At 34.7% G+C, this 71,271-nt stretch overlaps 5 protein-coding genes, 1 long non-coding RNA gene and 1 pseudogene across 6 annotated transcripts in view; 5 read left to right on the top strand and 2 right to left on the bottom strand.

The window, feature by feature from the left end:
* The window catches only part of LOC122275183 (zinc finger protein WIP2-like), a 2,690-nt gene extending 729 nt beyond the window's left edge, over positions 1–1,961 (top strand). The window contains exon 2 of the mRNA XM_043084156.1: positions 1,282–1,961. Within this exon, the coding sequence (XP_042940090.1) occupies positions 1,282–1,719 (438 nt within the window). The 3' untranslated portion in view covers positions 1,720–1,961. The remainder of the gene's footprint in view (positions 1–1,281) is intronic.
* Positions 1,962–14,094: 12,133 nt separating this feature from the next.
* On the top strand, positions 14,095–19,535 carry LOC122276499 (carboxyl-terminal-processing peptidase 3, chloroplastic). Its single transcript, XM_043086274.1, has 12 exons — positions 14,095–14,579; positions 14,697–14,778; positions 14,920–15,050; positions 15,164–15,250; positions 15,648–15,726; positions 16,401–16,489; positions 17,221–17,256; positions 17,454–17,573; positions 17,659–17,745; positions 17,855–18,004; positions 18,600–18,707; positions 19,103–19,535. The coding sequence occupies exons 1-12, from the start codon at positions 14,238–14,240 to the stop codon at positions 19,349–19,351; spliced, it is 1,560 nt and encodes a 519-aa protein (XP_042942208.1). The 5' UTR covers positions 14,095–14,237; the 3' UTR covers positions 19,352–19,535.
* Positions 19,536–24,594: 5,059 nt separating this feature from the next.
* LOC122277515 lies at positions 24,595–37,430 on the bottom strand (annotated as a pseudogene).
* A 13,580-nt stretch (positions 37,431–51,010) lies between these two features.
* Positions 51,011–53,130, top strand: LOC122277582 (zinc finger A20 and AN1 domain-containing stress-associated protein 8-like). Its single transcript, XM_043087618.1, has 2 exons — positions 51,011–51,163; positions 52,292–53,130. The coding sequence occupies exon 2, from the start codon at positions 52,305–52,307 to the stop codon at positions 52,836–52,838; it is 534 nt and encodes a 177-aa protein (XP_042943552.1). The 5' UTR covers positions 51,011–51,163; positions 52,292–52,304; the 3' UTR covers positions 52,839–53,130.
* A 1,910-nt stretch (positions 53,131–55,040) lies between these two features.
* LOC122275080 lies at positions 55,041–55,796 on the bottom strand. The gene is made up of 2 exons (XR_006228485.1): positions 55,441–55,796; positions 55,041–55,345 (listed from the first exon to the last, which is right to left on the bottom strand). It is a non-coding gene; the product is annotated as an uncharacterized LOC122275080 (long non-coding RNA).
* A 3,054-nt stretch (positions 55,797–58,850) lies between these two features.
* Positions 58,851–62,434, top strand: LOC122277572 (probably inactive leucine-rich repeat receptor-like protein kinase At5g06940). Its single transcript, XM_043087603.1, has 2 exons — positions 58,851–61,250; positions 61,842–62,434. Exons 1-2 carry the CDS (start codon positions 58,970–58,972, stop codon positions 62,201–62,203), a joined length of 2,643 nt encoding a protein of 880 aa, XP_042943537.1. The 5' UTR covers positions 58,851–58,969; the 3' UTR covers positions 62,204–62,434.
* A 3,642-nt stretch (positions 62,435–66,076) lies between these two features.
* Positions 66,077–67,790, top strand: LOC122277614. The gene is made up of 5 exons (XM_043087690.1): positions 66,077–66,637; positions 66,769–66,945; positions 67,055–67,119; positions 67,247–67,255; positions 67,471–67,790. Exons 1-5 carry the CDS (start codon positions 66,114–66,116, stop codon positions 67,566–67,568), a joined length of 873 nt encoding a protein of 290 aa, XP_042943624.1. The 5' UTR covers positions 66,077–66,113; the 3' UTR covers positions 67,569–67,790.
* The last annotated feature ends 3,481 nt before the right edge of the window (positions 67,791–71,271 follow it).

Here is a 71,271-nt window from a genome sequence, read left to right as displayed (position 1 = left end):
GGTCCTTTGGCCCCTCTGCCTCTCCTTTCTGGATTTCTTCTTCCTTTTTCTACATTTCCAAAATATTTTAAGGAAAAGAAAATTGGATACATAGACCTTCCTTCTCTGTGTCCATGACTTTCTTTCTCTGTGTCTGTCTTTTCTTGCCTGATTTGAGCCTCAACTGTTCTCATATGCTTGGGTTTAAAGATGACAAAAATAGATTGATCCTCTGGGCATTTATTTATTTATTTTTTTTAAGATCGACTAATTTCTCCGGGATTTACCGTCTTCAAGTTCTTTTTATTTTATTTTGTTTTGTTTTATTTTTTGCATGGTTTCTGGGTATCGGGGTTGGAATTAAGATATCTTTTCTGATCCAAACTGAGACTGAGATGATCAGTATTCATGAGTCCCTTCCCTTTATGTGATTGAACAATACATGCTATGTTCCTTAAGCTCATAGTACTTTGAAGTCCGTGCTACACACGTCGGCAGGTCTGTAGAACTGAAATATTGCAGTGCTTCTTTAATCAGAGGCTCAGGTCATGATTTTAATCCATGAACAGATTGAGGTCTCTATGTGAACCTTCGGTCTGCAACAAACGGTTCTCAGACACGACAACCCCAAACGTCATAGGATACAATTACGAAATCCCATAACCCAGACGGCCTGGTCTTTCCATTTCCTTGTTTCACATCTTGTTTTCACTCGCAGATGTTGTGAAGAGAAAGAACCTAGTAATCCGAACAATTCGGGTACAACAAAGTGAACTTTCTGTTTCATACCTTCGCTGCAGCAAATTCACTTTTGACTTTCCTTTAGGGACGTTGTTTAAGCCCGAAAATTTCGTACTAAGGTTCATGTGAGAAGTGCGAAACTTCTTTCAAATGCCTACTTAAATTTCCATACATATATACATAAAAGAAAAACCTTTGAATTTATCAGCCAGTACTAAAAATTTCAAAGACCAAACATTCGCATCTTTATCTGTAAACTAAACCCCCAAATTTAAAGCGGAAATCATACATAATTGTCACACTAAATTATCTACCGATTCCACACCGTACGATTAAAACCAAACTATTTTTCAAGAAGCTAAAATTAATTAGTGGATTGAACATATTGCTTACGAACTTCTGCTACTATATATATATATAGATTAGGTCATGCATTTTGGTTAGCATTTTTTTTCATTGTTGATCGATCTGGGATATGTAGCAGTACTTTGGACGCTGTTTCTTGCTAAATTTGATGTTTTTTTTTTTTTTTTTTTGCCTGGTGTGAATAAATTTTTGCAGATGCATATGTGGGGGCATGGTTCTCAGTATAGAAAAGGGCCCGAATCACTGAGGGGCACCCAACCAACAGGGATGCTTAGGCTTCCTTGTTATTGTTGTGCACCAGGGTGCAGGAACAACATTGATCACCCGAGAACAAAGCCTCTTAAAGATTTCAGAACTCTTCAGACACATTACAAGAGGAAGCATGGAATTAAGCCGTTCATGTGCAGAAAATGCGGCAAGGCTTTCGCCGTGAGGGGTGACTGGAGAACCCACGAAAAGAACTGTGGCAAGCTTTGGTATTGCATCTGTGGGTCTGATTTCAAGCACAAAAGATCTCTCAAAGACCATATAAAGGCTTTTGGCAGCGGCCATGCGGCATATGGTATGGATGGCTTCGAAGAGGAAGATGAACCAGCATCCGAAGTAGAGCAAGATAATGAGTCGCTGCAGTGATATTAACGAATCGAGCATCAATACTAGTAAATGATCTAAAGTCCACAATTGGCTCATTTGCATTAATATAACCATGGCTTTCTTACTAAGAACTATAGACGCATGAGCTTCAAATTACTAGGAGAGCCGATTTATTAGATTTTTCATCTTGTTTCTTTTCTGTTCCTTTTTCTTTAGCATTTTAGGATCCAAAGCACATCCATGGTAGGCAAAGTTTTTGTAAATCCATTTTCCTTTCAACTTTTGTTGCTGTCTCTTCTTTCCTATTCTAAACAATGCGGAAAAATATAAAAACATTATTTAGAAAGTGATTACGGATATGTTTAGAAAACCGAAAGATGTTCCTACCGATAAATAGGCGTCAAAGCGGTACTTTATGAATATGGTGATTGGAGGGAAAATTTAGTGTTCTTTTTCCCTTCTTTCCATGAGGAAGGCATCAGTAGTGTCCTGATCAGCATTCTCCTTCGTATGCAAAAAATTTTAGAGGAGAATCTAAAGTGAGAGTAGGCCCTTCCCCCCCCCTCCCCCCCCCCCCCCCCTCCCTTCTCAATCCTAGCTACCGGGATATATAGGGATTTGTTAAGACCATTGCAGTTAGATTAATAGATTATAGCAATAGAAGTATGCTCATTTTCTAGCTATCAAGCAGACTTCACTTCCTCAGCCAGTATTGCAAATACACGTACGTGAATTTATCAACATCAAAACGTGGAAGAAATACACGTGACGTAAGTAGATGCATGACCACATGAATTAGTATTAGTAATATATTGATATTACTTGCCGACAAAAAAACAAGGGTTTGAGTATGGTACTTTAGGTTTACCACGAAAAGCTGACAGAAAGGAAGCCCTATTTGAAATAATAAGCTACCTAGCTCTAAGATTTTGAGATGATGATTCATGATCCAAGGATTGATAAATTTTGTGGGACGTAATTTGAGGATATATATCTTGGCCTCAATAATTCATTTTCTCTTTTAGGATCCTCATGTGAGTCTTCATCAATTCACGAATCTGAAAAATGCGTTGTAAGGGGTGTAAATGAAGCAAACCTCGCAATAGACACTTGACCAGAAGAAAAAAATGGATAGGGAGAGGGGTGAGTATTTTTGCACAATTATAGTTGAGCTAGTCTTTTCATCCTGAATATAAAGATCAGCTTTTGTTGGGGGGTGCATACGATACCCTCTTGCCTTTTTTTTTTTTTTTTTTTTTCTTTCTTTGGGGGATACCCTCTTGCTTTGTTCAGTGGATCATGTGTTTGTTGATGTAAGGAACATATACCATTTGAGATTCACTATTGTATGGAAAATTCAAGGCAAATGATTAGCTTTTGAAGAGAGAAAAAGAAGGGTAAATAGCATTTACCAGACACTCAAGACAGGTTATGCAAATCGTTTGTCAGGTTGAAATGAAATGGATCCCCGTTGGCAGCTTTCTTGAGAAAGAATAGATCAGAGAGCTAGAGAGAGAGAGGGAGAGAGAGTGAGAGGGTATGGGTGTGTCCAAAAGGTCAGCTAGGCTGAAAACAGAAACAGTGCGGAGACCAAGTGGAATTGGTTGGGCCAGTTTGAAACAAATACTGATGCCTCCTACGTACAGTGCTACATACTTCCCTTCTGATGGATAAACTGTAGACTGAAATGACCTCTCAATAATATTTTGACCACCTTATTCTATATCTCTCAGACAGTTTTGAAATATTGCTGCCTGCAATTCTGGCTGATAAATACACAGAGCATGTTTTCAAGAACAACAATAATGACAATGTGGGATAGCCATGAGAAAAACAAAATCTTTCTGTGCATTTTCTTTTGGGTTTCAGCAATTTAGCGTCACTTTTACATTGACTGCAATGATCTTTTGATGTAAGACCATGACCACCACGTACAAAGTTAACATTCTGCCACTGTCAGTCAGTGACCATGTGGGCTTACTAATTCCTTCGTTTACTGCTATGAAATATTACCACATGATCTAAACAGTAAACTATAACTAAAGCATTTATTGACCATCAATATCCTACCCCTTTGATGGGGAGACCATACCCTACCAGAATTGACCCCTTGGGCCACTCTCCTTTCCCCTACACGTCTCCATCCACATCTCTCTCTCTTGTTTGTATGTGAATGTATGTGTGTATTCACGTACCACTTCGTGAGTTTAAATTTTCCCAAAAAAAAAAAGAAAAAAGAAAATTACTTTACATTTACAATATGTTAATCCAACTAATTTTTCTCTCTTTTTTTTTTTTTTTTTTTTCTCCTGCAGACAACCCCAAGAAAACTTTAACTCGATAGAAGACTCAAGAGAAAAGCTCGTTAGATTTTCATTTTTTTCCTCTATCTAACAGAACCACGTACGTTTTAACTCACAAAACTATTTTATTTTTCTCCTGTTCTTTTCCCAATATTATCTTACTGAAGATCTATACACGAGTATTATATAATATATTACGTTTCCCAGCTTGTATTCATATTGCGCAGTACAAAGAGACAGCTTGCCACACTCGGTTGCCTAGCAAAACAAAACTCGCCTATCTTCGTATATTAAAATACGGTACTTCTAATAAGATAAATACTTGTGGGAATTAATAACGAAGGCGAGACAGAGAAAGAGAGATCAGGCGGCCGGGAGCGGGTATATATGATTACCAATACGTGGAAAAGGTTTTAGTTGCTTTTTCTTTGCTTATGTTTAAGAAAACAAAAAACATGGCATAACACAATAGTGCACGTACGGGATACAACTTTTCAATCAAAAAAATGCAAAAGCTGATGGACAATATCATGAGATCAAGCGATTTACCATATATCTTTGTCTGTGCCGACGTTCCAAAATTTTCTTGAAGAGATTCTATTTTCCCATGAAGAATATCACTACTTATAGGAATATTGATAGTTTTAAGCTAGGGAATGCATTTATGTTAGAACGTAACTCCAAAGTCTCCAAGTTCTTTCTTGTTACGTACCGATATTCTATTGTTTTAATTAATTAGAAGTATAATTACGACGTAATTACGGCCTGTTAAAAAATAATAAAGATCATATTAGTCAGCTAATTAAATTCTAAAACTCTCTCTGCAATCAAGGTAACAAAAAAAAATAGAGTCAATTTAGTATAAATATAGCATTAATTACTGCTCTGATAACAATTATGGATGTTAAAGTAGCGTCAAACACAGTGTAGAAAAAGGTCGCTAGCTAGCTCTTATAACTTGTCCATAAAGATAAATATGTTCTTCATTGAAATGATGACCATGCTGCATGGCCGAGTGTAATCGCAATATATATTATATGCCCTCATCATATATCAAATGGTCCAACTGTAAGAAGGTTGATTTGAGGTACTTTTGATTCTCAAAGTAAATGAGACAACTTTGTTTGAGAGGCCCCAATGAGCAAAAGAAAAAGGGAAAAAGGAAAAAATAATCTTGACCCATAATCACGTAACTTTGAAAGGAAGTAGAAAATAAATTTAAAATCGATAAAATAAAACAAAAATCATTCTTTTGGACTATACCTAGGGACCCCATTTTTTCCCCATGATCATTATCCATGACATATGCCTACTTTCATCCATTCTCTAGCTACTGCTAAAGTTATATTGGTTTGATGCTTGGAGATTCTCCAAGTTGGAGGCATGCATTGGGTATCTTTGTTTGGGGAATATAGAGAAAAGCTTCAAAGAGAAGTAAGCTGCAGCTACAATATACTTGAGAGAGAGATCAGAGAGAGAGAGTCGATCTAGGCTTTTTTTTCTCTATGCCCGAAGTGAGGTAGGAAAGTTAAAAGAAGTTTGACGTTCAAGCCTAGCTAGATAGCTATCAAATCACACACAAGTATATAATCTAATTTTATATAAAGAGAGAGCTACATGAAGCATGTAATGAAGGTCCATTGGCAGAAGATCCTATTAAAGATAAACAACTATAAAGCCAAAGAAACCCGCGGCCAAAGGCACTGATCATTAGCAGAAAACCCACACGATCGAACAAACCGCCTTTTAAAGTACTTCGAAGTATTATGATCAAGAGGATTCCACATGCATGCAATTCTCAACTTGACAGAATAAAATATATATTAATTTATATTAACTAAATGCCCAACCCGTCCTAGCTACCTAGCTCTCCCATTTTTATCTGTGTACGTACGTACGTACGTACCATCTGCAGGTAACTCACTCATTTTCTGTGTATTGTGATAATGCCAGATTTTTATTTTTACTTCTTATTTTTACAAAAAGAAGATAGAAAATCGTACGTGCGTGGTGTTGATCATAAAGCCATGCATGCAATTGGCCGACGCAGTTGGTGCATGCTTTTAGCCGTCGTTTGGCTGCAAGAATACGTTGAGATTGCTTCAATTAAGTTTAATTTTAAACTAAATTTAATATTTAAATATTTAATTCTTAAATTATTAAATTTATTTCAATTCAAAATTTCTTTATATATAAAACCTATAATCTTCTTCAAATCAACAAATTTTTATACCGCATTTAATTCACAACTTTTTTCAAATTTTTATAAATAATACTAAACTCATCTTAATATTTAAATACATTTAAACTTATTTTAAATAAACCCCACATGACTCACGCTACCTATTCGACTCACTATTATTCATAAATAACTTAGTTTAGATAAGCTTACATCGAAATGAACCTTAAGGTTTGTTTTCATTAAGAAAAATGATAAATACACAATACTTTTTACAACATATTTTACAATCATGTTTTAATTTAAATGAAGAGTATTATTGTAAAATATTATATAAAAGTAACATCACTTTATAAAAATACCCTTATTTTACATCATGTATTGTAAAGAATGTTGTGTACGTACGTGTGTATCATTGCTCTGAGCATGCAATTACATATTTTATCTTTTCAATTTTTTTATTAATAAAACTATAAAGAGTACAGCTTAATATATCTCTTTTTTGTTTAGTACCTCTAATTTAATGACCGATCGATATGATGAAATGCATCATCGAATTAAGCAATCATAATTGGCATTAATATTTATTAATTTGTCATGGATTCACAAAATAATATATATTTAGAGTATATATATTCATTAATGTAAATACCTCTTCCAGCTTGTAATCATTTTTCAATGCATGCAATTAAGTATATATATCATCATGAATTAAGGAGATGTTGCACAACTAATATATATAGCAAATTAATAACATGATTATCAATGCATAATATGTGTACTGCTAGCTAGTATATATATCCTTCTTCCAAATTAAAATCCTGATCGATGGCATATTCTCTAATATATATATATAGTTCTGAGTCATGAATAATCAAACATATATATATAGGCTTGGATTAAAGCTAATTTGGTGGGTCATGTGGAAAATATATATGGATTGTAGGGCTCACTCTAGATGATAATTCCCATGATCATCATATCTTTTCCAAAAACCCAAATCAATGAGGAATTAAAGAGGAAAGCTTTTTCTTTCAAAAGACCACTTTCACCAGCTTCCTAGAAGGATCCCGTCAGTGGAATTAATACTGTGTATGCATGTAACAAAAAAGTAGAAAGGGAAGGGTGAAAAGGAAAGTATGTCCTCTATATATATTTTTTGTGACGACAAAAGAAAATCCATCATCATGGGGAGAGAAGGAAACTATATATAGAGTAGGGACAGGTAGAGGATCAAATGATACGATCATGGGCCAACGAAAAACAATGGGAGGATATGCAAATGATTAATGGTGATCTATACAAGCAACAATAAATTAAATTATAATTATATTTTAATGATTTCGATTTTATAAATTAAAGAAAGATTATATATTATATATAAGCATCACTCTTTTTTGCTCACGTATACTGCATCCACAGTACTCAATTCTCAAACAAAAGTTTAAGATCTTTTTTTTTTTTTTTTTCTGTATAAAAGATGTTATACTTTTTTTTTTAGGAATAATAAAAAAAAATCAATTCATCATCCATTTTTTCTGATATTGGTCATTTTAACCCATGTAATTATATATATATATATATATATATGTATATATATATATTTATATATATATCCATCATGTCAGTAATTCAAAATTATGAATACAATTTAGGAACCAAAAATAGACAACAATTAGCAAGGCTATATAGAAAAAGAATTAGAAAACATGATATATGGACATTATATATATAAGATCAGAAAATGAAATATCTAAATTAATTAATAGAATTAACTCCCTAGTGAAACAAATTACCCAAAATAATTGAAGCATATATGCCAAGAAATTAAAGAATTTCGTAAAATATGATCAAGAATCATGTATGAAATTATTTAGCATGTTTTTAGAATTTAAACATACATACCCATAAATTTAAGCATCACATTTCCTTGTATTTGCAATTAATACATGATGAAGTATAGAATGGACCGGATTAGCCAACATGACAGATCAAGCTAGCATTGCACTTCTTTCTTTTCAGTCTCGCCCATTAATATTCATGCAATTACGTACGTACATGAACACTCATGATTAATGGAAAACATTACCAATTGCACGCGATCATATATATATCCTTTGAATTTATAGCAGATTTACGTACTTTATTTTGGGAGACGTGTCCTCCCAAAACAAACATGATCTTTAAAATGGGGGAAAGAAAAAGATCTACCTAGCTACATACATAAATGAATTAACATGTATTATCTTTGAACGATCGAGTAGTATTCCATATTCTTATTTGGGTTTTGTGAAGGGCCGGCGCCGGGCAGAAATACGGTGACTCTAAATTCCTTGAAAATTTTGGGATAAGTGCACTGCACCAATTGTAGTGCATGCTAGCTCCAGACAATTAGAATAAAGACCATCATAAGCTCAAACTGACATATATACATGAGTGACGGGGTGACACGTACGTGAGGGGAGACCCTACACCCATGCATGCATATATGCCACAACCTCATCATATATATATATATATATATTCCTAGCTATGACATATATACATGATAGGATCATGCACAATTATTAATGGAAAAGGTAATATATAATATTAATACTATTGGGAGAGGAGAAGAAAGTAGAAAGTGACTTGACTAGATAGATAGATACATGCTCAATGTTACGCTATCCTCTTAACTCTTGATGATCTTGTAGACGTACGAAGTCCACAATTTCTCATTCAAGTTGACCCTGCACGTACGTACGTGTTCGATTCAAATAAATGTTCCTGCAAAAAGTCGGCCTCCTGAGCCTGAGGTGATCATTCATCAGCCTTTCTTAATGCATATATATATTATCCCCACATCTTGGACCAACGTCGTGGATCATCATGCATGGTCAAGTGGGAAGAATAATTAATCTCACACTTCATTATCCATCCATCGATCATCTAATTAAAAGGTCTACTAGCTAGCTAGGCAATAATGTTTACATATAAGAACATATATATATAAATCAATATCTTAAACCAAGATGGATTTTGCTGTCCATGCTTTAGCCAAGGATGCATAACTTCTTTCTGAGGAGTGTATTATACTGGAGGATATTCTCTTCCTTGTATTCGTTCTTTAGTTTGATGCTTCCTATTAAGATCAGACTTTTCTTAAAAAAAAAAAACATTTACAAAAGGTTCTTTTTTTTTCCCCTTTACTTCTCTCTCCGCCTACGCTATGATTAGAAAGTTTAGAAGGAAAATATATAATTAAGAGGGGATCATCGATGATAGGAGAAAGATCAGAAGAGAGATAGTACTGCAGATAGGAATGGAGAAAAAAGTAAGAAAATTTTGTGCATTAATTAATTCCTAATTAGTTGGCTGCGTAGAAAATTAGAAGGGAGATTAAAAAGAGAAGCGAGTACTTCATGTTCATTAATTGTACTATTTTAAGCTATAGCCGTCATCTTTTGACAATTCTTTTTTTTTTTGGGTATTAAAATATATAGCTGGATCATTTAATTACTTATATGGGTCATTAATTATTTATAAGCAACGTCTAAATTAACATAAAAATGCCTTTTTTAATCAACCGACCTCTCCCTTAAGGGGCTCGATGGGACACTACCCTAAATTTTATAAATATTAATTATAAAATGCATCTCGATCCCTGCCAATTTTCCTTATTCTTACATCAATTTAGCACATTTAATCAAATTTTATTAATTCTTGTAATTCTTTTTTGTTGCCTCTGGAGTGCGCGCTTTTATATAGAAAACAACATACGGGGATTTTCATTAATTTTATCAAACCACCACCTTGGAATTAGTCCAACGTCGAGAATTAAATAATAATCTGATCATTAATTGAGGTCCAAAAAAGGGAGAGCATGGGCAAGTCCTATATATATATATATATATGGCCTATGAATATCTCCTAACTAAAATCTTGTTCATCATGACTCTAATTAATTAAATTGCAATAGAGAGCTCTGCAAACTCTTGGATACTTTTTTTATTTTTGGACCTTGTAATGATGCGAAAGGGGAACAACCATGTACCTACGATATGCCATGGGGGAACATATCACGTTGGTATCACTTTCAACTACCGCATGATCCATATCAATGCTAGCTAGCTTCGTCGACCTCGTAATTACTTGATCACTTTTGTATATATATGAAAAAAAATTATTAATTTTCATCCTATTATATATATATACACACTTCCCGTCCTGGTACTAGTGGGTCTAGTCATGTACATTTGAATTAAAAAATAAATAAAACCATTTTTTATTAAATAAGTTAGGGTGATCGCTAGCTAGCTAGCTAGCTAATTGGATCAATATTCCTTTAATTTATAATGGGTCAATGTTTAGAGCACCTTAATTAACTTGTATGGGATGAAGTTTACGTAAATATGATTGAGAATCATAATAAATATTTCTCGTTAAGATATAAATAAATATTAAGAATATTGTTATATACAGTTATAAATTGTGCAAGCGTCACGCACTTATTTTAAAAGATTAGAGTTTAGTATTAAAAAATTAATTTTTTCATAACGTGGATTTTAGATATTTTACTTACTTTTTTCACAATAAATGCGTGATTTTAAATCGAATCTATGACTCATTTGTCAAATATTAATACTGATGCTATATACAAAACCAATAATATTGATCAAGTAAAAAGGGGTATACGTAGCATCATCTTTTTGCTACTGCGCGCCTGGGTGCCCTTTCATGACTATGAAAGATGCATGGGGGTACCTTCATTTTTGTGCCGGCCCCTTGAGATCAACAAATATTTATTTTTGGGCTAGCTAGCTAGCTCCTTAATTCATGATCATGAGTCAGTGGACTGAACACTACTACTTTTTTCTTGCTCCTTGAATGAGGTTGTCTTTATCTTCCTTTTTCCCATACCCTTTCTATCAATGGGACTTTGGGAAATCCAATCAAAACCTCATCTTTTTGCCAATGAAGGAAAGGTGATTAAACAGGCAGCTTTTGCTCCTACAAATTGTATATGCATGTCTTTATATATGTTTCTTACATGACATGTTATGATCATTTTTAATACCAACCCACCATATATTTTGCTAGCTGACATTCTCTGTATATATATGTACAATCATATCATCATGTGTAATCACTCCATCCCACTAACATGCACCACCTTTTTTTTAGACCCGGTTTAGATTAAGAGGAACTCTCAACCCATCTCATCTCATTTCATGTTATTATTACAACTTTCACAAATTCTCACATAAATTAAATACAATAAATAATTCAAAATTTTCAAATCTTAAAATAATAATAATATTAAAAAATAATATTCTAATAATATTTTATTCAATTTTTATCTCATCTCATCTCAACTTACTATCCAAACCTAACCTCAGTCAACAACCTAGCAAGCGACTGATCAATCTAAAAACCTGTCTCCACAATTTACGTCGGATTTATGCCACTAACAACCTATTTATTAATCTGTTTCCTAATAAGAATTAGGGAGAAATGGCAATTAGCAAGGAGAGAAGTTCAGGAACACTTTGATAAAGATGAGGGCCCATGATTGACAGCATGTGTCCCCAGTTAATGGCAACTATGATCCCTTTTTATTAACTTCTTTTAGCTCCCTTTTTTTTTTTTTGGGTCCAATAAACACTTCTCTTTTAGAGTACTAAGAACCTAAGTTATTTCCATTTTCCTGTGTATATATAATAGCCTTAATAGGTTTACTCCCACCTTAATGGCAGTCAATATATAAAAGATTTTGTTTGAAAAAAAAAGGCCCAACTAATTTTCATGGATAACTTGACCACGAGACTGCCCATGGCATTAGAAAAATGTCCCTCTAGATTGTCCTATTTTGTGTGATTTTGACCCGGCCCATCTAGTTTGTTCATATATCAACAATAATAATACAATTAAAATGTCTGTTTTTGTTTTTAATTAGGATAATGATCAGCTTACTACCTTCCTACCATTCATTTCAGCGTCGTTCATTTTCACAAAAATTTTCATCTCATTTCATCTAATAATTATAATTTTTTCAAATTTCTACACAAAATAAAATAAACAATTCAACTTTTTCAAATCTCAAAATAAAAATAATATTAAAAAAATATATTTTAATAATATTTTATTCAACTTTATCTCGTTTTATCTCATTAGCAAAAACAAACGAGGACTACTCTATAATGTATTCAAAAATTTTATTATTTTTTTTAAGTATTTTTTTAATATCCTTAATCATTAAGAACAAATTTTAAAAATATACAATTTTACTAATAGTCACTTATTTAACCAATAACCATTATGTAAAAAATAATAACAAAATAAATAAATAAATGAATAATAAGTCTATGATTATCCTTTTAATTATTGGGATTGTTTAGGTTCCCAAGCTACTCCAAACAAATTGGAGTTTCTGAACGGCACTCTAATTGATTGGGCCAGGTCATGTTTATATGGGATGGGCCGGAATATCAATGGTCTTGGATTTGTCTGTGTGTCAGAAGTCTTGGACTAATACCTCGTTAGTCTGAACCGGAAGTGATCTCGCCTAATTTCAGTTGGGCCAGCCCATTTGTTTTCCTCCTCTTTTTTTCGGGTTAAATTATCGGGAGCTCCAATTTTACAATCACTCTCTCAGGTTATCTATTCAATTTTTATTGAATTAGAAAATAAAATTTTAATTACAAGTATAACTATGTATTAATATACTAGGTGGGAGCAACGTGTAAAGCACGTTTGTCTAATTTTATGAAATGATTATTTGTAAAAAATAATATATATTTTATCAAAATTATTGATGTCACTTAATAATTTAAGGCATATTAGAGAAAATAAAAAAATTAGTTCAAAATATCATATAATCCAATACATGTTTATAACATCTATAATTTTAGCAAAGATGTATACGAAAAATTTAATAAAAGTCTAACATAAACGGTAGTTCAAAATATGTGTCGTTTGATGTTTGTATTATTATTCATCAATTTATGTCATCCTGTAGACGATCAATAGAGACAACATTGAAATTCTTATTTTGCTGTTGGTTGAGTCGATCAGGGACAACATAAAGTTAAAACATAATCTTTTTATAAAATTTGTGGTATAATATTTTCTATATATAGCATATATATAAATCCTAAAATATATTTTGAAGTTGTTGGCCGAATTTACTTTTTCTTGATTAGCTTAAGGATCACGGCCTTTGTCACGTACCCATTATAGCAAGCCTACGTGTGGAATATGACTTAGCGGAAGTTACGTCCTACTACCATGGGAAAAGAAAAAACACTTTGATTAAACACACTTGTATTATATATTATATGAGATTTTTAAATTTGAAATATTCAATAATCTGAGTTAATGAAACGTATAATACATGTATATTATACTTAGGGATTTACGTCTTATGCACCTAATACACGTGTATATGTTAAGGAAAATGAGAAAAATATAATAACTAATCTTTAATTACCTATTATTATATAAACTATTAAGTATTATTATTATTGTGATTAATAAATCATATAACAACATTGAATGCTATCTCTCTCAATATTTATGTCTTCATTTTATATGTCAAACCGTTAAAACAAACGGTGTTAACTTTAACGGAAAAACAAGAAAAACCGTTAAAACAAGATTTTCCGTTTCATACACACTTTTTATATATAGAAAATATATTAATTTAACGTGATTAATTAAAAAATAAATTTTAAATATAAAAAAATTAATATTAATATACGTATTAGTCCGTAACTTTATTTATATATTGCAGAACCCAATTAGAAAACAGCATACAAGCCAAACCATCGTTGTGATCAATTCCCAGGACGCAAGACCAAGAAAAATTTTGTTTGTTTTCTCTGCTGTTTCTTTTCAAATAAATAAATAATATTTAAGATATAAAGAATGTTGAATTGTCCAGCGAGTGACTCGCATACGCAATGGATCTGAGAGCCACAATTCAGAAGATTCGTATGGGACCCACTAGAATCCCAACAACGTAAAACGGTCTCCACTCACCATTGTTGAACTGTGTCTGTTCCATTCGTATCCCCAAGTTGCGGTGTTCGGAGATGGAGGCTGCTCTTTGCCGCAACTTGGATCTCAAACCATCCCGTTGCCAGCCACTCTCAACTAAACTCAAGAAACCCACTTCACGACCATGTCATTCTCATCGATTTTCATGCTTACATAGCCGGAGAAGCGATAGTTGGAGCGCGTTAATAATGCCCTGTGCTTGGTACAAACCAAAGTCCGAGGAACGACATCTGGGTTGCCAAGAACTGGTCGGATCACTCGGGAAAGGGCTTTTCGGGTTTGCCGCCGCGGCCGCCGCTTTGGTTTCGGTCTGTTGCGATTCCCCGGCTCTAGCCGAGTCCCTAACCGTCGCTTTTCCTGTCTCACGAGCTCAAGAGGTAATCTTTTTTTTTTTTTTAATTTTTAATTTTTATTATTCTTTTGGTTTTCTTCATCTATATTTGGTGATGGTAGCGGGATTAGCAAAACGTAGAGTCAGTAAGGTTTGTTTGCAGGTGAATACAGTTCAAAGAACACTTGTGGAGGCTTGGGGTTTGATCCGAGAGACATTCATAGACCCAACATTTAATCATCAAGGTAACTTGGGGATCTTATTCTCGATTAGTACTATGGCTTTTCTTTTCTCGGTAGTTGTGTTTCTCGTTCCTTCGGTGTTGAGGCGTGTGTGTATGGGCCAAGGAGTTAAACTCTTATGATAGTAATACTTACTTTTTGTAGATTGGGATTCGAAGTTGCAACAAACAATGGTGGAAATGTTTCCCCTGAGGTCGGCCGATGCGGCGTATACGAAAATAAGTGGAATGCTTTCTACACTTGGAGATCCATTTACGCGGATTATCAGTCCAAAGGTCTTCTTGATTAATTTATTATTATTTAGATATATTGGGATCATTTAGTTTGGTGATACTCTTTCAAATACAAATTATTGAAATCAACATAAGAATGGTTTTTTTACCTTCAGGATTATCAAAGCTTCAGGATTGGAAGTGATGGGAATTTGCAGGGTGTTGGAATTTTCATAAATGCTGAACCGGGAACAGGCCATTTGGTTAGCTACATACCAATGATTATTTTTTTGGATTAAAAAAAAAAAAAGTCCACAGGGGAGACCTTTGCGAAAAATTAATTACTGGCTGTTCTTAGGAAATAGAGAAATTTCTGCTGCAAAAATTTCACTTTTTGTATCCATTTTAGATCAAACGGTAAGTAATGAGAACACTGGGGTCGTGTTAGGCTCTCAGCGAACAAAATCTTTGGTGGTTTCATAGATGAAAGTTCAATTTATTCCCATGTATAAGTATTCCCTTAAAGAATTTTTTTTTAATTAGGTTATAGATTTACGGTTTACCCGTAGGTTAAGAAATTGAAAAGAAAATAAAATAAAAGGACTCTAGATGTTTCTCTGGCACCACACCAAGATCATTTCCATCTTCTTGACATTGCAGGTTGTTTTGTCTTGTGTAGACGGTAGCCCAGCTGCTCGTGCTGGCATACATGAAGGAGATGAGTTGATTGAGATTAATGGTATTTTACAATCTGATAGTTTCTTTCCGATTCTGAATATGGAGTCTTTATATATCCATGATGCTATCCTAAAAAGCAGTCACTTCCAAGTCTTATGCTCTAAGCTGGCTACAGGGAAAACCTCTTTCTAGGTTTATTAAATTAACATTCTATCATTCTTTAGATGCCTGAATTTATTTGAGCATACAACTTTGATTTCCCGCCCCTTGTTGGAGAGAATCACACATGACTTTTGAAATCGTTTGGGAATTGAAAATCGCAATATCAAATGCCAAATGTTGATAGCATCATAGTTATTGAAGTGGGACGTGCCCTGGTGTTGGATAGTTTATAAGTTCATCTTATTATTTAGATCCCTCGGTTTACTTATCAAAAAGTTCATCTTATTATTTAGATCCCTTATACTATTTACTAAAATTTATCTCTTTGAGGTGGAACCAAACCTATCACTGGTTCCAGAAGTTAATATTGGCCAAAACAGTGAAATTAATCTCTCCATTTGGTAAAATCTGGTTTCCCAGTGTTTCATATTTTATATGTGAAATCTTGTTTGTTGCTTTTCAGATGGTTTTACTTCTGCCTAGTCATATTTGTCTCAGGGTATGAACATTTCAAAGTTCAATATTCATTCAAATTATATCACCTTTCTTTTAAACTGTCTTGTGGAACTTCAGGGGAGAGGCTTGATGGCCTTAATAGTGAAGCAGCTGCACAGAAGCTTAGAGGGCGTGCTGGAACAGCTGTTACAGTAAAATTGCAGAGCGTAATTTTCATTCTCTCTTGTTATAAATGATGCATGTTAAGAATGACCATTTCGAAGTGCTCAGAGAAGCCTTCAGTACTTCATGTTTTGCTTACCTTTGCATAATACCAAATTTACATACATGATACAACAAGATTCTACTTTATGTTTTCTAGAAGAAGAAGATCAGGCTTTTCTGTTTTATGGGGAGGACTAGTCGTTTAATCTATCCGTTTGAACAGAACATTGTATGCATATTGCTTCAAATTGTGGTTCAGAGTTCATCACAGATTCTCAAGTACCTCTATCCCAGGAGTTGGAGCTTTTGAAAAATTTTATCTTGTAGACTTGCCATACAAGACTTGGGCAACACAGCATTCTCTAAGTGTTGCACAAATTTTTTTCCTCTATTCTTCACTCCAACTTGGAAGTTTCATGTCTGTTAGTGAGGATCTTTCAGCTGAATATTTTGCTAGGGATGATTTACCTTAAGTCGTGGAAGAATGAAGACTATTGAATTTTATCAGTTGAATTACTTTGGTAGTGCTAGTGGACAGTGCGTAATATATCAAGCAATATTCAGGATTATCGGATTTTTACTTAATTGGAAACACAGCAGGAAAAGAATTGTGGACTGATATGAATATTTTTCAAGTAGAGAATGGTGTTCTTTGTTTTGGGGTACTTTGAACTGTAATCTGGCATCCTTAACAATAGTAAATTTGTCAACTAAATAGTGTCTTGTTTTCCAGATAAAAGATTTGGGAGGTGATTCTAGTATCAGAGAGGTAAGAAGCATTCATTATATGTCTTTGCATTGGTGTGGTTTACTATAAATTCATTTGTTGCTTTCTAACAGTATGGAAAGAAAGCCTCAAGTTATGTTCATGCAAAAAAGCATTCGTCTGCCCTGGCTTGTTATGTTCTAAACTATGATTGTATTCTTTGACGAACTGATTGGGAAATGTTCCTCATTTGCTTGAAGGTCAAACTACCTAGGGAATACATTAAGCTTTCTCCCATATCCAGTGCCATTATTCCTCATAGAGCTGCAGATGGCCGTCTGACAAAAACTGGTTATGTGAGGCTCTCAGCTTTCTCTCAGGTATTATCTGTAGAGGACTCAAATATGCTGCTTCTTTCTATGATTTGGCATATTACCATGAAAATCAGGATTGGTTTTATGACAGAGTGCTGCTGCTGATATGGAAAATGCAATTCATGAAATGGAAAGTCAGGACGTCGAGGCATATATACTTGATCTGAGGAATAATCCTGTAATTTTCCATTTCTTATCTTAGCAGCTGGAAATTTTACAAAGTTGATTTTCTCACCTTGAGCTTTTAGTTCCATATCATTCTTCTCAATTCTTTAATCATTTTGCAGGGGGGTCTGGTAAAAGCAGGACTTGATGTCGCCCAAATATGGCTTGATGGGGATGAGACTCTTGTGAATACAATTGATCGGGATGGAAATATGTCACCCATCAGCATGTTCAATGGGCATGCCTTGACTCATGATCCCCTTGTTGTGCTTGTGAGTATCTAACTTTATGAAGACATTAATTTCTTTCCACTAAGTTCTGATTAACATATAACAACTGGTTTAATAAAAAAAGAATATGAAAGACTTTCAAGTTTTGCATTCATGCAATTAAAAATCCTATGAAGACAAGTTGAACACAATCACAAGGGAAAGAAGCTAGATCTAGTTTAGGCTTCATGTTTGATTTACTTAAGCCAGTGCAATTACACATTTCAACAAATAGTTGTAAATTACATAAAGAGCTGAATAAGATCGGGGATGGCTAATTTTCAACCCAAAATGAACTTAGCCGACCAACATGGATCTACATAAACTCAACATATTGCATGTGAGCTTGACTACTTTTTTTGCTTCTAATTTTTCATTACGTATCATATCATTTTAAGCTAATTGTTTTATTCATTGGTTTGCAAAAACAAATCTGGATTGTTGTTGTTGATTGATCCTTGGGCATAAATATCATACGCCTGTTGGCTTGGAGTTTTTACTGAAAAAACATGAAGGTCCTGGTTCCATTATTCAGTCTTTTATACGGCATAACGTCCTCAATAATTGTATCTGCCAAATTTATCACCACTTGAAATAGGTAAATGAGGGAAGTGCAAGTGCAAGTGAGATTTTGGCAGGAGCTTTACATGACAATGGCAGGGCTATTCTTGTTGGGCACAAAACCTATGGGAAAGGAAAAATTCAGGTATTTTTTGTGCTAGAGTTTCTTTAAATCAAAACAGCATTTCCCAAGGATTTAATTTATTCACATAATGTTTACTGATCTTGAATCGATGGTGCTCAATCGAGAGGTGCTATGACACACTGGTATATAAATGAAGAACACCCCCGCGTGGGTTTTCGATCCATTATATCACTGTGTATTTTAATTTCATGCGGTTGAGTCTTTGAAGCCTTTCTTCTGATTAATCATCTTTGGTATGTTTGGTGCCAAGACTTTGCCCTTTCTACCATAGGACACTCCTCTTGTTTTATGTTCCTATTTCTAACATTGCCAACCACCTCTGTCAAGCATAGGTCATAGGCCTCCAGAATTGTTTAAGCCTATGTTGCATAGATTCTGACTTGTTCTTACTACAGAGTGTCACAGAGCTCCATGATGGTTCGGCCCTCTTTGTAACGGTTGCAAAGTATCTATCACCCGCACTTCATGACATAGATCAGGTTGGCATAACACCCGATGTGCAGTGCACAACAGACATGCTAAATTCTCCGAAGGATTTCTTGTTGAAGGATAAGAGCTCGGTTTCCTCTCTTGAAGCGGATTCTTGTATCATGGTGGCAGAGCATGAACTGGACATTCAGCAATCCAAAGGGACTGCCTCTTGAAACATGGCTTGCGCTGTCATATTGCTTTAGCATCATTGAAAATTGCTGTATCGATGCTTAGGAAGAATATATACGTCACAATGTCTGTTGTGCATGTGCTTGTATATGGTTATTTAGTGGGCTTACAACTCAGTGGATATGTATAGGTATTTTTTAAAATATAGAAAAAAAAATTCTCCTTGAATTTTGATTTCTTGCTTTTCAAGAGAAAATGCATTCTGCACACCCATCGGATATTTTACATTTTATACCACAAACTATACACACTGCACCCTCCAAGTATTGAAAAAAATCATAATTACAATGGACCGTCATCCAATTTGTAGAATTTGGATGTAAAATTCAATGATCAAAGGAATAATAGATCCTAGAAAATTGAATGGATTCGTCACTTAGAAATATTTCTCTGATTGATGACATTTGGCAGAATAATCCCCAGCTCTCTCACAATTCCACTGCTCATAAACTTTTAGATACAAAAGAAGCAAGATAAAGGGTTATAGCACAAACAAGTTCTGTTTCCCAATTTACTTTGAACAAGATCAAGCGAAGCATTAGCTATGGAGTACCCCAATCAAAAGGCTCACCTTTCTCACATTGATATATATATATATATATATATTTTTCATTTAAGGACCAGCTCACATTATTGCTGAGTCAAAGTGGAGCTGTATTTGATTAGTCATTTGGTAACTTGGCATTTCAATTTTAATTTCTTTGGTGCTATGACAAGAATTCCATAATAAACGACATATATAAGTATTTTATTTCATTATGATATAGTAATCACAAAGGAACAAAGAATGAAGCGAATACAATCACATATCCTCCCCCTCACAAAACCAGTAAATATAACTCTCATCAAAATCACACTGGATGCAGTTTTGCCAAAAAAACAAAGCTGCAGTTGATCAAGAATTTAAAACTTGAGCAGAGAAAGAAGACAGAGGACGAGAGAGGATCCCAATAGGACACCGGATACCGGTGTTGAGAAAGCCGCTCCGGCGTCCATGGGAGCTGGTGCCGGCGCCAGTTCGCTGTCCTGAGCCGAGACCATAATAGCCGTCGAGGTGACCACCATCACGAGGACGAGCATCAATGCCCTGGAAACGCTAGTTTGGGCCATGGCTAGCTGAAGATACTCGAAGAATATATATATAGGCGCCTGAGAGAGAGCTTAGATATAGAACACCTCGACAACTTCGAACGGTCTTCTGATCTCTTAGAATGTATGAAATGGCATAGATAGAACGATAGTATTTATAAGATGAATTCTGCGGTGGGTGGACCCTATAGGGAGCTGTGACCAGCGAGTAAAATGGGCAGCAACGGCTACCAACAGCGCAAGAATTGCCTGTAAAGTGACCCCATGCGCTTTGCGTTGTGGAAAGTGCATGTGAAATTGGTATTTCTGCGTGCGCGTTATAATGCGGAAAACTCGGTGGACGGCGGCTAATACATATTCGAAACGTGGCAGGCGCCATTCTGTCCAGCGAATATATGTCGGTAGGCCCAGGGAGGCACAAAATTAGGCCCAACAAACTTCAGGTAATCTGGGCCTAATTGAACAATTCAAATCCATTTTTTTGCCAAAAAATAGTTCTAATTTAAAAAGCACTTTTGCAACAAAGAAATCAAACTTAATATATATCATCTAAGCAATGCTGTGTTACCTTTAAAACAAACAGTTTCTACCATTAATGTAAGATAGAACAAATTATTGACAGGCAATCACACCAGTTGCAGTACAATGTTACATTACTATGTCCAACCGACCATATGGTAGATCGATGTCTCAAACCATACACAGACCACAGCACAAAACCCAACCGCTCGTATATTATCCAGCTCATGAAAACTAAACTTAACAACCCACTTATATAAGTGAGATAACTCAATACCAAAGGTTAAGCTCCGAGTTCATTCAATGCAGTAAAAAGGAGACAAAAGTGGCCAGCATTGAGGAACAAATCACTGCCCCTGCAACCGGCAAGGAAAATCCAGCTCCCGTCTCCAACCCTGCCATGGGGGCAATGCGGACATCCTGTGCCATAATCGTTGCCACAAAACAGAAGGACACAAGTACCATTAGCGTATGAATATGAAGTACTGTAGTTGATGAACCTAGCCATGCCATTTCTCTGTACAAACTGAAAGATAGCTAGAGATCTGAGTAATTAAAGATCAGAAATTGGTGTTCGTGTTGAAGTTGACTGTGCTGTGTAAGTGTAAGAGAGCACGAATTTATAGCTGCCTGTGTGTGTCCTGTAAACATTCTTCAACTTTCTGGTACATATAATGTATGACGTGAAACGTTTGCAATTACAACTTTCATTCCTTAGGGGTCACGGCTCCTGGGACCCATCGAGCAATCTAGGTGCTAGAAACAAGAGTACTCCTATATGCTTCCATGTTGGCGTGTGACTTTAGTCGGAAATGGAAAGCAAGCAAGCAAGCTGTGGAAAAGTTAGGCTGAGTGTGATATGGTAATTATTTTGGGGGCCTTAAACAGTACTGCTACTCATGTGGTGGAAGGAGTAATATATTAATTAAACATATATATGTTGGTAGCATTAATTTTCCATGATTTTAGATTAGGATCATTAATTAGGATGTCTTGCAACATAGGATTGCTGGAGTAATGATGGTGTAGTAATCCTTTCACGAGATAGTACTAACCATCATGAAAATTAAGGGGCTGCTGTCGATGGTGATGGTCATTAATTATTTATTTATTATTTTGATACCCATAAAACATGAAGACATACCACCTATTCGCCTGATCATCTTCGATCTGCTGACTGCATGCTGTCAATCTCTACCTAAAAGGGCCTAGCTGCCTTTTCACATGACATATATATATATTAATTGAATATTGTTATGTACAAATTTTAAATACACAGATATCGTGTGAATTCTTTATAAAAGAGTGAGTTATACTAATTAATAATAATTTTTTTTATATTTTTTTAAGATGAATTTCACTTTTTTACAAAGACTTATACGTAATTTGCTTATTTAAAATTTGTATAAATCATTTTTCATATTAATTTAGATTTATCTAAAATTAATTTAATTAGTGTTATTAGCCATCGATTCGTTCAACCTTTAAAATAATGATTATATATGGGACACCAAATTATAATTCAATAAATAAAAGCTAATTAAAGTAGTTAGAAAAATTTAGAAATTAAGGTTATAACAAAGATGTTTTCTTAACCGGCCAAAGTATCCCAAAAAAACCGTTGGCAAAACTTTCCTACCGAGAATTCATACGGATCATGTAATATATATACAACCCATGAATATATGGCAAATCCTCACACCATGCATGCAGAGCCATTCACGTAAAACCTTTCGGTCCGCAACTAACAGTATCTATTTTTGGGTCAAAAGTAAGCTTAAAAGTGCTCGATCACCTTCCTTCTTCTTCCTCAGGCCTGCAAATACCTGGGATTAAGAATAACAAAAGACTGTTTCTTCATACTCCAAGGCGGGTCTCGCACGCTAGCTATATATATAGCTATTCTCATTATCTGAATATTCGCCATGGACGCTAAGAAGATCTCATGTGCTGTTCTCATCGCCGCCGCCTCCATGAGCGCGGCTTTGGCTTCCAGTACTGAGGTCCCGGCTCCGGCGCCCGGCCCATCCAGCGGAGCCTCCGCTACCTTGCCCCTTGTCGGGTCCTTGGTTGGTGCCTCCGTTTTTTCTTTCTTCACAGCCTACTGGTTTCATCAGTAAGCTCGGAAAAGGATAGAACTTTGAAAATAAAGGGAATGTCGACAAAGAAAAGTTTTGTCAGCGGCATGGAATAGTACGTTGGAAGTTTAGTGATTATGTATGCTTTGGGAGGATTGGATATTCTTTCAAACTATTGTATTTGAATTGTTTCAATTTCTGTCACCAACAGCTTGTTTCAGCTCTTCATGTTGTCGGGATTTTTCAATAACAATATATTAATTTGAGAAGTGTTAATTCTGTGAAGAGATTTTGTGAGAGTGGATTTTGACGTGAGACGTCAAACTTATTTTATAATTTTTTTTAATAAATCAAGCATTTATCTGTTAATTTTCCAATGCATCAACCAGCATAGAATGAAGTCAGAATCGATAACTATCGTTGATCACTTCTTTTCATGAATACCTCTAAAATTAAGAAAGAATTACCACTGATTTTATTTTGGCCATTTCACGGTCTAGGAACGTCTCTAACATTAATGAATAATGCTTGGCTTACCGAGGATCCTCCTCACCGATTTTTTTTTTTTATATTTTACTTATAATTAGAAACATCGGAGTTTGGTAAGAACCACGTTGATCTCACGTACGGCTCACCCCTACAGGTATCTTTGGATTTTAGAAACACAGAACTTAAGCATTCAAGTCTTAATGCGTAGGAGAATATCATAGCCAGTGAGGACCAGATACAATATGTACTTTATTATGACAGGTGAACCTTAATGAAAATGATGTTGATGATTGAATTATGCCAGGCATGCATGAGCTATATTTACAAACCATTACTTCATGTCAAGTTACACTATTCTTGAGGAAGCGGGAGAGAGTAATTTCGTGCGTGGTTACTAAAAATGCCAAGGAGACAACATTAATGGTTCTAAAGATGATACGTAGTTTGAACCATATGCAACAACTTGCATGTTGCTTGTGTGTATATCTATTTGCATGTTCGAATTGTGAGTTAATGGCAAACAGAAAAAGAATGTTGATTTAATTGTCGACTGACGGATGATGACTCAAAAAGGAACCAAAGATGCTAAATCTACACCATATGTTATTCCAATAATCTATCTTCAATCAAAACAGCAATGTAAATGATGTACACTTTATTTTTAAGACATTCAATCAAAACATTCTTAAAGTGATTAACAAGTTAATGCCAATCACCTCTCAAAGACTACGTTCCTCCATTAAGTTTTTGTGCAGACATGAGGCTCTTTGTCAACCAAATTGCCGTCTCTCTAGATGAGACAGCTTCTTCTCCAGTTGGTCTTAGCACCCCGGCAAGCTCTTCAATTTTGTCCTGCTTAAGTAGCTGAGCACATAGCTCAAGGAGAGACTCCAGGGCATCCGCTCTTTGCTGGCTTTGATTATCCCACTCACTTTTGATATCGTCACCACCAATCCCAGTAAGCGTACTCAGTGAAGAGATTTCACTAGGTGCATGATTATTTACGTGAGCATCATCTCTCTGAGTCTGCATGGAGCAACTAATATTATCTTTTTTTGCTCTTTCTTTGTCTTTACATGGAACTGTACCGTTACTTCCAGACACTGTGTGCCCTTCTGTATATGCATCAGGACTTTTCCTTTTTCGTATAGCTCTGGATTCTAGATTTAGTTTATTGTCAACAATATGCTCAGGCGATGATGAACTTTCATCATCAAGGGATATGCTTTATCAGTGCATCCTGTAATGGACATTGTCAAGTTCTCACAATCCCCTGGTTTAACAGCGTCTCCCTCTGCTTCTGCTTCATCAAGAACTTGGTTCCCTGGTTTAACACGGTTGCTCTCTGTTTCAGCTTCTTCTTGAACTTGGCTGCAAAATTTCCCCAGTTTAGCACACTCGGCCTCTGCCTCAGATTCTTTTTTAATTTGGTTGTTAAGTGATTCTTCATCTTTTGTAGCCACTCTTGATATCAACCTCTTGCAATTGGTTAAATTGTTCACTGGTTTGTTCCCGTTCCTTATTCTGAGTATTCAGCGTACTCTTCAACATAATCTCATTGTTGGTTCTTTCCTTTTCAGGTGCATTTCTAAAATCTACTTGACCGTCTCCATTGCAAATAGGTGCTTCAGAATCAGTTGACCCCTCTCCTGAACCAGTGGTTGATATTAAAACTGCACAGCTAGTAGGATCTACCTTGTTGGTCTCAAGGTTGTCTTCTGCTCGAGCTGTCAGCACTGGATCGTCACTGTTAGGCAATTTGCTTGGGCGCATATCAGCATTTCCCTCAGATGGATGAATACCTTTAAGCAGGTTTAGTGTTCCATCTTCTTTGTCTTTGTTGCCTTTGCCACTGTTGGGCCTGTTAGATAATGTTTTTCTTGTTCCCTTCTCTTTGGAATTGTTTATGGGCTTGATCGGTAGAAAAACATAACATGGAGAAGATATGGTTGTAAATGTGGATGCCTCAAAAGTTCTGCTGCCTACAATTATAAAGATGCAGCTGCTGCAATGGATCAAGGTCCTCAAATGTAACCAGAAATGAGGGTAGGTTGATTTGAACTCACCGTTGATCTGTGTTCTGGGTTTTTCCGCAGTATACTCTTGATAATCTGTTTTCTGTAAGGTGTAGGCTTCTTGTTTCAATTGCTACATGTACATTAAATGCAACATTGATTGAGATAGCACTGGGTGGTCACTTACAGTGAGGATTATACAATTGGGAGTGGTGAAATGGAGGATCTGTTTATTTTATTGATGAGTCCAGCCATGTCCTGTTAAATTGAGAAATTTGTTTTAATTTTAAGGAATTTTAAATCAAGAAAATATTGATAGCTGATAATGTATTTCAATAGATTTGGCTGAAGCTTAAACTTACAGGAGCTCTAAATCTGGTTGATGGGCAGCAATTTCAAACATACAGCAGATAAACAAGTTGTCATTCCCTAGACTTCTGGTCAAGAACATGGCCACAGCTTTGTTAAATTAGAGCCATGACTCCACTATTCTTACCAAGGGACCATATATCAGACTTGTAACCGTAAGGAATGTCTGCAAGGTGTTGTCCAGATGACTAACACAAGAGGGGGGTGAATTGAGTTGTATTAAAAAAAATAACAATTATAAATTAAATATATAATATAAAAAATAAACAAAATATGAAATAACAATAAATATAAAGAGTAAGGGTAAGAGAGAAGCAAACTCAGTATGTTAACGAGGTTCGGCCCCACTGCCTACGTTCTCGCCTCAAGCTACCCCTTGAGAATTCTCAAATTCACTATTCAACCTCCTTCAGGTGGAGATAGAAACCTATTACACATTTGAACAACACCGCTACAAAGGATCCGTGTAGAACACCCTCTACACTTGCAATCACCTTACACGTGGTGATTTAACTATTCCCCGTGTAGAATACTTTCTACACACACAAGGGTTATACACACCCTTTTTCTGATACAAGAGCTGATAGTGGGTAGGTTATCAGAAAACACTTCTCAATGAGTGAAATAAGAACAATACAGCGCAAACTATATCTCTCAAAATGAACAAGGATTAAGGCTCAATGCTTAGAGAAAAGAGAATGAAAGCTTTGAATAAATGTTGTATGCTCTTGGTGTTGTAAATGTGAAGCTCTCAAATGATCTATTTATAGGCATACGAGACTTCATATTCAAATTTAAAAAGATTCCCATGTCAAAGACAACATCATTCACTTTTTCAAAAAATTCAAATAAAAGGTTCTTCTTTTTTTAATTGTCAAAGACAACATCATTCACTTTTTTTAAAAAAATCAAACCTAATCTTTTACTTTTGGCATATGACAAAATGAGCACACTTTCATTTTCAAAAAAATCAAATCTAATATTTTACTTTTTGTATATGACGAAATGAGCACACTTTACTTTTCAAATTTTTCAAACAAAATCATCTACCTTTTGTATAAGTCTAAAAAAGCATCAATCACTTTTGAAAATATTCAAATAAAATATGCACATGTGAAAGATGACAATCAATCATTTTTAATATTTTCAAAGTTCAACCCTTTAATCAAGGCATGCACATGTAAAAGATGACAATCAATCATCTTTCAAAATTTTCAAATATAATTTTCAAAAATATTCATGCACATGTGAAAAATGTATTTTAATACTTTATGATAAAATATTAATTTTGAGCATTAATCCTAATTTCGAATTTTGAAGAGATTTACAACATTACTCTATAATTTTAATGTGAACTTGTTCCCTTCAAGCTCATGCTTGTTTCCTTGATGTGCTTGACTCCATTGTGTAGACAACTTGAGCTTGAGACTTCTTTATTCTTTGAATTCATTCGTTATCATCAAAATCCATGTGTAAAAATATAATTACACAAAACTTGAAATCTTGGGTTCAACAATCTCCCCCTTTTTGATGATGACAAATACTTGATAGAACCTGAAAGCTATATTAATACTTAAGCTCCCCCTGAGAATGTGCGTTAGTTTTTCAAGCAAAAGTATAAATATAATTCCAAGCATATATAATAAGTTTAGCAATTCAAACAATGTTAATGTTCTAGTCTAATACTTCTCCCCCTTTTGGCATCATTAAAAAGGATCCGCAACAAGTAAATGGATCTGAAGAAAACGGTGCGTTAGTAGACACTGTAGATAGTTAAAAATAAATAAATTTCATCCGTCCGTGACCCGACAAGTGCGGCTGAAGATTTGAAAAAATCGCCTGATGTTGTTGACAAACGAGATTGAAGGCTCCGAGTTTCTAAAAAAATGTCATTTTCACCGATCGGGAAAAAATACATTGCTCTTTGACTTGGATGATAGCTTGTCTTGTTCTTTATGCTATCTCTATAAAATCAGTCCTGAAGTTCATCCAATCCGCATCAAGTTTTCTTCTCATCTCTATAACTCATCTGCATTCCTTCAACATTCTCGTTTTAAGCCTTCTATTCTTTTCTCAATGGCTCATTCTTCTAACATTTCTCTAGATCCATCCATGAGGCATTCTGCATCTCAACCTCCTGTCCTTTCTGCAGCTGCCATTGGTTCCATGTTGCAGCAGGAAAATAATAATCTGACTAATAAGTCAGATTCTGATGCTATTTATGACTTGGTGAGTCTTGGGACTCGCTACTCTTCCTCTATTGTTGCTTTTTCTTAGCGGCTACAAGCCAAAAGTCATGAAGTTGAAAAGCTCAAAGAACAAATTGTTGTACTTCAACGACTTGTTCAAGAGTCTCACACAAGGGAATGAATCATTCGACAGAAGAATAAACAGTTGAAATCTTTATTAGATTCTTCATTCCGCTTGTCGGTTCCCATGGATAAGAATGACATGATATTGTATGAAGAGAATGAGCGTCTTAAACATGAGGCTAAGAATCTCAAATTTATGTAAAAGTATTTAAAAAAATCTATCTCTATTTTTATTGACTCTAGTCTATCTTTTAAGAGATATTCATAGCATGCATCATACCTATTTCTCTTCTGATTATACATAATTTATCTTCTGGTAAAGGCTTTGTGAAAATATCTGCTAACTGATCGTGTGTGTTTGTGAATTCTAGTACTATATCGCCTTTCTGCACATGATCTCGAAGAAAATGATATCTTATTTCAATATGCTTAGTTCTAGAATGTTGTATTGGGTTCTTTAAAAGATTTATAGCACTTGTATTATCACATTTGATTGGAATGTGATTATACATGAGTTTAAAATCTTCAAGTTGTTGCTTCATGTAGAGAACTTGAGCACAACAACTACCCGCAGCAACATATTCTGCCTCAGCAGTAGATAGTGCAACAGAATTTTATTTTTTACTAAACCAGGAAACTAATGCATGACCTAAAAAATGACATGCTCCACTAGTGCTTTTTCGATCTATTTTACAGCCAGCATAATCTGCATCTGTGTAGCTGATTAGATCGAAAGATGTATGCTTAGGGTACCATAATCCTAAGTTAATTGTACCACTAAGATATCTAAGAATGCGCTTAACTGCAATTAAATGTGATTCTTTTGGAGATGATTGAAAGTGTGCACATAAGCACACACTAAACATAATATCTGGTCTACTAGTTGTTAAATATAATAAGCTACCAATCATACCTCGATATATCTTCGAGTCAACTGGCTTACCGAATTCATCTTTATCAAGTTTAGTTGATGGGCTCATTGGTGTTCCAATTTCCTTAGCATTTTCCATCCCAAACTTCTTCAGTAATTCCTTAATATATTTTGATTAATTGATGAATGTCCCACTTTTTGCTTGCTTAATTTGCAATCCGAGAAAGAATGTAAGTTCTCCCATCATGCTCATCTCAAATTCTTCCTGCATAGTTTTAGCAAAAACTTGACACATATTTTCATTAGTAGCATCGAAAATTATATCATCAACATAAATCTGAATCAAAAGAATATCATCATTTTCATATTTAATGAAAAGAGTTGTGTCGATTTTTCCTCTTGAAAAACCTTTTTCAATCAAGAAACCACTGAGTTTCTCGTACCAAGCTCTAGGAGCTTGTTTAAGTCCATATAGTGCTTTTGTGAGTTTGAAAACATGATTTAGGGAAATATGATTTTCAAAACCTGGAGGTTGCTCAACATATACCTCTTCATTTATAAAACCATTTAATAAAGTACTTTTAATATTCATTTGAAAAAGTTTGAAATCTTTATAACAAGCATATGCAAGTAGCATTCGAATAGCTTCTAATCTTGCGACTGGTGCATATGTCTCATCATAATCGATTCCTTCTTCTTGATTAAAACCTTGGGCTACAAGTCGAGCCTTATTTCTAGTAATGACTCCGGACTCATCTTTCTTGTTTCTAAAAACCCATTTTGTTCCAATAATAGTATGATTTTTGGGTCTAGGAACAAGTGTCCAAACATCATTTCTTTCAAATTGATTCAACTCTTCTTGCATAGCTAGAATCCAAGATTCATCAAGAAGTGCGTCATCAATATTTTTGGGTTCAATTTGAGATAAAAAAGCAGTATGATTGCAAATATTTCTAAGAGATGATCGAGTACTTACACCTTGTGAAGGTTCTCCCAAAATTTGTTCCACTGGATGATCTTTCACAAATTTCCACTGTTTGGTTGCATCTTGTATTAAATTTGGATGATCTTTCCTGATGGCTCCATGTTGAACTTCCTCTATTGTTTTCTCTTTGTTGAAATTGAGACTTTCTGTGTTATTTATACTTTCTGTTTCTTCATCAATAGATTTCTTGGAGAGTGGAGAATTAGATTCATCAAATACTACATGCATAGATTCTTGTACAGTCAAAATCTTTTTATTGAATACTCTATAAGCTTTACTATTAGTAAAATATCCGAAAAAGATACCTTCATCAGATTTTGCATCAAACTTGCCTAAATTATCTCTGTCATTCAAAATAAAACATTTGCATCCAAATACATGAAAGTAACCAATGTTGGGATTTTTCTCATTCCAAAGCTCATAGGGGGTTTTATCTAACTTAGACCTTAGCATAACTCTATTTATAACATAACATGCAGTACTTACCGCTTCGGCCCAAAAATAACTAGGCAAGTTGTTCTCATTGAGCATTGTTCTTGCCATCTCTTGAAGAGATCTATTTTTCCTCTCTACTACCCCATTTTGTTGAGGAGTTCGAGGAGTAGAAAAATTATGCACAAAACCGTTTTCATCACAAAATGTTTCAATATTTTTATTAACAAACTCTTTTCCCCTATCACTTCGGATACTTGAAATAGTATAGCCCTTTTCATTTTGAATTCTCTTGCATAACTTGGTAAAGGCATTATGTGCCTCATCTTTATGAGCAAGAAAGATAACCCAAGTATATCTAAAGAAATTATCAACAATAACAAATGCATAATATTTTCCTCCTAGACTTGCAACTCTATTTGGTCCAAAAAGATCCATGTATATCAGTTGCAATGGTCTAGTAGTGGAAATATGTTTCTTAGTTTTAAAAGAAATTTTTGTTTGTTTACCAAATTGACATGCATCACAAATTTTGTCTTTAAGAAAATATGTTTTTGGTAAACCTCTCACAAGATCATTTTTTGAAAGTTTGGAAATAAGTTCCATGTTGGCATGACCTAATCTTCTATGCCATAACCAACTAGTTTCATTTTGAGCTGAAAAGCAAATAACATCTTGTGAGGTAATTTCTTCAAAATCAATTGTATAAACATTATTGTTTCTAAAAGCAATAAAACAAATATTACAATCATGATCATTCAAAATAATGCATTTATCCATTTTAAAAGTAACTGTAAATCCTTTATCACATAATTGACTTATGCTCAAAAGATTATGTTTTAAACCTTCAACAAGTAGAACATCTTCAATTATGAGAGAAGATTCATTACCAATTTTACCTATTTCCACGATCTTCCCTTTCGAGTTGTCTCCAAATGTCACGTGTCCTTCTTCTTTAGATCTAAGATCAAAGAACTTAGTCTTGTCTCCCGTCATGTGTCTTGAACATCCACTATCTAAAAACCACTTATTTTTACTTGTGGATGACTTCATGCATACCTATAAAAACAATTAAAATGATTTTTCTTGGTACCCAAGTTCTTTGGGTCCTTTATTTATTAGTATTAGAAGAAACAAGATTTTTAGGTACCCATATGACCCTAATAGTCATTGTATGATTTCTTCTAATAGGACAAGTATGATAATTATGACCATTTCTATTACAAAAATTATAAATAGCATGTGACATATATGAAAAACTTGAATGATTATAATAATATCCTTTTTTGACAAAATTATTTTTATGAAAAGAATTTTGAATATTAGTCTTTGATGTAGAATGATTATCAAAAATTTTTTTATAAAGTTTGTATTTTTGTTTTGGTATATATCCCAAACCTGCCTTGTCAAAAACACATCTTTGACTACCAAGAAATTTTTCAAAATTTCTTTTTCCATTCGTAAAGTTTTCAACAATATTTTCTAAATCGGTTTTCTTCTTATTCAATTCAAGATTTTCATCTTTCAAAATGATACTTTCTTTTCTTAAAATTTCAATTTCGTTTGTTAAAGAAGAATTTTTCTTTTTTAAAGCAGTATACTTAATACCCAATTTTTCAAATTCCTCATATACCTCTTCTAAAACATTTTGCAATTCTTCATATGAAGGATTTTCAATATTATCAAGATTTGTTACCTCAATGTTATCTTTAGCCATAAGACAAAAATTTGCTGATTCTTCATTGCTTGCTTCACTATCTGAGCTACTTGAATCATCATCCCATGTAGCTTTCATTGCTTTCTTGCCCTTGTTTCGATCTTTCTTTAGCAGAGGATAATCTGGCTTGATATGACCAGGTTTATTGCATTTATAACAAATTAAAGTGTCATTTTTACCTGAATCTTTGTTAGAAAACTTTTTGAAGGATTTCCTCGGAGGAGTTCTATTTTTCTTCAAGAACCTCTGAATTCTTCTTGTTATCATCGCAACTTCTTCATCTTTATCTTCATTTTCCTCATCTTCATCACTTTCACTTTCATGAGGAACAGCTTTAAGTGCTAAGCTCTTCTTTGGCTTTCCTTTTTCTTCTCCTCTTTTCAATGTGTACTCATGGGTGATAAGTGACCCGATGAGTTCATTGACTTCGAGCTTCTTGAGGTCTCTAGCTTCAAGAATCGCTGTCACTTTTGATTCCCAGCGTTTTGGTAGAGAGTTGAAAATTTTTCTTACTATCTCCACCTTGGAATAAACTTTGCCAAGAGCTGTCAAGCTGTTTATGATGTTAGTAAAACGAGTGTGCATACTAGAAATAGATTCATCATCATTCATCATAAATATTTCATATTCATGAGTAAGAATATAAATTTTTGATTCCTTGACTTGCGAAGTTCCTTCATAAGTAACTTCCAAGTTATCCCAAATTTCTTTTGCCGTAGCACAAGTCATTATTCTATTAAACTCATTTCCATTGAGAGCATTAAATAATAAATTCATAGCAGTTAAATTCAAAGTATAAAGTCTATCATCTTCACGATCAAACTTTTCTTCTTCCTTTTTGACCTTTACTCCATCAACCACTTTTGTTGGAATATAAGGTCCATTTACAATACATTTCCAGATTTCTCGACCTTGAGCTTGAAGGAATATTCTCATTCTAACTTTCCAGAATGAGTAATTATCTCCACAAAAGAGTCGAGGCCGACTGCTAGATTGACCTTCACCAAACGAAGCTGAAATGTTAGCCATAAGATCTTAACTCAAAAGATAGTTAGTCTTATAATAGAGCTCTTAACTCTGATACCAATTGTTGCCCAGATGACTAACACAAGAGGGGGGGTAAATTGAGTTGTATTAAAAAAAAATAACAATTATAAATCAAATATATAATAAAAAAATAAAAAAAAATATGAAATAACAATAAATATAAAGAGTAAGGGTAAGAGAGAAGCAAACTCAGTATGTTAACGAGGTTCGGCTCCACTGCCTACGTCCTCGCCTCAAGCTACCCCTTGAGAATTCTCAAATTCACTATTCAACCTCCTTCAGGTGGAGATAGAAACCTATTACACCTTTGAACAACACCGCTACAAAGGATCCGTGTAGAACACCCTCTACACTTGCAATCACCTTACACGTGGTGATTCAACTATTCCCCGTGTAGAATACTTTCTACACACACAAGGGTTATACACACCCTTTTTCTGATACAAGAGCTGATAGTGGGTAGGTTATCAGAAAACACTCCTCAATGAGTGAAATAAGAACAATACAGCGCAAACTATATCTCTCAAAATGAACAAGGATTAAGGCTCAATGCTTAGAGAAGAGAGAATGAAAGCTTTGAATAAATGTTGTATCCTCTTGGTGTTGTAAATGTGAAGCTCTCAAATGATCTATTTATAGGCATATGAGACTTCATATTCAAATTTAAAAAGATTTTCATGTCAAAGACAACATCATTCACTTTTTCAAAAAATTCAAATAAAAGGTTCTTCTTTTTTTAATTGTCAAAGACAACATCATTCACTTTTTTTAAAAAAATCAAACCTAATCTTTTACTTTTGGCATATGATAAAATGAGCACACTTTCATTTTCAAAAAAATCAAATCTAATATTTTACTTTTTGTATATGACAAAATGAGCACACTTTACTTTTCAAATTTTTCAAACAAAATCATCTACCTTTTGTATAAGTCTAAAAAAGCATCAATCACTTTTGAAAATATTCAAATAAAACATGCACATGTGAAAGATGACAATCAATCATTTTTAATATTTTCAAAGTTCAATCCTTTAATCAAGGCATGCACATGTAAAAGATGACAATCAATCATCTTTCAAAATTTTCAAATATAATTTTCAAAAATATTCATGCACATGTGAAAAATGTATTTTAATGCTTTATGATAAAATATTAATTTTGAGCATTAATCCTAATTTCGAATTTTGAAGAGATTTACAACATTACTCTATAATTTTAATGTGAACTTGTTCCCTTCAAGCTCATGCTTGTTTTCTTGATGTACTTGACTCCATTGTGTAGACAACTTGAGCTTGAGACTTCTTTATTCTTTGAATTCATTTGTTATCATCAAAATCCATGTGTAAATATATAATTACACAAAACTTGAAATCTTGGGTTCAACACAAGGAAATCAGGACACATGTAATTGGGAGTTCCAACAACCTATATAATATACAAAGGTCATTGAAGGCAGACAGATGCAAATAAGTGGATTTAGCTAAGTTGTAACCTAAACCTTAAAATCTCAAACGCCACTTAAGTGTTAGCATGTGATGCTTAAGCGTTCTCGGCATGACAAACATCAGCGAAACTTGATATAAATTTAGATAGTTTGTAGATTGCAGCATTGACGACAAGTAAAAAATTTAGCAAACTAAAGGATATATACAAGTTCATACCGATGAAGCAAGGTCTTCGGCATTAAGTAATTTTGCAAGTCCAAAATCACCTGTACGGTTCATGTAAGATTTACATTGCTTTAGAAGACATGAAGACATTGAAAGCCAAACCTGATGGAAGAAATAAAACTATGCTCCCTTAGCCCTTTTACCAAGCCGGATGTTGCTCTCCTTCATAAGAAATATGTTGGAACAATAGAAATCAAGAAATCATTTTAGTACAAAAAATTAGGATCCTTTGAATTACAAGGATGGATACAATATCACACCTTTAAATCTCTGTGAAGGACATGATTGGAGTGTAGGTAGTCCACAACTAGCAACAACTGAGTCAACCATTTGCAGAGCTTCTGAAAAATGAAATGGAAAAACAATTAAGAGTAGGAGAAGATTACACTAGGCACATATAAAGGACTTAAAGACCCTGAAATCTTGCTGATTACCTCCTCTGGAAAAGATGTCCCTCTAGCTTTTTTTATAATTTCAGCCCCGCTCCAAAGGGAAAAAAAAAACAGTGACTTTTCCTGATTCCATGTTCATAGATTGCGTTCTGATAGCTTTCTATTTTTTACATATTAGTTGTTTACACAAACACATTCTGTTAGACCACCCAAAACCTACATAAAATGTTCAAGACACAAATTTATGTTACTTACATGTCTCCTCCTTCACAATAGCCAGTTACAATGCATATGCAGTCTCCCTACAACCAAAAGAACTCATGGAAATTCATAAACCGAATCAGAAAGAACTGCAGTAACTACAGACTTGTACAAAATTATAGGCCTATCAGGTCAGCTTAATGTTTTATTCAGACTTTTGGAATAAAAATGACATCCACCCTGTCTACCCTAGCATCTTTGTACTCCACAACGTATGGGTGATTTAGTTTTGCAATTAAGTTCATCCGCAACACAAACATTGGAACTGTCATTGGTTTCAGCTAGAATCACTGTCTGGTCAGTTATTTTAATGAGAATCTCAATTTGAGTAGGCATGTATGGTTCTATTCATATGAGTTCGATTATAGAGGTTATCTTCATGGATAATTGATGGAAAATTAGCTAGACAGGAAATCGAGCTCTTAAAATTGTATTCAGTATAGCATTTGCTGTCATATCTTTCCGACTGTTTATCATACAATATCATCTGTGCGAATGATTGGAATCTTAGAAGAATTGTATTCAGTATAGCATTTGCTGTCATATATTTCCGATTGTTTATCATACAATATCATCTGTGCGAATGATTGGAATCTTAGAAGATAGAGATAGAATTTCATAAAACGGTACTTATAATAATGAAAACCAATTCTGAGTTCAATTTGTTAGCATATAATTTTGTGTCCTTCAACGCTATTTTTTTTTATCGGTAAATAAAATTTTATTGATAATAAAATAGACAAAGGCACAGTATGTACTATGTATGGGACATATACAAGAGCATCTCCTATGCATGCTATTTTAGCGACCTTCGACACTAATTATTATGGACCTCTTTGCTAATGATGAGAAGTGAAAGATGCATATGCTGGTGTGTGAGGGTGATCTGCATAACATACTGCCTCCGATGTACAACTTCTTCAGAATGCTTCATAACCCGATGTGTTTCTTGAAAAGAATGCAGAGCAGCCAAGACATGACATTTTCATCAAGTCAATGGACAGAAAAAATGAAACTTGAACTTATCCTATATGATTGACTGGAAAAACCGAGGAAAGACATCCTAAACCACATTGCCTAGAGGCTAGACAAATGAAATGAGAAGTGCAAACATGGGGTAGGCACGCATGAAACAAATTTAAAACCAATCCTTTAATTGAATAGGGCGATCAGAAAAGTTGATGCAAAAGATATTGAATTTCATTGTTTCAAATGTAAATGTAACTGAAGTTTTTTGTATGGTGACCTCCTGATGTTCTGTACGTTTGAACTTCTCCACTTGCTTAGCCAAGCGAATCTTCTTCAGCACATACCTTAAAAAAAACAAATAATAAGAAAATGGTAATTACAAAGAAAATTTTACTCCTTTTTTTGGTTTGGACTGGATATCATCCATACAATGGGTCATAGAATCTTGGATCCTTAAGTTGATGTGAATTGTGATACCATCATATCCAATCATTATCAAGTATCAACATAGTTATCCAAACAAATTTGTTTTGTAGAATTAGTTCATGAAATCATCAAGTAGGTTGATATATCTTCAGAAAAACAACATTTATGATCCTGCTGATAAGAACCACAAGATTGAAGAAATATTGTTAGACTAAGAAAGAAACAATGTTGGTCAGAAATTTTTTTTTACTTCTTCTCAATCTTATGGATAACAAGAAAAGCCGTGCCGAATGCTCCTCTTCCTATTTGCTCTATCACTTTGTAGCCCTCCATCTTTGACTTCATGTTCGTATCACCATTGTCTTTCTCCATGTGGAACTTCAGAACCTGAAAGGTAAATAGTGCAGCAAGTCCTGCTTCAGAGGCAGATCCGGACAGTCTCCAAAACAAAACGAGACAAAAGAAAGGACAAGTAAGTGTAGGCAGGTATCAAGTTTCCACAATGGTGATATAACACTGCCTTGTCAGAGAAGAGAGAGGTGGAAGGACAATCTTAAGTAAAGCCATCTAATCTTGCACAGCGCTAATATGAATTTCTTTTCTTTTCTTTTGTTTGTGATATTGAGAGGTGAAATAAAATGAGATAAGTTGATATGGTCTTTAAATACAAGGCATGATCCTACATGTTACTTAGATGATGTGCAGATGATAATGATGACTGAGATGTTCTTGTCGATTTGACTGCAATTTTCTACTGATCCCGAAAAATCAAGGCCAAAGTATGAACAGAGGAGAGAGACCCAAGAAAAAGGCATAACCACGGATTACACCGAGATTTGTTCTACAACATCTTTGCGTATTAGAATTAGAGGGGAGTAGCTTGGATAGAACATTGGTGTGGTAGTTCAGACATGCAAGGGAAACTGCCTTGGAATGATGCCCTGTAACTACCACAGAATGGGTTGGCACATCCACTTTCAACAGTTTGCTTATCATCATCAATCATTCATCATTTACAGCCCAATAACTAATTTTCTTCTTTATTTCTTAGTTTCTTTCTTTACCAAGCAATTTTTTGAAGGGACATTCCACCACTAGACACTCATCCCAACCGTCAATAGGTGCTGCTAGTATTATCTATGTCAATGACCCATTGACAATAATGTGTTTGTTCACACAAATGCTTATAATTTCGCACACCAGTTCTTTGTTTCCTGCCTCAGGCCACACTCATCAAGAATATTTATCGCCAAAGCAGAAGTCAATGATAATCGCCGTTGGCACAAATATAGAAGCTTGCTTCTTTATGTATGGCCTTTAAATTTCACAATATTTTTCAAAGTGACAAATTCTAGCAAATGACGGAATGAGATTCACTAAAAATCTAAGTCCCTTTCTCTATTTGAAAACAAACCTCAAACCTTAAGGAAAATGAATCCAACATTATCATAAGGAGGAAAACAGGCACACGTGCATACAGTTTTTAGTATCGTTTAAATAATAATACAACTATTGCAGGGCGTCTGCAGGATAAAATTTTGTACACAATAATCAATTCATAGAGAAAGTCTATTGAGTTACTCTTACCTTGATTTTTGAGACTTCCTATGGCTTTCGAGTCCTTTCTGCACAGCCATAAATTCTTCTTCAGTGGTTTCTGAAACAGCTAGCATTACCCCCGCCACCATATTTAGATACCAAAGATGAGAACATGGAACCAAAACGATCTCTTCTCCCACTTTGGTGCTGAGATATGATTGCATATATATATATGAAAAATGATAGACTACCAACCACTTAACAATTTGTTTACAACTTTAGATTAAAATAATATATTTTTTAAATTTTAATTTGACTTTTGTTTTGATTCGATGGATTTAAATATTAAAAAAATATTATATTATCCAAAGTAGTAAATGAATGGTGAATGGGTTGTAAGGGTATCACTTCTATAAATATATATATATATATATCTGCTTCTGACTCTGAATCTTTAATTGTCCTTTATAAAGTTTACACAGCAAAATTGTTATCTCTACCAAGTTCGGATCAAAGTTTACACAGCAAGTAGTATGATACTTACTTCCCCTTCCTTCTCTAAGGACTTGTAGGGGGGTTCAGCCTGAGATACTTGCTTTGCCCATTTCTGGTAGGCTTTCATCGCTTTCAGTTATCCTACACGTGCAGCAAGTTAAAAATGATAAAGCATGCCTTGAAATGCATCAAATAGGACGAACTAAGCAGGCTGCCCTTAGAAGTTAACTACTATAAAAATAAAGTATTATTTAGGTGGAAAATTCACAGATCACCTGTTAGATTGTGTATTCAGTTGTCCTAAACAATCAGCTATGGTGTCAATCATTCTTTTTTAAACTTGCAAAGCAGGACTGATCTCAGACACTAGATTCTTCCCACATATGAAGGGTACTACAGCTAATTTCCTAGTGAAGCCTACCTCAGAACATGCAACTAGAAATTCTAACATGAAGCTATAGCCTCATCGATAATGTCCTTGAAACGATGTGAATCAAGCTTAGGATCCGAGCAAAGCATTGAACAGAAGAGTCTGTAGAGGAAAGAACTTCAGTCAACAAGCAAGTCTTCATGAAAGAGGCTTAAGCATTGATCTTGTACCTGTTCATGTTACCCTTGCTCTTCTTGTACAGATTAATCAAATCTTTCTTCTCAGAGTCAGACCCTTATAGTTTGCTTCAAACTCTTCAATATCAACCTCAGCGACCTGCAGTTACAAATTTAACATCTTTAAAAAACAGCAAATTAATGAAAGCCATATGATAATAGAAAATATATTTACCATAAAATTGGCATACCTTTTTGTACATTGTTCTTAAGAACTCACGCAGATTCTGAACAACTTCCCCCGAGAGATCCTGATTTTCCAAAAGAAAAAATGAGACAAGGTGATGAAAAGAACAGCTGGATTTACAGGAAACTAAAATAATCCCTTTGTTTTACAAAGCAGTTCAAAGTGAGTGTTTTACTTTCTCGTGGAAATTGGAAGAACACTTTTTAGTATTTCATTATCTTAAATACCATCGTTTACATAACTCCCTTGTCAGTTTTACCCAGCTTCTTATAACTACGGATTGTTGCAATGAACAACAATTTTATCTGGTAGCAAATGATTATATATGAAAATTGTGACTTAAAATTTAAAAAAAGCACAATAATCTAATCCCATAGGGTAACAACAACCCTTAATTTGACTGATTTAAAATAATAATAATAATAATTAGACTGTCACTCACACCATCATCAACACAACCAGTCTGATCATAGAGCGCTCGTTTCTCCTCATCCTCGAGAATTGATATCATTTTTTGCAACTGCTGAAACTTCTCTTTAGCCTCCTACAAGAAGCAGAATAAGAGGTTACAAATTCAGAAACCTTCTAGTTGATCCAAATTAGTACCTAGTAACATGCATTGCTACCCCATCACCAGGGTTTTTATCAGGATGGAGTCACAATGCCAACTTATATAGTATGCTTTCTTTATTTCATGATGCTGTCTTCTCCACACCAAGAACCTATGAGCACCAAATTATTAGTTATATAACTTGCTGCACTTCACACTTTGATGTAAATGCAAAACAACAGTAAACCAAGACCAAGAGAAGGTGGGACCAAAATACAGCAGCAGAGAATGCAAAACATAGCCACCGATGAGCCTAACTCTGCACCCAGATATGCAAAAATGAGAACGTTTGGAGCAACCCCATGTTACATTGATCAAATAAGGAAGAAAACGTATAAACTCATCGTAAGACCCCAAGGATATGAAACCAGAAAAGTCTCACAGTAGGAAGCACACTGATGTAATTATACCAGTATCTAAGCTTCACTCTTGATCATGATTCAAGTTAGGCATGCCAGTTCCAGATTATTCACCAAGTTATCAAAGGCTACAAAGGAGAATTTCCATTGAAATCTTCATCATGAACCTTGAATGGAAGGTCACTCGAAGCTTATGTGATAGAGGTCACCTAGTCAAATTAGCGTTAATGCCTTGGAAGACAACTTTGCACCACGTTAACCAGAATTTAACTAATCCCAATGTGCCAACTGATCCACTTCGGGGGAGGGGAGACAAAAAGGAAAGAACGGACGATTCAGAAGAGAATTGCTGGAAGTTGAATAAAGAGAAACCTTACAAGTGATTGTCTGACAAATAATATATTGCCTTTTGTGACGCCCCCAAATTCCGTTTGGGATCGGACGAACATTTGAAGCGTCGAGACATGCAACACAAGGTTACCTGCCCCCGTTCATGACATATAAGATGCAATGTTCCTAACATGCATCTAACATTATCCAATATTCGCAGCGGATAATTTTTTTCTTTAGCAATACTATGCACCAAATTGAAAATATCCCAAATGCTTAAAACATACTTCATACATAAAAATCCATTGAACAACTAAGATCACAACACTAGTCCAAAATGGTTATGATCCAAAAAGTACTAGAGATGCAACTCAATCATGCAAGTAGTAATTTATGTTAATTACTATATTAACATTGACGTCGCACCATCGCTTAGTCAACTGTGTCTAGTTGATCAGCTCCTGATTCTCCTTCAGGTCCTGTAACAAGATCTACCATTCGGGGGGAATGGTAGTTGGGACTACCAAAGTGAGATTTGATTACAAATCTCAGTAAGTTAACAAAAAAACTTCCACACAAGCTAATGATGCATGCATGACAGTAAAAGCATAAATGCATAATCAAATTCATAAGTAATTAAAGCATAACTTGGCGTACAACATAGCATTATTGACATAACTTAAATTGAAACATGAACTGAACTTGACTTGACATGAACTTGATCTGAAACTTGACTTAACATGAAAAATACATACTCCACAGTTGTTGTGGCCCCATGTATTCTACGTGTAAATACATACTCCACAGTTGTTGTGGCCCCATGTATTCTACACAAACTTGACTTAACATGAAAAATACATACTCCACAGTTGTTGTGGCCCCATGTATTCTACGTGTAAATACATACTCCACAGTTGTTGTGGCCCCATGTATTCTACACAAACTGAATGTATTCAAGATGAAACGTGACTGGAAAACGAAAGGACTGGAGCCCTGACGTAACATAACGTGATTTGAACATAACTTGAAATACATGACCAACTTGAGATAGAAACATTTCGTAACATGGCATAACATATAATAGACAACATATTTAACATGACATACTTGTAATGTACAGTAATACATGACAGAATATATTATGTAACAGATAAAAATTGATGACAGAATAAATTTTGTATAGTAGACAATTACGTGATAACTTGGCATGGCATGACATATATGATAACACACATACATATACTGCAGTTCCTTTACTTAGCACACATACACAATAGACTGCTAGTAAGTTAAAAGCTAACTTACCTCGATCTCCGCTTTTCTTATAAAACTTCAAGTGCGACCACGAGGAACTGTAATTAGTGATTCTAAAAGTTAGAACTAAATCACTAAATATTTGAAATATGGAAAATACTAACTTAAAGAGTAAAATTTTCATTTTACTCTCTACATGTGGAAAAATGACCGTTTTACCCACAACTTAAGGATTTTGCATACTAACTCTAAAAGTTTCTAAAATTTACATTCCTCATGTAAATTTTGTCCTAAACTTAAATATCAATTCAGAAAAATTTAAAACAAAACACAACTATGAAGAACACACTATGGTTGAAAATCCATAGGTCATTTCCCTTTATTTTTGTTGCAATTCCTTCCAACTTCAAAACTCATGCTTAAACCAAAATTTTGCAACAAACATCTTCCAATCCTAAGTTCAAAACCATACTTAAAACATCCATTTAGAAAAACCTAATAATCAACACCAAACTTTTTTGTAAAAAGATCCAAGCACTTGAATCACAAGTTTTGACCTTAAATCAAAACATCTCCAAGAATTTCAAAAATCAAATCTTACTTCTAACATATTCATAATATCATCCTAACATCAACCATGCTTTAAATCATCAAACTAAAGTCACCAAAATCACAAAATAAAATTTGGAGTTTTTGGTTTTACACTTAGTCCAAAAACAGAAACTTTTTCCTCAACTAGTTTTGATAAATCTCTTGATCTATGACTTATAAATATATGATCTTCAAACCAAACCATTACATGGTTTAAAAAGATGTCCTAAAACATATACAAGCTTCTAATTCAAGATCACATGGTTAGAAATTAGTCAAAACATAAATTTAGTCAAGAATATCCACACTTTGGCTTATCTGAATATCTCTTTGCATAAAATTTTATATCTTTGAAACTAACATCAAATATCTTCAAAATAATAATATAACATGTATATAAGATGTTTAGGATCCTCCAATAAAATTATCAAAGTCATTAGAATAGGTTTAGACCACCAAAGAGTTAAACTTTCTCAAAACAGAAACTGTTTTTCCTCTTCCAGTTTCTAAGTTTCTAAATCTAAGAAAATCTTTCATCAAAACCTTTAATCATGCAAAAATCCTCAACCAATAGTCATATATACATGTTAAAAATACTCCATAAAAATTTCGGACCAATATCTATCCATTAGCTTGGTCAAAAACTCCAAACTATAACATATTCTCCAGTTTACCTCCCAGAATGACCTTTCTATAGTTTATACAATATTTGACTGACCAAATTATCTTCAAATGGGGCAAATAAGATATCCATGTAAACTAGACTAAAAAAGGAACAGCTTATATGAAGGAGACTTTATGATAAAACATTTACAACAGCTTCGAAATTGGCGTGCAAAATACCTCCTAAAAGCTGTCCGAGAGAGAGTGTTTGATATTCTTTCAATGGAAAGTGTAAATGAAGATAATTTCGTGGGGAGAGGTGGCTGAAGATAATTATGGATCAGATGTGGAAGAGATGAGGCTGGAGTTGAGAGTTGAGTGTAGTTTTCTCCTACCCAAAATATCTATAAAAGATTATCTCATAATATTCTATCCAATAGTATCTACAAAAAAATAACTTAAGATATTTTTATCTAATAATATCTATAAAAATCAACTCAAAATATTTTTACCCAATAATATTCATGAAAATTACCTCAAGATATTTCTTTTTATCCAATAATATCTACAGTTTTGAACAGACGTTTTGTCCGAAAATATGAAAAAATGTTATTGCGCCATAAGACTTTAAATAGCCCTCCGAGTCTAATGGCACAAACCATAATACATTTTGACACTTCTAACTATCTCCAATAATCAAAAACACATTTCTGATACCATAGTAAATAATAACACTAACTATGTAGTTAGACAAAAACCTATACGATTAATGGATTCGTGAAAACTTATGGGGTTTTCACGAGATTCCTAAAGTTAATAGAAATTTCACAATTGAATTTCTAACGGGCTGTTACACCTTTGATCTTATGATTTCTTCTATAATAGAAAGAGAGAAATCATTTCAATGTCCTTTTATTGTTCAGTAAGTGATATATAACATATTCCCCCTGCCAATAATTCAAAAGACTTCAAAGTACATATCCAAGCACAAATTCACTTGAAGGACAAAATTTATAGTAAGGGTGAAAATCGACCCCTTCTGCGCGGTTTTTGGGCAAAACCACCACCGACCGATGAGAGTTTGAACGGTGGAACAAGCGACCGTAACGGGTCAACGGGGAGGAGAACAACTGGCCGTATTGACTATGGCGGTTCACAGTCGATTCTCAGTTCTCCCCCTACGGCGTCGTTCGTCTGAGAGAGTAGAGAGAGAGAATTGCAGAGGAGAGAGAGGGTTAGAAACGCAAAGTGGGCAAGAAGAACGAAGATGACGACTGTATAATATCTAAACGGCGCCATTTGGTTTAATACCAAACGACACCATTCTATTTTTTTTTTTTTCACCTTATAAACAAAACGACGCCATTTGGTTTAATAACAAACGGCATCGTTTAATTTGTGTGTAAAACACAAATGTAGTAGTAAAACGACGTCGTTCCACTTAAATTAAAATTAAGTAGAACAGCGTCGTTTAATATTGATAAAATTTAAAAAAATAAAAAAAATAAAAGAGTATTATTATATTGGCCGGTTCAGCGGTTTGACAGGCCTCAAACCGCGACCGAACCGACGATAGTCAGTTTTGTTTAAACGTTGCCGCCCGCCGACTGGTTCTTTGGCGGTTTCGGCCGATCTGAATTGGTCACGACCGGTTCCACGGTTTCTTATACACCCCTAATGTATAGCAATCAGCAGCAGATGTAGTTTCGTTTAGGGGTGATTTTGATCAAGTCCGGTCCGATTGGTCCTTAAGGGGTTTGTGGATTGGACCAGACCTATTTGGTCTAAGATTTTTCCACCTTGGACTGGATCGGACCGAGTATTATATAGGACCGAACCAGACCGGCCCCTTTCGGTCTGGACCATGCCCAAAATGGGCCATTCAGCCCAATCCAAATCTGGTTTTTCTTTTTTTTGCCCAATTTCAATTATTTTCAGCCCACTTCACATTTTGTACATTTTTAAGTTAAAAAATACTAAAAAAAACTTGCTCTTGAAAAAAAAATTTTGATAAAAGAAAAATAATCTATATAAAAAAGTAGAAAAACCAAAAAAGAAAAAAAAAAAAAAAGATAATGTAGTTTACAAGAGTAGATTCCAAGGGTCCAAATAAAAGAAAAAATATGTTACAAAACCAAAAAAAAAAACATAAAAGTAAATACAAATTACAATACAAAACACTCTCTTTAGTCTTTAAGATACTGCAATATCTACATGTAGACACTAATATTAAATAAGATGAGTTAACAACTTAACATAATTAACAACTAAGAAGAATACAATTATAGGATGATCCAAGCAAACTCAAAATGTCAAAAATCAAGTCCCTTAGCAACCCATCTGCAAAAACCAAGCCAAGATAGATTCAGTGAGTAAAAGCAAAACAAATCTATAAGTTATTTAATTGATCATATTATATTGGAACGCACCAACTGGTCTTTCTTTCTACTAACATTTTTCTACAATAAATGACAGCTAACAACAACAATTTAAATACCAAGCAATTATAATGCATATAAAGCATAAACAACAATTTTCCTCACTAATCTTCTCGCCTCTTTAGTCTTTAATCAACATTGGGTGTAGGGCCAGTCGGCATTGAATTTGACGCCTCCATAGAATCAGCAAAGTCCCCAACAAGTTCTATCCATAAAAATTTAAAACAAAACAAGTTAAATAAAGTTACATAACATAGAAGATAAAACAAAATAAACCACAAAAGATATCAAAAGTAAATTTATTACATACCCATATTCAGTTGTTTCTCAAATTCCTCCACTTCATCCATTAAAGTCCTAAGGCTTATTGGAGTAGAAGAAGAACGAAGCTAATTTTGTGCACATATGAGACCTTCAACCATCATCAGATTTAAACTACTTCGGAAAGGGTCAAGTACACGACCCGCAATGCTAAATATAGATTCAGAGGCTATAGTAGATACCGGTATTGCAAGTACATCGCGTGCAACCTTTGAAAGTACGTGATATCTAACTGAATTCACCTTCCACCAATTTAGAATGTCAAAATTATCATCTTGACCCTCACATCTTTCAGCTAAATATCTATCAACTTCTAACTTGCTTTCCAAAGAGTCTTCTAACTATAACTGTTGCTTAAATTGGTCCATCAACTGTGCCTTTCTAGATATAAACTTACTAACTGAAGGACTTACATCTTCATGTAAGGAACTTGCACGCTGAGAATAACTTCCTTCTTCATTTTCCATGTATGCCTCATACATGCGGATAAATGCATTTTTCACCTTCCAACTCAAATCAATGATTTTTTTATGATCATGTACATACATTTTTCTCAACCCAAAGTCAAGATATCGCATCTTGTAGCGAGGATCAAGAAGAATCCCAACATACAGCAACATATTTTGATTATCCAAGTTCTCCCAATACTTTTCAAACTTTCTCTTCATATTTGTAGCCATTAATCCCACCACGGGGCCTCGTCCTTTACACTCCATATTAATGGCATCTTTAATAGTAACCAACTCCGGAAAAAAAGTATTGCAAGTTACATATTCACCCCCCAAAAAACATAAAGTTGCATTATGAAATAATTGAAGCAACCTCACACACAACTGTACCTTCTCCCAATCAGATGCATTGGGACACCCTAAATTCTTTAACTTTCTCCTATTCACCACATCATCATCGTTGTCATATCCAATACTACCAAGGAAGCCCGGATCTTCTTCCTCCAACCTATCAAAAGCCTTTCTAAATTTTGAAGCTCTCTCCAACATAAGATAGGTGGAATTCCACATTGTCGATACATCTAGACAAACATGACTTTTGGATTGACTCTCTTCCAACTCCACATATTTCTTAAATGCACTCCACCTTTGAGGGGAGTATTTAACATACTTCACAACATCCCTCACTTTCGCAATAGACTCCTCATATTCTTTCAACCCCTCACTAATAATTAAGTTCAAAATATGGGCACAACATCGAACATGCAAGAATTCATGTTCCAAGATTGTGTCCCTCTTATACTTAGTTTTTTTTTTTTCAAATAAGAAACGGCCCCATTATTAGAATTTGCATTATCAAGAGTGAGTGCAAGTAATTTCGGTCGCCCCCAATCATGCAAACACATTTCTATGCCCTTACCAAGTGTATCACCCTTGTGATTTTCAACCAAAGAAAAAGAAAGAATTTTCTTGTGTAGCTTCCAATCATCATCAATAAAGTGTGCTGTGAGACACATATAATTGAGGTTTTGCACGGATGTCCATGTATCCATGGTGAGAGAAATTCGTTGCCCCCGAAGAGCATTTCTCAAGTTATTTTTTTCCCTCATAAACAGATTAAAGCAGTCATTGGCAACCGTCATACGGGATGGAATCTCTACCCACTTAGGGCAAACCACAAACATAAATTTCTTAAAACCCTCCCCTTCAACAAACTTAAAGGGTAACTCATCAAGAATAATCATCTCTACTAAGGCTTGTCGGCAAGCCTCAACACTAAATGCAATGGGCATAAGTGCCCCACTACCACTTCCTTCCTCCACCTTCCAACCTAGAGCTATTTGGGATTTATCCGTCTTCTTAAACGGACATTTCTTACATTGCTTCTCAATGTGATACTTCATAGACTTTGTACCTTTGGTTTTCATATCACATGCATACGAAACACCACAATAATTACATGCAACCCTAGGTTTAGTGGGATCATCTTTTGGTATTCTTGAAAAGTGATCCCAGACCATTGACCTAACTTTACCACTTTGTGACCCACCAACCGGCGATTCATTACTTACATTGGATGGGGGTAGGGGTGGAGGCATATCTTGACTTTGTGTTGACTCTTGCACATCATTTGTAGAAGACTCCATCTAGAAAAAGAAACAACCAACAATTAGATTGGATATAAAGCCAACCACTACAAGAATAAACAAATCATAGATCGAGATTTCAAACTAATATCTATAAAATCAAATAAATGCAATCAAACAAAATAACATTAAAAAAACAAAAAATTAGAAACATAAAGAAAAAAGCAAAAATTAGAAACAATGAATATTTACTATTACTAATAATACACTAGTACTAATACTATAACTAATAACTATACTAGTAGTATTATTAATATATGTTGGGGATAAATTGATAATACTATATTAAATAACAGTAATACTCTAATTACTAATACTCTATGTAGTTATAGTGATTTAAAATTAACATATTAAGTTAACTATACTAATACTACTATAAATTTATACATAAATTTCAACACCATATTCGTAGACTTTTCTGTCTGTCCCTTTGTCCTAAACTGTGTGATACAAGAAGTTAACAACCCACAAAGTCTTATTGAGAACAATGAATACCATGGGTCCAAGAGTTCAAAAGACAACAGCCAACAACCTACAAAGGCTCAACTAAAGAACAATAAACCCAGATTCAAATATTCACAAGAAAAATACCACGAAATCAGTGATCACAGATTCACAATTTACATACCACGAAATCACAGATTTACAAGAAAAATACCAGATTCACAAACAATACAAGATACCATGAAATCAAATATTCACAAACAATACAAAATACTAAAAAATTTGAGAGTACCAAAACCCATACTAGAAAAATTCAGGTTATCATGATTCCGTGAAAGAGGGAAAATTGCTGTTTTATGTGTGATGGAGTGGCTAGAGAAGGGAGCGGACGCAATGGAGGGGGCTGATTTGCTAGGATTTTTGACGTCTAAGTGACCAAGAGCTAGAGGGAGTGTCAGAGAGAATGGGAGGGGAATGGAATCCCCCCCCCCCCAAAAGACATCAATTACAAAAACAGCGTCGTTTGGATTGAAAATAACCCCAAATGATGACATTTCACGCAACTCTATTTTAATTTCCAACCTCACTGGATTGAAGACCGAAAACTTCCACTTCCCTAGATCAAAACAGACCATCTCCTCATTTGGTCCGGTCTGGACTGGACCGTTCCAGTCGGTTTCTCCAGTCCGGACCGACCGTCTTTCACCCCTAGTTTCGTTAATCCAAAAGAGAACATTTATTTTTTTTGATCCAAAGGTCTTCAAACGTTGACAACCTATGAGCCTACAGTATTGCATCAAGATAACCGTGACCTCTGCTCTGGATCATTCTTTGAAGCATTCCCAATTAAGTGGCATGATGAAATGCCCCGATGAATGGAGGGACATTAAATACTATGCACTAACCCGATAAATCCTTCCATTGAAACGTGTTAATCTTAAGCATTAAGATAACGGGATCATGGAATGACAACAGAGCACAATAAATTTTAAAAAAAATCACCAAAACATTTATATGAAGCAAAAAATAAAGCAACGTCCAAAGAGCCTAAATTCCCATCTAGGGCAACAAAACTCCGAAAATATAGTTGTGCAGTAAAAAGGTATTTTGAATATAATTTCGGGTACCTCGTTAAGCCTCTCGTGGTTAGTTGACGATTCATTCAGATTTTCTTGGTCGTCTTGTCCATCTTTTTGGAGGAATTCCTCATCTTCTTTTTCTTCTTCCAAGGAAACCATGGTTTTCTTTTTCTCCGCCATCGAAGCCTATATGCGATTGAGTAAAAAATGAAGCCCTGTAGAGGGTTTGGCAATTGAAAATTCCGATTTTGGGTGTTGCTATAATATATACAATGTGGATTTGTTCCCGCCACTTCGCGCTTTTGCCTCTACACCTTTTCCTGCTGTGACGATCACATATGGGCTTCCCTGTGGGCCTATACCCTAACCCTACATGCACATGGGCCGCTCTACGATTAAGAGAGAGCATAGTTTATAAAAGAAACGGATCACCACGAGTTTGATATAACTATCAATTATAATTTTTTCAAAGAAAAAAAAAAGAACAAATATTTTTTATAAAGAAAATATTAGAATAAATATTTTATTGCTTTTAATATTTAAATCTTCTCTTTTTTTTCCATTATTTAAAGTTATTTTGTTTTGAAGTTAGTGTATAAAACACATCATCAACATCATTTAAATAATAAATTTTAATTTATAAAATTTAATTTTTAAGATTTTTCTTTCAAATTAAATTATAAACACTTTATGCTTTAAATTATATATTATTTTTTATTATATGAGATGATTTGATTTGTTTAATTAAACCAATCTCAAAAGGTTAAAAATTTTACTACATATAAACAAAGTCGTGTATTAATATATATATCAATATTATTTTTTATATTTAAAATTTAAATTAATATTAATTTTAATAAAATTTATTTTTAATTAATTATATTAAATTAATATATAAATTAATACATAATTATAATTATAACTAGATTTTTCTAAAGGTGAAACGGTGGATTGAACGCCGTGGCAACGCTGGCAAGGGCAATGAAACCGATCCGTGAGAGCGTCGTTGGAAGAGAAAATTCAAAATAGTGACTCTTTAAAAAAATAAAAAATTAAAGGTAAAGATATAAACCTAAGAGAGAGAAAGACAGCCTGACGGTAATAACATATCTTAACTCAAACCTCTCTCTTTTTCTGCGTCTCTTTCTCTCCCCTGGTCTTCGTTTTTCCGATTATCTTTCGATTATCTGATCGATCGATTCTGGGTAAGATTTTTCCTCCTTTTTTCTCTCTGTTTTTTTGTATAAATAATTTTCTCTTGTAGAAATTATATGTTTGGATTTTGTGCACCAAGAAAACCAAACAGACGACCCGTTTCTTGATATATTCCTCTATCCTGATTAGGGTTTTCCTTTTTTGTATGTACGTCCGTTTGTATGTATATGAACAGACATATTGAGGGTTATATCTTGTTCTTGTTTATGAAGGTGATTAGTTGTGCTTTTTAATCGAGGTGGTTCTTTGTTAGGTTGGGCCGATTGCGTATGTTAAACTTTGTGGAAACATTTTTTTATTTGATGGGTAATAATATCCGGGAGAAGGTTGAAGAAGTCGGGGTTTTTGCTGAATATTTTGGATTCGTCTTGTATTTCCTTGGTTTATATATAAATTGTTGTGTGCGCAAGGAAATTCTTGATGTGCTTAGAAAAAAAGAAGAAATTCTTGATGTTTTGATATGCTGTGCTGGGTTAAATTTGTTTTGAATTGCTTTCTCTAGGACCATGTTGGTATTTTTTGGAGTTTTCTTTTTCCTCATCTCATTTAGAGAAGCTGATGAATTTGCTGACTTGGTTTCATTTATGTGAGAAGTGAAGATGTTTATCCTGGTAGAGTTTGTGTAAATGTTTGGTGGAGAACCACCACCCCCCACCCCAAGGCGGTGGGGCGGGAAAACACAAAACCCAAAAAAATGGAAAAAGAATATGTTATGTGCCTTCATTTTTTGCATTTTATTGCTGTTTAAACTTTTTCTGAGTTTCAATTTGATTCAAGAAAGTCCATGTTACTTCAGTTATGAACGCTTTTGTTTTTTTCCATTTGCAGCCTAGATACACGTTCCATAGGATTTTGTATGATGAAAATTTATTTTTATTGATAGAATTAAGCAAATCGCATGAGCTGCATTTAGTTTTCTTTATCATTTTTATGGCTTCCACAATTGCCTCTTATTTGCACCTGAGCTTGCCCCTTCCTTAGTTTGCTTGTATACATGGATTCATGTCCTCGCTTGTCTCTTAAGTATGTACTCCTTTTCCTTGGTTCCAAAGATTTCTATATGGTATTGTAATTGTTATCTTATTCTTGCCTCTGATTTCTAGTTGACGTTCTTGCAGGAAATTAGAGAAGATGGAGTCTCATGATGAAACAGGATGCCAAGCACCTGTGTTCCAAGCACCTGAACGCCCTATTCTTTGCATTAACAACTGTGGTTTCTTTGGAAGGGCTGCAACGATGAATATGTGTTCCAAATGCTACAAGGACAAGCTCATGCAGCAGGAGCAAGCCAAACTTGCGGCCTCATCAATAGGAAGCATAGTGAACGACAATGCTAGCAGCAGTGAAAAGGAGCCTGTTGTTATGGGTGTGGTGGATGTACAGGCTGAACCAGTGGAGAGAAGGATCCTTTCAACAGAACCATCAAGTGATTCATCCTTAAGCAACTTTGTTCAGATGCCTATGAAGGAGGGATCCACTAGATGCACAACTTGTCGAAAGCGTGTTGGTTTAACCGGCTTTAATTGCAAGTGCGGAAACCTGTTCTGTGCAATTCACCGCTATTCTGATAAGCATGATTGCCCCTTTGATTATAGGTCTACTGCCCGGGATGCTATTGCCAAAGCCAACCCTGTCGTGAAGGCAGAAAAGCTTGACAAAATTTAGGATTCATATTTGGAAAACTGGAGTATGATGCTCCTTTCTCTATCCATGTCTCTTTATATAAGTTGGCTGCTTGTCATGTACGTGTCCTTCGCTGATAAAAATGGCTGAAGTCATGTTAGTGAGGACATCTTTAGGAGAAGACTATTGTGAGGAGCTGAGGTTTCCTTTATTGGCTCTAGTTTGGTGTTGTAATGTTAAATCACGGTTGGCTGCGCGGTTCTTTGGTAGAACATGAAAAATGGTACTCCGTTTCCAATGGCATGTATATGCAATATTGTGTGCACTTCTTTAAGGGGTCTCTACAGGTATATGCTCTTCGTGGATATAAAACCCTGTCACAGATTGGGTCGTTGATAACTTTCATTATTTTTCCCCTTTCTGTCGATCATCTTCTTGTAGTTACTCGCGATGTATGTGGGGGAATGGGAGATTTCACTTACCGGATTACCAATTCATACCCAAATCTTATGTAGCACTTAATTTTTTCTCTTACTTTTGTGGGTCATTGAATTTCACGTGTTAATGTGAATGAGTGTCCCCGGTTTCAGAGTCGTGGATTGTTGGTGTTGAAAAACTCGGTCCGTTGTCCTGGAACTCCTCGGCTAGTGGACTGGACGTATATAGGCGATGGAATGGTTGCCAGTAGAATTTCTTATTTTGAGTGATGCAATGTTTCCGAAGAATCAGACGATGCCTTACGTCTGAGCGTTTATGGGGTGAAACAACAAAAATTATAAGGCATTAGAGGTTGGGACTGGTAAACTACAAGAGCCATTGGCACAATTACCTATCAAGAAATCTCATAATTAATATGAAATATACTTTAGCCACAAAAAGATTATACAAAGATAAATCTACAAACTGATATGGTTTAATATAGTACGATAGATTGTAAAATTACTTTTATTATAAAGTTGATCTAACAAATTTTATAAAATCACATCAATTTATAGATTTATTTGATATAATTTCTTTGTGTATGTAGTAGTTCTCAATTAATAATGCAAGACCACCAACACGTTCCAGGGCCTCTAAGCACACAGCTTTTGACTGTTTTCCATTTGTGAGGGTGATCCTCTTACGAAGCAATTGGTCTTGCAGCACTGTAAAATGTTTTAGACCCAGTAGCTTGTAAGGCCGGGAACGAGGAGCACGGAATGGCATATCTTTTGATAGTAGTTTTGACAGCGTAAACAAAGTGGAAACAAGAAAAAATGATTCTTTCTTTGATGCTTTTCTTTCCTTAATTTTGTTTGGTATACGGTGGTTGTGCAGTTGCTGTTTCAAGAGGATATCGCCGTGGACCCGTGGGAATCGCTCGGCAAAGGCTGGAGATTGAAAAAAGAGTGTAATATTCCCTCTAGAAAGAAGGCTCCCGGATAAAGGCATCTACAAATAATAAGCTTGACATATTTTGGGGGAAAAAAGTAGCTCCACCATTATTTTAGCTCAATGATAGTCTTAAGAAGTTGGATCCGTGCTGCAATAACTGGTTTACATGATGATATGAATTGGAATTAATCAAATAATTGTCACTTCCTAATCTTTTCGGGCATGCTCTTTTTTCGGGTGTGGAATTCCAATTAGTCGGATCAAATTTTGGTTATTTAACTTTTTCCGAGTATTGAATGAAATCCTCAACACTTCCTTTGGGCCAGCTTAGAAAAATAAGAAAAAATAAATTAAAAAAAAAAAGTTGAAGGGCATAAAGGATCATCGAGGGAACATCATCAACATAGAAAGCAACACGAAGCAATGAATAGAGATGTTCCCATGACTGTCCACCGTCTGCTGAAAGTAATGTTGGTTATAAGAGTGTGCATTATTAATCCATATAGCTTTCTTCATTTCAATAAGTGAAATTTGATTATAGCAACTTTGGCTTACCCCCACCATGATCATGTCTGGTTTCTGCGTCAAAGACAAAAAGGGCACCTTCGAAATCCTTTGTTGGGACTAGGAGACCTGTTTATGGGGAATATTGCTACTTGCTAGCAAAAATCACAAGCATCCAAAGTCTAAAACGGGGAAATGTGTAATATATATATATATATATATGCCCTCGGATGCTTTAAGTTTAATCTCTCTCTCTCTCTCTCTCTCTCTCTCTCTCTCTCTCTCTCTCTCTCTCTCTCTCTCTCTCTCTCTCTCTCTCTCTCTCTCTCTGTGTGCCTTTAACAAAGAGGAACCAATTGGAATGCATTAAAAAAGAGGAAATATTGTATAAACTACTACTAGTCCTGGCTTCTTATACTAGATTTTACATCTTCAAAAGTTCCATCTCGAGGGCTGACATTCTTGAACTTTCAGTCAATAGGGCTTATAAAGAATTTCTTATGAAATGTGTGGCCATAGTATCATAAAAATATATGGTACCATAAACGATAGTTCTGTGAGGTTTGAATGGCAGGAAATTGAATGGATGCCCATGTAAAAAGGGTCGACGGTGTCGCATATTTCATATTCCATTTAGCTCTGTTCTGCTCAACTCGTATAAAGTGTCCTGCCTGCATGAATTCAAGAAAATGTCTGAATATCTTTATAAAAATAAATAAATAAATAAATAAAAGAAAAAAAGTGCTTGTTTCTTGTGACTTTGTACCTTGTTGTTCAGTGCGAAAGAAAAGAAGTACGTTGGGGCAGACATGACAGTAAAATTTTTCTATAGATTTTGCCAGAGAACCGCAATAAATGGATCGTCATTTCACCTCAAACTCCCACAGCAAAACGTCGATCCCAATTCCCAAATGCAGAGACATGAAAAGAGTCAACTTGAAGAAAAAGCAACACACTGATAATTTCAACGCAAAGCTTTTTACTCCGTAAACACGTGTACTATCTCTATTGGTTAAGGACGACGACAGCCGTTTGACCTGCAGAGCAACTTTTTGCGCAGCAAGTTGACAAGACAACAACTTTACGAACGAGCGCCCGTGCTTGTGTTGGCTAGCAGTGCGGATTGAGTAGAGACTATTATTTATCTCTTTTTATTTTATTTTATTATTCTAATTTTTTTAAATTTTTATATAAAATATAATTAATTATTTAATTTTTTCAAATATTAAAATTAAAATATCTCATTTCTTTCAATCTTATTTATATAAAAATTTATAAACTGTTAATTAATATAACATGATAATTTAATCTTATTATTTATATTTATTAATATAAATAATACTATAATATCCATAATTTATACCACTCACTTTATCTTTATTCTTTTAAAAATTTTATGTGTAGTCACTTTTTTTAATTTTTTTGCCCACTTCATTAATGTGATTAGTTGAGTATTAAAAAAATTGATACAACCAATCACATTAATAGAGTACGTTGAGAGTATACAAAAATAATTATATGTAACATTACTCATAATGCATCTTTTTTCCTGTATACTTCAGGTACTCGAAAATGTAAAAAGAAAAAAATTAAATCTCAAAATTTCTCTACCTTTTTATACTTATATTTTTAATTTTTTAATAACCTAAATGACATCATAATATGTGTCGCGGGGGCAAAGTAAATAGTATAAATTATGAAACATTGTAGCATTTCTTAATTAGTACAATATTTTTTTATGAAATTAGTACAATATTTGATATAACATATAAATTTTAATCTTATACATGAACATTAATATTAAGTTATTAAATATAAACTTACTTTTAATATATATATTTGGCATAATAAATTATAATATATATTTGTTATAAATATATTTACACATTTGATCATATATACTCGCATTTGATTAATTTATGTAGTGCTACACATGTAAATAGTAAATAAAAAAAATCAGACAAAACCAAACTGAAATTGGAAAAATCGAAAGTTTCATGTTTTAATGATGAATCAGTTTGTATCAATTTTTAAAATTTTAAAATCAGTACATATCGATTCAATTTAAAAATCTGTCTAAAACCAAATCGAACCAAACTGAATACACCAGTAATCAAAACGAGTCATGGGATTTATCTTAATAAACACATTCAGAAACAAGATTGATTGCGTTGAATAAACATGGTTTTTTGTCCATAATTTTTTACAACATTATTGTATTTTTTAAGTCATTGTTTAAAACACACCATTCATATCATTCAAGAAAAAATATATTTAGTAGCCACACACTTGTCAAAGGAAAAAATAAATAAAGATCCATATCAACATATATGTGGTGTAAGGCTACTGAGTTGAATAATTCACCATTTAAATTGTAAGATTTGATTTATAATATTTAAAATTTAAAATTTATCTTTTAAATTAATTTATACATTGTAAGCACCTCACTATATGTTATTTACACCGACTTGTAAATATAAATCTTTCATTTTTACATGACACGATTTGTTATTATTTATTGAAATATGTCTAAGATACCAGTTCTATATTAGTTGGAAATGGTTTAAATTTGCTGGTAGAACATTGACAATAGCCTAGTCATTGCCCAATATAAGTCCAAATTAAAGATAAATGCTTCAAAAAATATCTATAATGACCTAGCTAAACTTCTCAAATTTGAAATTTATGCTACATTAAATATTAGTTCATATTCATATTTGGTGAGATCCTGTACACGAACCAAAAGAGTATTTTATCATTTCTTTACCTTGCTTTTTTCCACGGTTTGTCCCCACTGGAACATAAACTTTTTTTTCTCTTTCCTGGTTGCTTCATCTCATCTTGATGTTTTCTCTCATCCTTCTATCACTTCTAGGTTCTTTCTATTTTTCATCACCCTATAATTATTTTTTATTGAATAATTAAGTTGAAAAAAAAATAGTTAAAAAATAATAATTTTATTTTTTAATAATTAATATGTGAAGTGTATTTATAAAATATTAAAACAAAACTTATCAAATATTATTAAAAATAAATAATATTATATTATTATTTAGAATTAAGATAGTTAGTCTAATATGGACTAATCTATTTAGAAGTTTATATTATAACTAAAAAATCACATTGAAATTCTATTTTAGATTTGACAATGCTCTAAACATATTTTCTGATTGAATAAAAAATTACAGAAATTAGATAAAATTTTATCCCATAAAAAATTTGAAGTATTATAATTGAATCTATTGACGGTGAAAGAAGAGAGTTTTTTGGAAACTCGTTAGAAAGCAGAATAAAACAGTGACCAGTATATTTATTTTCTGATCCGGATATTTTATTCCAATAATGATATAATAATAATTATAAGTATTTTTTTATTATAATAAGGCCCTTTCTCATTTTTCTAACCAACAGACTTTGACATTAGCACACCTATGTCGTTGAAATGAGTTCTCATGTTGGCACGTGAGAAAGTGGAATCTTGTTTCGTCCTCTCTTAGTGTCTTATCATCACAGACGATAGTCTTCTTTTCTTTTTCATTGGCATATATGTGTCTGTGTGTACATACATACATATATATAATTTTTAGATCCATACTTGGGACTTGTATGATAATTGCAAAAGTAAGATTCTTTTGACTATTTTGTATGCGAATTTTAGAATGGTTTCCCGGCTACGATTTATTAGGGGTGATTTACTGCACTAGCTTCTATGTATCTGAAAATTTCCCTCTGATAATAGGGTTTTGGTATGGTTGGTGAAAGGCCAAATCATGTCTAACGCATAAGATATAGAATGTGGGTAATCAATCTCGTTTAGCCCCCGTCACTATGCTGATCATAAAAAACTGCAAAGCCTATATCAATCAGTGTACTGGATAAATGGATTAACTTTGTGCATGATTTAAGCTTATGAAGCAGTAATTACCACTGCTACTTTTTACAAAGTAATGTTCCAAAATTCAAACGGCAACACACTTTCTACCCAAAAAAGGGGAGATTTTTCTTTTTCTTTTTCTTTTGACAACCAATTGGCATTTTGAATAATTCGTGACAATTATTTTACTGTTTTTACTTTTCTGCTCTTTCTTTCTTGGGTGGGACCGGACGAGGGGAGAGCTTCCTTGGAACCTATACGAAATCCTCAAAAGTTATGATGACATTTTGTAACTTTGCAAAGATATCCCCAACCCCATCAACATCCAGTAATCTATTCCTCTGAGTCGCATCTTCTCACTTCACGGATATATAGGAAAGGTTGAAAAGAATACATACAAGCTCTCTCACAGTCACCTCCAATGGCCACTGCCTGCACATACTCACTTATTATCTCCCTAATCTTATCGTTCTTCATTCTTAACTCAGCTTCGTCTGAGGCAGATATCCTTTTAACCTTCAAGGCCTCCATTGAAGACTCCAAGAATGCTCTCTCTAGCTGGTCTAATGCCTCAGCTACCCATTATTGCAACTGGACTGGTATCGCCTGCGTATCCACGCCTTCACTTTCTGTCACTTCTCTCAACCTTCAAAGCTTAAACCTTTCTGGAGAAATCTCCTCTTCAATCTGTGAGCTTCCCTATCTTTCTCACCTCAATCTTGCTGACAATGTTTTTAACAAACCCATTCCTCTTCATCTCTCTGAATGCAATACTTTGGAGACTCTGAATCTCAGTAATAATCTCATTTGGGGTCCAATCCCATCTCAGATTTCTCAGTTTGGTTCTTTGAAAGTGCTTGATCTCAGCGGAAACCATGTTGAAGGAAAGATTCCAGAAAGCATGGGCTCACTGCAGAACCTTGAAGTACTCAACTTGGGAAGCAACTTGCTTTCAGGTAGTCTACCTGCTGTTTTTGGTAACTTCACCGAGCTTGTTGTTCTTGATTTGTCTCAAAATGCATACTTGGTTAGTGAGCTTCCCAGTGACTTTGGGAAGCTCGAGAAACTCGAGCAACTTCTTTTGCAACGCTCTAGTTTTTATGGTGAAATCCCGGACTCTTTTGTGAGTTTGCGAAGTTTGACCATTTTGGACCTTTCCCAAAACAATCTGACCGGTGAAATTCCTCAGACACTAGGGTCATCTCTTAAGAAACTGGTGTCTTTGGATCTTTCACAGAATATGCTTTTGGGGCCATTACCAAATGGCATCTGTAATGAAAAAGGCCTTATAAACCTGAGTCTCCACACAAACTTATTCAGTGGTCCAATACCCAACTCCATTAGTGGATGCATAAATCTTGAGAGGTTTCAGGTTCAGAACAATGGGTTGTTTGGCGATTTCCCAGACGGTTTATGGTCATTGCCCAAAATCAAGCTCATTCGAGCTGAAAACAACAGATTTTCTGGAGAAATTCCTGATTCGGTGTCAAAAGCTGCCCAATTGGAGCAAGTTCAACTAGATAACAACAGTTTCACTAGTAGAATTCCTCAGGGTCTTGGGATGGTTAAGAGCTTATACAGATTCTCTGCATCTCTTAATGGTTTATATGGTGAACTTCCTCCTAATTTTTGCGATTCACCCGTTATGAGTATAATAAATCTCTCACACAATTCGCTTTTGGGCCAAATTCCAGAGTTGAAGAAGTGCAGGAAGCTAGTTTCATTGTCTTTGGCGGACAACAGCCTTACTGGAGAAATCCCACCATCCCTTTCAGATTTACCAGTGCTAACTTACCTTGATCTTTCTGATAACAATCTCAGCGGTCCCATTCCCCAAGGGCTTCAAAACTTGAAGCTGGCCCTCTTCAATGTCTCCTTCAATCAACTATCCGGTAGAGTCCCATTCTCTTTGATTTCAGGTCTCCCGGCTTCATTTCTGGAAGGAAACCCTGAACTTTGTGGCCCAGGATTATCCAATTCTTGTTCCGATGACCAGCCAAGACACCGGACTGCTGGTCTTGCAACATTGACATATGCTCTGATATCTGTAGCTTTTGGTCTTGGGACTCTGATTGTGGCTGCTGGGTTTTTTTTGTATCACAGATATTCCAAGCAGAGATCTCAAATGGGAAGTTGGCGTATGATATTCTTCTATCCTCTTAGAGTCACCGAGCATGAATTAGTTATGGGAATGAATGAAATGAGTGCAGTGGGAAGTGGTGCATTTGGTAGAGTATACATTTTAGGTTTACCGAGTGGTGAACTTGTTGCCATAAAGAAGCTTGTTAATTATGGGAGCCAATCATTCAAAAGTTTGAAGGCAGAGATCAGGACATTAGCCAAGATCAGACATAAGAACATCGTTAAAATTCTTGGTTTTTGCCGTTCTGATGATTCGATCCTTCTAATTTACGAGTTCTTACAAAAAGGGAGTTTAGGGGATCTGATTCACAGGCCAGGTTTTGTGTTGCAGTGGGATGTGAGATTAAGAATTGCCATTGGGGTTGCTCAGGGATTAGCATATCTTCAGAAGGATTATGCCCCGCATTTGCTTCACAGAAATCTCAAGTCAAATAATATTCTGCTGGATGCAGATTTTGAGCCAAAACTCACAGATTTCGCACTCGACATAATTGTGGGAGAAGCCGCATTTCAGTCAACCATGGCTTCTGAAACTGCATCATCGTGTTACAATGCACCAGGTAAGAGATCTGATTAGACCTACTCAAGTTTTAATAGTTATTTTGCTACATAACTGTAATGATTAAAAGTACTTTCACTGAAAGTCAGAACCCACTGATGTTGAAGAATCAGCAGATGAGTTGTGGTTAGGAGTGAAATGCCACTAGCTAGTTGGTTATGCCCAAAATGTGGTAATCGAGTAACTCTTGTTTTAGAGTCTTATGATACTTAGTGGCACTTGAATGCCCGAATCTCTCCCTCTCTCTCTCTCTCTCTCTCTCTCTCTCTCTCTTAACTGATTTACTATTTTCTGAACCGTGACATTGGGGGTCATGGAAAAATCACCTTTTAAATTCTTGAGGACCAAGGAATGCTTTCTATAAGTTACCTTAGAAGAAAAATGCGATGAACTGCTGAAGTGGTTAGGCGAAATTGTTTACTGCTAAATCACCTCTAAATACGCCTTTTCTGAATTAATGGTTAATTGACTCATGAAAACACCACATCACCATAGAAAAGCCATATAAATTTTTGGCAAGTATATGGAATGCTTTGTGAATACGCTATATGATATTTGAGGTCCAGATGGTCTTATTGGGTTTGTATTGCAGAATGTGGGTACAGCAAGAAGGCAACTGAGCAAATGGATGTTTACAGCTTTGGTGTTGTATTGTTAGAGCTCGTGAGTGGCCGAAAAGCCGAGCAAGCAGAACCAGCAGAATCTCTTGATATCGTGAAATGGGTGCGAAGGAAAGTTAACATTACCAATGGGGCGTACCAAGTTCTTGATCCAAACATATCAGAGTCTTCCCAACAAGAGATGCTTTGGGCTCTAGAAATCGCTATGGGTTGCACTTCTGTGATGCCAGAGAAAAGGCCATCCATGTTTGAAGTTGTGAGAGCACTTCAGTCCCTCGACTCAAGGACTTCCTTTCCTTCCAATACTTCTGAAGGTCATTCAATTTCACTCTGATGGAACCGAGGACTTAACCCCTTTTTTCAAGTCTTTAATGTAAAGCCAACTTTAATTTTCTCACTGTGACTTCTGATTTGGAAAAGAATATGCTGTTTTGGTGTGCTGTTCTGTTCTGCACCAGGATTTGTGATGGGATTCTGTTTAATAGAAATACAAGATATCTGCAATGTCCTAATGGTTATGGTTGTTCAGAAACTTGATCCTATGCCACGATATATGTTCTCTGAACTGGAAGTTTTGATCAAGGAGACAAACAATTTCTTTGAGACGGTACTTGTCTCGTCAGTTTAGAGATTAATAAGCAATAGTCAGTAGCCAGTGAACAGGGCATCGCAGGCTTCTTCTATCTACTGTGCAACTTTGCGGTCATGACTCATGAATGTGAGATTCTGGGATTAAAAACGATCGTTTGGGAAGACTTGAAATTGAGACTGTTTTTTCACTCAAATATTTTAATTTAATATTATTTATAAATGTTCTCAAATATTTTGAGATATGCTTAGCATCCAAATGGAGGCTTAGAGATCTCTACCATGGACCCACGGTGTAGTATCATTTGGGTTTCTAGATTCCTAGACTCTTTACGTTTTGGGCTTTTGAGCCTTAGTTGTCTACTCGACCCAAATTTTCTTTTTATATATCCGATTCTTATAAATAATCTAATAGAGCAAAGGAAATGAAAGGCGATAATATAAATACAACACTTTTTATAATTATTTTACAATCAATTAATATAATTATAAGTCATTAAAGATTATTTTAGGTCTACGTAACTAGTAACTACTTTCTTTTGCAATAGAATTGTAAAATAGTTAACCGAAAAAATCACCTCTCAACCACAACATGAAACAAAATTTCTCACAATATGGAAAGTTCGAATCTCTAAGAACACTCTCTAGCATAACTTATTTATATAATAATAAAATAATATTAATCTATTTTTTTAAAATAAAATAATTTAATTATATTTGATCATTCTACCGATTATGTTAATTAGTAATAATATTATAACTGTAAAAAAACTTTTGCAACCAAATCATGTAGGAAGTAAGGAAGAAAATATTTTTTATTCCTTTGGTCATGTTATAGTAATTATCAAATTTGTCCCACAATACTAATTTGAGTTTTGCTATATTCAAGCGAACTTGCATACCAATCTGTGTATCAATACTGATGGCTTCATATTTAAAATTTAAATTGACACTATTTTCAATAAAGTTTACTTTTTGACCAATCAAATTAGATGTGTGCACATATTGGTGTGCATAATTGTTTGTAACTACATTTTTCCTACTAATAATTTATTGTAGCAAAAAGCCATCATTATTTAACATTTACATAATCCAAAACAACACATTTTGAGATTCTATTAGCCAAACACCTTATTGAATTTACATTTGCATAATCAATGAGAGTGATCTTATATTTTCTTTCATTTGGAATCAATTTTCTTGACAATCAAATAGAAATAGAGTAAAGGAGAAAGATCACGTCTGAAAATCGTAATCACGTTTAACAACGGCCGGACAGTTACTATAGGGCCTCTTTTCATACAAATGGATTGTGAAAATAGGGTTGTCTTTAAGTCACACATAAAGTTGGCTTGGATTCTTCCGTACTCAGTCAAAAAGCTGGATTGCTCAATACCTCAAATGGCTTGCATTTGCAGACTCTACCATGCTAATTAATGCATGCATCTTCGTAAACCGTACATTTGTTGCATAGAATGAGATCTGATTTTTCTTTACCAAACTACCCTTTATCATTTTATAGAAATATCGAGAAGTTAAACCATGATCAAATGAGTTAAATTGAACAGAAAATCTCTAAGCTTTGTATATTAATTATGAACAGTTACGATTTAATTAGTACTTGTAAAGTTTGACACGTGTATATTTATGTAGGCCCCACCTTTTAGCATGATCAAAAGGACATGATTCTGGAATTTAATACTGAAATCTATATATGGTCAACAAAATCCCCCTCAATTAATCACTCAGGATTGTTATTTAAACCACCATGAAATTATATATGTTTAGCATTAATTGTTCTAAATCACCTTGTTTTTGTTTATCCTTGGGCGGATGTAGCGATGTCATGCAAGTATTTGTGGGTATAGGGGCATCATTATTATTGCCAGTGTTTGGAGATTCTGAAGTTTAATATATATATTAGCTAGCATTAGTGATGAATGAGGTATAGAGAGTGAAAGGGAAGGGAATTAATAGCTAGTAGGCCAGTTGCTTAGCTTGAAGGAGTTCCATCCGGGTAGTTTGTTTACTTTTGATCAATTCCAGTAGTACTTCTTCTTCTTTGCAACCTTTGATCATTGTCATACAATTACCACCAAGAATGATGATATGCAAGCTAATTCAGAAGAAAAACAAGTCTTCAGGTTCTTAGCAAGGGAGTTGAAGGTGGTTTGGTTTGAAGAGAGATGATCAAAGGAAGAGCTAGCTGCTTCAATATGGTTTAATTATCTAATCCCATCAGTTTCATAGCCTAGAATCGATTTATCTCTCATTCCTCAAAAGAAAAGTAAGGTATATTACAACATTTATGTCAATTAATACGATGATATATATGTTTCTTGGGTTTCAGATCACAAATTCTCTCAACTTTATCATCATCATGTTTCTCTTGTCAAAAACATAATTTTATAGATGATTCAAAATGCACTCATAGCTAGCGATGCTAATTAAATATGATTATACACAATAAATCCTCTCCCTCGATTTCCTAAAAAGAAATTTTGGTTCTACTTTTGTTCCGAGTCGATGCATGCATGCGTGTGTGCTTGTGTAGAAGCATGCTTAATTGATAATTGTGTCTCAATGCTCATTCTCCTTCTTAGCTAATCTACTTTTCCTTCCTATAAGTAGAATTGGTTAAAAAAAAAAAAGAAGTAAAATTGGGGATCATCTTAGTTCTTTGTCATGCTCATCTTGTTCTTCTTTTAATTTGCATGTTCAAGTATAAAAAAGATGAAACTTTTCCATGAAATCAAAGGGAGATCGAGAAAGCATTTTAGTTGAGAAACCAACAAGCTATGAGCCTTTTGGTTTCTTGCCTTTTAGGTAATTGAAGTGTTATACATGAGTAGATTGCGGCCATCCGAGGAGATTATATATAGAATTTCACAATATTTACTCAATTTTTATTTCCAACATGAACATAATCCTCGAATTCCATGCATGCATGTAATATGGGAAATGTAACACGTTTTAAATGTTTGATTGAAGTATGGTTATAGTAAGAGTACCACTTTCGATCGCTGCCTCTTATCCTTCTTATTCATTAAATTAATAAAAAGTACACGTATTTGTGATTTCTAAACAGCAAGAGAACGGTTTGTAGTTTTTAAAAGACACTACAACGGTTTGGCCGGTGTCTGTCAAATCATATCTAAACTCTCAAGTTCAATCATGAGATAATTATGAAATATGTCGTCAAGCGATAAAATGTTCGAGAAACAAGGCCACGTACACCTTGTCGGAGACGTGTAAACTTATATTAATTAGAGAAATACTTTATACACAAAAGGATCACAGAGGATTTGCATGGAAATGTCGTCAATTTTTTACGTTCCCATGCAAATCCCGTGCACATCCCCCGCCAGCACGGCGCGTGGATGTATCAATTAATTAGTTAAACTCAAGTGTGATTCTTTAACAGATCACTTATTGGTGTGGTAAACCATTACCCTTATTGTGCTAATTTCCTTCAATCAAAATTATTTGGTATGAATAAACAAATGGAGGAACTTTGGCATAGATAGAAGGAAATGAAAATAAAAATCAATCTCTGTCGAGAAACAAATTATTATCACGAATGCTGATACATTGTTAAACTTGTGGTATTTGCAGGATATTTTTCTGACTTGATCCCATCAAGCTAGCGATCGAAGATGAATATTGGATCAATGCACTCAGATGAGGATGACTTCTACCTTCCCCTCTGGCCGACTTCCTCTACTACTTTATCAGCTCCTTCGTTTACTTCTCAGTCTGGCAACTCTGGTACCATAGGGCTCTTTAATGATCAATTGATTACAGCTGACTCAAGCTTCCAAACCCTAGACGTTCCATCTCTACCAATGCATTCGCAATATCATACTACTGCCGAGGTTCATAATGCAGAGGATTTTAATTTTCTCAGAAACGTTTCTGAATTAGATCCTCAACTTATGATGCCTGAATTATCCGACGAGTACCCATCTTTATGGCCTGAAGTTCCACCGACACTTCGCCAATATTACGTACAGGAAATGCCAAACGAAAATCCCCAAGAAATCCGGCCTGACTTTTCGTTTTCAACTTATACATTTCCGGAGGAAAATGTTGAGGGTTGGATGGGTACTGAAGATCAAAATATTAATAATGGAGCTACAAATTATTGTCTCAGCAATATTCTTGAAGGGAACCCAGCTAGGTTAATGGAGTCTGGCTAGCCATCACTTTAATTTTCCTTATGCGTGATTTATTTAATTACATATTTATTTATTTTGGGACTTTTCTCCAATATTTACTAATTAAATAAACAAAACTAACCTTTCTTGACAGTTCCTATAATGGTATTAGCGCATCAGAGAATCATGCTGCAGGCAGTAGTAATCAAACTGGCAAAACATCAGTACAGCTTCCTGATAATCATATTCATGTCGATCGTCGTAGGGGATTCCGTAAGAAGCCCAAGCGCTCACTTGGTGAGAGAGGCTCAATCTACCGTGGAGTTAGTAGGTCTGTTTATCTCTTGATTTTCTGATTACATATATAAAAAGATCATATATATATATATATATATATATAATAAGCTGATGATGATCGAATGCATTTGATCGTACTACAGATACACTGGACGTTTTGAAGCATTTCTGTGGGATAACACTAACCCAGGAGAAAAACCAAAGACAGGTTGCCATTCTTGTCAATTATTCTTTGCTTTGATTTAATAGCATTTAATTTATTGTTCTGTATAATAGGATTCACTTGATCTTATATTACCTACTGACCTTGGTTTCCCGTTTGTTATTCTTTGCAGTTTATGTTGGTAAGTAAATCTTCTCATTATTAATTGGATTTTAGTTTTTGGGTCCTGAAAATAAATCAATCACTCACAAGAGATCGAGCACTATTTAATTACGTGGTTAATTTATCTATCTATGTGTGCACGCACGTACGTACATGATCACAAATCTTTTTTTTTTTTTTTTAAATAGTAGATTGGTTCAAAACTTTTTCTTAATTCTTCTTTTAATTGGGCAGGTGGTTTTGATAACGAAAAGGAAGCGGCTAGGGCTTATGATTTGGCTGCTATCAAGTTATGGGGCGAGGCTGCACCAACAAATTTTTCTGTATGTTGATCATGATCTAATTACCACCTGGCCACTATGTATTAATTTACGTTTTCCTTTTAATAATTAATTGGCTGTGCATATTGTCATAGCTGAGTGACTACAAGAAGGAAATGGAGGAGATGAAGTACATGACAAAGAAAGAATATTTGCTTAGCATTAGAAGGTGAGAGATCGAGACTAATTTTAATCAATAAAAGTCATGCGATCGAGCGACTTGGAGTACTTTAGATCGACAAGGAATTTATCACAACACCAAGAGAAAACCTTTTCATATTTTCTTTCCAGCTTCCATGTTCAGTCTCGCCGATTCTATGTATTACATATATATTCATACAACACACACACACACACAAATGAAGGAATGAATTCAAACTAAGCTGCATATATATAAAGTATAGAGCTTAGAGATCGACATGATGCTAATTGGCTGATCATTATAGCTCACTAGCTAGATCAACATCTGATTTTCAGCATCAAGGCTTAAGGCTTTCACGTTGGCCTCTTGGTTAATTATTTTTACATATATATAGCTTAAACAGACAATGTTCTTTTTGCATGAATAAATTATTTCAGAAAGAGTAGAGGCTTCTCCAAGGGAATCTCAAGTTACCGTGGAGTTTCAAGGTATCGTAGATGCATAATCCTCTCTCGATCTTCCTCTCTCGCTTGCTCTGATCTCTATCTCTCTCATGGCCAAACATTGGGAACAGGAACTCCGACTATAAGAAATGGCAAGCCAGGCTAGGGAAAGGTAGAGGAATGAGAAGCATTTATATTGGAACATTTGGTGAGTCCTTGTATATGATTGATCATCGGTTGCTCATTTGATAAAATCATGATTAATATAATATGATCAAATTAACATTGTTCATGTCGGTGATTAGTCCTATATTAAGGTTCGAATCCTTCATTTCATTATTGTTATCAATTTATGTTACTTTTACCTGATTTTTTTAACCTGAAAATTGCAATATTGTACTATATATCATTAATTCCTTTTGTTAGCTCTGAGAACTAACGATCTTATATTAATTTGAAGGTGCATCGATCCAAACTTGTCTAATACCTCCTGCATGCATTTGTGTATTAAAAAAAAAACAGATACTGAAGAGGAAGCTGCCAGAGCTTATGATGTTGCAGCCATAAGAATGAAAGGATTGAAAGCTATCACCAATTTTGAACTGAGCAACTACGATGTCAAGGGCATTCTCGCATGCGAAAAGCTTCCGATCGGCAAGGGTGCTTCGAAGGTATTAAAGAAGACTTCAGTTGATGATTTTCTTCTTAAGAAAACAAACGCCGGAAATACCCCCACATTATGCTTGCAGTTAGAAAACCCAACCAGCTCTCAGCCCAACTCACTACAGCAATCATTTGAAGAGTTTAATACGTTGGCAACAGCCCTAAACAACCAGATTTCTCCTTACTTTCAGCAGAACTGCAATAATGCCAACCAAGTTTTTCATCAGAACCTTAGCTCCCCCTTTGATCAGCTTTATGCCACTCAGGAACTGACTCAATTTGGTGGAGGGGAGACATCCGGTGGGAATATGAGTGAGAGCTCGAATTTGGCGTTTCCCTCATGTAATGGGGTTTGGGGGGAGCACAGCTTGACAACGACGGAGACTAATGAGCTGATGGCCAACAGTGGAATATTGCCGAGCTGGAATCAACCAATTCAGCCATCTGATCACTCTCAGTTCCATCAAAGTTATGAACATAACAGCCAACTCCAACAGCCCCAAACCCTCAGCTTCCCATTTCTTGGCTACGAAAACCCTAACTTTCTGACAAATCCTGATTTCCTTCACGGGTCAATCAGTGCTGGAAGTGGCTTGGAGAGGAATGGGATTTATATGGGTGGCAACCTTAATGGAGGGTTTCCGGGAGAGAATGGTGTGTTGGATGGAAATTCAACGGTGACTAACACTGGCGATTACTCTCTCGGGATATCTTGGGGGGGAATTCAACAAGTGGAGGAATTAGATCAGACGTTTCAGACACTACAACAGAACCAAATGTTTCAGTTTCATCAGTATGCAGGAAATGACATTAACGGCCAACTCCAGGATCAGAATCATCCTGACCCTTCCCACTCTCGTGAAATCCAAAACCTTGAGTCTCAAACAAACCCTAATAACTTCCTGTACGGGTGCTTGACAGGTGATGATCAAATGAATGTCGGAACAAATGTAAACTTGATCAGTAGCAGTGTACGAGGACTTGCAGGTGGTAGCTGGTTTCCAGAGGAAAGTTTGATGGTGATGGAGACCGCGGAGAAGATGAATTCCAATGCTGACCATGCCAGTAATGGTGGATTTCGTATTCATGAAACACCAATATCTATGGAGGGCAACTCTGCACCGCGAAGCTTAGTCGAGAAAGGAGATCGTCAATTGAGTGAAGACTTTGGGGTGGACATGGGATCAGACTTTGGAATTGATTCCTTCGAGCTGGATGGAAGTACTTTTCTTGACGAGCTGATCTCCTCTTTCTAACGCATGAAAGGATCGACTGCATGACGCATGTGCTACACAAAATCTAGTATAAATTATAACTAATTGCAAAGTAAATTGTCATGTGTAATCCAAAGGGAACTTAGAGTCATCAAATCAAAGGATTGCAGATGGCATAAAAAATTTAAAAAAAAAAATTGGAAAAGAAAAGAAAAGAAAAGTTTGAATATGTACATGCATGCACGTGGACTGTATATATTATTATCATAAATATATATATATTTATATGAGTTTGAGTTTACAAGCTTTATGCAAACTGCACCCGCTAGTACAAATTTTATATTTTATTTTATTTTTATATTTTTTAAATATCGTTAAATATTTTTTTTAAATAGGTTAATATATTATAAGTCACTTCTTTAATTATTAAATAATAAAAAAAATTAAATACATGAATAGTCAAAATCAATTAGGTTTCCAAACTCGTATGATCAACTCATCTTATCTAATTATTACAATTTTTTTAAATTTCAATACAAAATATAATAAATAATTCTACTTTTTCAAATCTTAAAATAATAATAATGTTAAAAAATAATATTCTAATATTATTTTATTCAATTTTCATTTCAATTTATCTCAACTTAAGTCACTACAAGAAATGAGGGTTTTACCCAAAAAGGGTTATGGTGGCTTAATGCATGGTATCCATGAGAAATACTTTGTTCCCACGAACTTGTGTCGTGGAACGTTCATGGAATAAAATTGGTGGGATAAGTTTTTTTCCCCATGTCGTTTAAGGCTGGAATCTATGGACGGACGTAGTGACGCCACCCCATGTTCTGTTTTCGCTGGAGTTCGAGGTCCAACCAGCTTAATACAATCGACAAGGTCGGCGATGTTGGAAGCTACACCGATGCTTCTGGGTTTGAAAGTGGTGGACGCAAGCCATGGGAGTCCCTCCAATTGGTGGCTGTGGACGCACTCCTTTTTGCAAAATTATCTATAACAAGCGTCCATTTACCCAACCCACAAGCATCAATTACGAGATGTGGCCAAGAAATGGGAAAAAATAATAGAGGATTGAGGAAGAGGTTTGTAGATTTTGGTGTGAGGAGAACAGTAATTTTACCGCGTGAAATGGGAGAGAATTCTATTCCCACGAAAGTTTTTTTCCAAATGCATTTTCAGTTTTTACAAATTTGGGGATTTTCTTTTACGGCGAGATATGATCGTGGGAAAAAGACACTTAT

The sequence above is a fragment of the Carya illinoinensis genome, chromosome 9 (genome assembly GCF_018687715.1).
Source record: "Carya illinoinensis cultivar Pawnee chromosome 9, C.illinoinensisPawnee_v1, whole genome shotgun sequence".
In the NCBI taxonomy this organism is placed as follows: domain Eukaryota; kingdom Viridiplantae; phylum Streptophyta; class Magnoliopsida; order Fagales; family Juglandaceae; genus Carya; species Carya illinoinensis.
The sequence above is the reverse complement of the archived record's forward strand: the minus strand, read 5'-3'. Positions and strand labels throughout refer to the sequence as shown.

Coding starts and splice junctions, on each gene's coding strand:
- LOC122277572 (XM_043087603.1), top strand. CDS start 58,970: ATGGCCACTGCCTGCACATACTCACTTATTATCTCCCTAATCTTATCG. Junction 61,251..61,841: donor ATCGTGTTACAATGCACCAG/GTAAGAGATCTG, acceptor TTTGTATTGCAG/AATGTGGGTACAGCAAGAAG.
- LOC122277614 (XM_043087690.1), top strand. CDS start 66,114: ATGAATATTGGATCAATGCACTCAGATGAGGATGACTTCTACCTTCCC. Junction 66,638..66,768: donor CTTGAAGGGAACCCAGCTAG/GTTAATGGAGTC, acceptor CTTTCTTGACAG/TTCCTATAATGGTATTAGCG. Junction 66,946..67,054: donor ATCTACCGTGGAGTTAGTAG/GTCTGTTTATCT, acceptor ATCGTACTACAG/ATACACTGGACGTTTTGAAG.
- LOC122276499 (XM_043086274.1), top strand. CDS start 14,238: ATGGAGGCTGCTCTTTGCCGCAACTTGGATCTCAAACCATCCCGTTGC. Junction 14,779..14,919: donor CCCAACATTTAATCATCAAG/GTAACTTGGGGA, acceptor TACTTTTTGTAG/ATTGGGATTCGAAGTTGCAA. Junction 16,490..17,220: donor TTACAGTAAAATTGCAGAGC/GTAATTTTCATT, acceptor CTTGTTTTCCAG/ATAAAAGATTTGGGAGGTGA.
- LOC122277582 (XM_043087618.1), top strand. CDS start 52,305: ATGGAGTCTCATGATGAAACAGGATGCCAAGCACCTGTGTTCCAAGCA.